The 72,089-nt window shown below is 43.2% G+C and overlaps 1 protein-coding gene across 1 annotated transcript; it reads right to left on the minus strand.

Annotated features, from left to right (window-relative positions):
* Positions 1-14,233: 14,233 nt before the first annotated feature.
* On the minus strand, positions 14,234-39,056 carry LOC121869282 (protein TRACHEARY ELEMENT DIFFERENTIATION-RELATED 7A-like). Its single transcript, XM_042370527.1, has 3 exons — positions 38,956-39,056; positions 15,538-15,727; positions 14,234-14,914 (listed from the first exon to the last, which is right to left on the minus strand). The coding sequence occupies exons 1-3, from the start codon at positions 39,054-39,056 to the stop codon at positions 14,234-14,236; spliced, it is 972 nt and encodes a 323-aa protein (XP_042226461.1).
* Between the last annotated feature and the right edge of the window lie 33,033 nt (positions 39,057-72,089).

Consider the following 72,089-nt stretch of genomic DNA (forward strand, 5'->3'; position numbering starts at 1 on the left):
AAGTCTTTACTCTTGTTATGAGTAACTTTAGATTTAATGTTTTTCTCCCAAACTTATGTTGACATTTACATTTTTTAGAATATATCATAATATTATATCACCCATGATGATTATCCTGTATTTAAAACAGTAAAACAACGCTTAGGTAATATTCGTTAAGGTTAGGTTAACTTAGTTTAAGTTTCATATTAAACAATTCATTAATACCTAATATGGTGAAGTACAGTTGGCTCCAATCCTGACTTTACCATCTAACATTGCCAATCCTCTCTCTTTCAGGTGTGAAACCCTGAAGTGTGAAACGGATTGATTCCCTAAGTGAGCGGGAGAGAGAATCAGGGGTGTATCGGGGTTGGTGCCTTTTTGTTGGGTGAGACGAGGTACGGGGTGGTGAGGAGGGACAGTATATACATCAATTGGGGGAGATTACAATGCAGAATAAAGCTTTGATAATAGGGTTTCGTCAGCTGAGTGTAATCGTCTAGCAGAATAAAGTAGATAAGAAGACGTCGTACTGAAGGGGTTAATTATCAATAAAAACATTCAGGAAGTGGGCACCAAATATTTAATGTAATATAAACTTGATGTGAGCAAAAGTAGTTCAGTTGGCAGCTGTCCCGGTAGAGAATCAGCAAACCACATACAGTAGTTTAATTGTGCTAAACAGTTAGGTTAAATGGGTAACAAACTATTGACAGTATCATCATTATATTTTTTATCAAATGAGCAATTTATAATGCAAAGCAATGTAGCTGTTGCGTAAAGGTCTGAAAAGTAATAAAGTTACTATGTTGTGCACGAGATGGAACCCTCAACTCCTCCTGCCCTGCCTCCACCACCCAACTCCTGCTCTGGGTTGCTGGTCGTGGAATCACTGTTCGGCCATAATCACCTATGATGTCGACTGCCAGCAAAACAAAGAAAAAGCAAGGAATCACTGCAGACAATTTACAAGGTAGAAAATGCTGTTTCCTTTCTTTTTGATGAGGCAGTTATGATGAAAATACAGATACAAGTGATACCCAGTATTTCAAGCAACAGTCACGATCTTATGAAGTAAAACCATATTTGTTTGATAATTATCCATTACCTGGTAAATGTATCGCAAAGGCTGTCTCACGTCAGGGTGAGCCGAGCACTGAATATGGAGATACCAGACAAGAAGTACAAGGTGCACTCAAAATACTCAGTGTATGGAAAAGGACATTTATTCTAAATAACAATAATGTGAACGAGTCGCGGAAACGAATAACTCCCACACGCTGGTCACCAGAAACTCTGACTATGGGTGCCGTCACTTCACGGGGATTGCCCGTGCCAACTATGTGGTCGTAGTAGCATTTTACCAATTGCAGCTAGGATTACTTTCGTCGTCTTTGTGGCGTGCTGGAGAGCGATGATGCAACCATGTTGACTTAAGGCGCTGTTACACGATCAATATTTTACAGCAATATTGCCCAGCAACCCCATTGATCACTATTGCCGGCCATACATGAGCCACATCGAGCAAGTATAGCCATGTTTTGGTCAATATTGATATGTGGTCCGGGCAGGATGGAAAATAAGACAATATTGCCAGGTTAGGAGCTGTTGTGGGCGTCAGTACAAGTTTGCGCCAAAGACTGCCTGTGTGGTGAGTTTTGTGTTCTCACATTATGGCTAGTACAGTACAGTTACCCCTACGCCGTGGAATAATGAAAAGATTATAGACTTTCTCAACAGTATTCATTGCCATTCTGAAATATGAGATTTTGGTCATCCCAAGTATTGTGACCGTAATATTAAGAGAAGATAATTATGCAAAGCGCGAGTCCAAGAACTACAAGCAAAAAACAAAGTGGCGCCGAGGGAAACACTATTGGAAATATCATGGTTTGCGTACACGGCAATAAGTTTCATAATCGGCAAGAAATCTTAATGTGATTGCTAGTTTAGTTTTCACAGGAATAACTGTCCTCATATTTGTATCCATTTTATGTATTTTTGCACCAATAATATTACACAGTTCTTCAAAGTCAGAGACATTCTTGTAAAATTCTAAAATAAATACTTGTCTAGTTGTAATTCTCCACATAGAGGTGATTTCGAAGATCGCTTTTCCAGATATGGTCTAACCCACATTCATATCTTCTTCCTGCGTTGTTTATTAATTATAATATAAGCGGCAGCTGCAATTCCAAGATCCATTTTCAGGACCACAACCTTCACAGATTCCCCTGGAGACAGATGCTAACTCACTGGCTCGTGTAAACAGAGTGGCCGTGTTTCTTCTAATTGTTCCACATTGACGACAACATTGCAGCAATCATGGTCTTAGCAATATTTTCTTCGTCAATGTTGCCTAATGTTGCTCAATTGTTATTGGTCGCGTAACCGCTCCTTTAGAAGGTTGTCTTGATGGTTCTTAACGATAGGTGCTGGAAGTCGAGAGTAACCGTGTAATTATTATCACCTCGGGTTAGCGGTGATTGGCTGTCGCTATATTCTGTGATTGGCTCACGCTAACGTCAGTTGCCTCTGCCCCACAGATGACCAGATAATAGAAAATCAAACAAATATGATTTTAATTCATAATTTCGTAACTGTTGCTTGAAATATTGGGTATCACTTGTATTTGTGTTCTATCATAAATACCTCATTGGAAGGAGAGGATACAAAAATTTTCTACGTCATAAATTGTCTGTAATGATTCAACTACCAAAGTAGGAATTGGGTGGTAGAGGCAGGGAGGGTAGGGGAGTGGGCGGGTAGTCGTGGGTTCCTCCTGCATCTTCGTCCAGGTTTGCTGTAGCGTCCTGGTTGTTTTGACTACTAATTAATCCCTTCACTGTGATGTCTTCTTATATATTTTATTCTAGCTGCCGCCAGACGATTTTATTCAGCTGGAGAAATTCCATCTCGTAGTCAAGTAGTTAAACAAAACTTCGGTGTTTCTACAAGATATTGATTCTAACATATCCATAATTCATTTGCTCATAAATGCCCCCTTTTGCATGAACTCCTATTCCTTTCATCCTATTATAAATTTAGTTATTTTCATCTGGCTAGTGTTAGAAGATTACACTCTGTTAAGGAAACCCCGTCGGTATGGTCAAAGCGTTATTCTGCAATGTAATCTCTCCCAACTGATATACTGTACACTTTCCCTCCTCACCCACAGTACCCCCCCCCCCCACACCCCACAGAAAGACACCTATACCGACACACCCCACCTTTCTCCCTCCCGCTCACTAGCAATGCTTCGAACTCACACTACAGAGTTTGGGGTTCATATCTCAGGGGGGGAGAGAGAGAGGATTGGCAACGCTAAGTGGTTAAGTTAGGAGTGGAGCCAACTGTACATGATCGCCAATAGCCAGTTAGAAGCTTAAAATAGTATATAGAAGTTATCGATATTAGGCAATTATCCCTATTTAGTGAAAGAGCCAGGTCAGGTCAGGTCAGGTCAGGTCACGTCACATTTTGTATGAAGGTATTTATTTATATGTATATGTGTGATCTACAGGTTCGTTTATGGCCAGTCAAGAGTTTCCCCCAAAAGAGAAATACATAGAAGTTATCAATAATCGGCAATTATTCCTGTTCTGTATAACATATAATATATTTGGCGGATTACCATTTTTATTTCGTAGTCTTTATCCTGACTGTTTCCCATTTTATCCGAACACTACAAATCCAGCCGTCGATTAACCGGTTATAATTACACACGGTTATTATCTATCTTACATCGTGATATTCTTTATCAGCCGGTTATTTAAACGACTATTTTAACCGACTATTAATTTTTAAATGTTTTTTTTTAAACCTGATATTCTAACCCTCATTTATCCGGCCACATGTAAACGCCGCTATTATTTTTCCATCCCATTGAACCGAATATATCTCAATTATCCGAAAACAAACAAAAATCAACCTCCTATTTTAACTAAGCCAATGAAAACGCTGCTATTACTCTTCCATCCCCTTAAAACCGGATATTTTTCAATTATCCGGAAACTACAAACTCCAGCTCTCATTTAACCGGCTACAATTACACCCGGCCATTATTATTGACCGAATCACCGAGACCCAGTTTTATTTTTCCATTCGGGTCAACTCTATAACTCAACCCGTGATTAACTTTCCACCAGCTTCAGCTATACTTCTATTTAAACCAATGTACCTAATCCACTCTGGCTGAATAACACACACACACACACACACACACACACACACACACACACACACACACCCTCACCCTGTAAATTCAAACAGATTTGTACGAGCTTTATAATTATTTGTGCTTTTATTTCTTATTAATTCTATTCAGTCGCGGTTCACTTATTTTGGGTAGGGGAAAGGGGTGGAGCTGAAGGGAGGGTAGAGGGTGAAGGGAGGAAGAGGGAGAAGGGGTGAAGGGAGGGGAGTATAGGGGTGAGGGAGGGGAGTATAGGGGTGAGGGAGGGGAGGGGGTGAGGAAGGGTAAGGTGTGAGGAAAGGCCTTTTCCTTTATATTATTGTTGTTATTGCAGCATGTACCTATAATGGTTAGTAAACATTTCTTTTGTGCTGGTCAGCCTCCATCAGTGGGCAAAATGACCCCCGGACACTGCACATTCGTAATTGTATTATCATATCTACTTAATATTTTACAAAATCACTTTAGAGTTTTTCAATGTTCTTTTTGATATTTACTTAATCTAACCCGAATGTCAACAAATAAGTGACTTAGTTATAATATATTAAGTTGACGTATTGGTTAAATAATACGAAAACAAACAAATCAAAATGTAAATCCACCTAATATATTATACGTTACACTAAATAAAGGTGATTGCCTATTAAGAACATAAGAGTGGAGGAAACTGCAGCGGTTCTATTGGCCAAAACTGGGCAGTCCCGTGTACACCCAACGCCTATCGCTCATATATCCATCCAACCTCTGTTTGAAGCTCACCAACGTGTTCGAGTTAATGATGATGTTTGGTTGGTAACTTGTTCCGATCATCCACTACTCTAATTCCAAACCATTGTTTACGTATCTCACGCCTAAATATAAATTTATCTAATTTAAAACCATTGCTACGGGTTCGTTCCTGGTTGGATAGTTAAAGTACCTTTGTTACATCACCTTTGTTTAACACTGACTTCCATTTATACACCTCGATCATACCGCCCCTCACTCTATGTCTCTCGAGGGAGAGCAAATTAAGATGCCTTAATAAATCTCTGTGCTCAAGGTTCCTAATGCCAGAGATTATTCTTGTCATCCTCCTCTGTATACTTTCTGGGGATTCGATATCAATTCTGTAGTACGGTGACCAGAACTGAAATGCGTAATCCAAGTGAGGTCTCACAAGCGCAGGATATAAGTGTAGGAATACCTCGCTAGTGTAGTAATTGACATTCCTTATGTATTTCTCTTTTTTGGAAATTTTATGACTGGTTATGACCGATCTTGAAACTTTTTCTTCTATTTTTAATTTCTTTCTGCTCTCATTTTTTCGCCCCCCAGGCCCCGTTGTGGGTCGTTCGACCTGTGTTCGGGTGGGTTAATTCCTGGCCATTACACTAAAAAGGGATAATTGCCTAATATCAATAACTTCTATGTATTATTTTAAGCTTCTAACTGGCCGTCGGCCATCATGTACTTCACCATATTAGGTATTAATAAATTGTTTAATATAAAACTTAAACTAAGTTAACCTAACCTTAACGAATATTACCTAAGTGTTGTTTTATTGTTTTAAATACAGGATAATCATCATGGGTGATATAATATTATGATATATTCTAAAAAATGTAAATGTCAACATAAGTTTGGGAGAAAAACAATTAAATCTAAAGATTTAAATTATACAGATGAGAGGAAAACAAATACCAGTAATAAGTACAAGTAATAAATAACTAAATAAACCCTGAAAGTAAATACATATATTTCCATGTTCTTCGTCTTTTATATTATATACTTACTGCAGTATATACTTATAACATATTTAATGACGTAGTAATAATGGTTGACCCTCCTGTACGAGGATGGCCACCTAGGCGTGAATTTGTTTAAGGTGTAGAAGCTGTCGCCAACACATGACCCAGTGTAAAGGAATAGTCCAAGAAGACCGGACAAGTCGCCAACTGCACTGGCTAACCATTACCCCGGAATATGATCTGCAAATTGATTAACATTCAGGTTCCCAATTACTGCTGGGTAGATAGAGGCAAGTGGCGTAAAGAAATTTACCTATAGTCTAACGCTGCCCGGGAATCAAACCTGGGTTTACCTCTCTTGCGAGGCGAGTATGACAGTCATACCACCACAGGTCGCAAAAGTTTTATTTTATATATATATATTTTTTTTTTGTGCTGGTCAAGCTCCTACCGAGGGCTAGCTAGACCCCCGGACAACTCTTTCGGAGCTCGACCAGCACGTGGTATTGGTATTATCATCTCGACTTAATTATATGTTACAAAGTCACTTCACAGTTTTTCAATGTTCTTTTTAAATATATTTACTTATATAGTACTAAGCTAAATGTTAACAAGTAAGTGGCTTAATATTTTATAGAGGTGAAAGATTTTATATCGGAGATGAAATAAATTCTTGGTTAGAGGTGTAGGGAGGTGAGTCATTACGTCGCTGTTTGATCGGTCTTTATTTTCCTATAAACCAACAGTAATAATTTATTTGGGAAGATCCAAAAGAAAATATTCGTACTCATGAATATTTTACTTTACCTTCTTCCGAAACAAATGTAGTTCGGGTTTGCTTCAGGCTTGAAAGGCAAGCCAAAGCCACAGTCGATAAACGGAGTAAGAGGGACGTGCACACAGTGTTCCCAGTAGGGATACGAAAGTATCGTTTGGTTACATTTTGACCAAGTGGATACTTTCTTACGACGCTGACCAAAATGAAACGAGATGAGCAAATTTTTACATTTGGGATTTTTTTCCCTCTTTTATACCATTGTAGCACGTTTTGAAACTTTTTTCCAACTCCACTCGAGACTTATGGAAACCAGTTCAGATTATAATCCTTATGGTACTCGGCCACAAAGTACAATATAGTCAGACAGACTTGTGCAGTTACAATGGTCGGTGCGAGAGAATTCTAGTCTTTACGATGTATTTACATAAGGGTTAATTTTATGCGCCATTTCATATGCACGTGATTTTTAGAAGCGATAGCTCTCCTCGAGTTGTGTCCATAAGCGAATACTGTATCAGTTACATATTCTGGTGTCCATAAAAGCTATTAAAAAGTTGTTGGGAATGACGATAGGTACAGGTAAAGATTACAATGCTGATCGTTGTTAATTAATTGTGATAATAATAGTGAATAGTAATGGCTATACGTAACATATAATGCGATGATAATGGCAATTGGGTAATTTTTACCCTTACACCCGTGTCGCTCTTAATAACTATACGGGTTTTTTTTTCTCAGTTCACGCCATTCTAAGACAATTTCTTCTATAGCATTTCCGTCGCATGCTTTGACTGGCAACCAAGTAATGTAATGATACGATCAGCCCAAGATGCGTTCAGAGTCAAAGCAAACGTCCAGTAGATCTCAAAATTATGACCATATTAATCATTTCTGTTTAATTTTTCTTAGGGTTTAAAAGTATTTAGTTAATTTGAATGTAATGCCTTTACAATGTAATAAAAATCGCTACCTTCAAAGTGTTTTCACATACTTGCCATATTAATGTATTATGTGCTTTCAATGTGCATGTCTTTGTAAAGTCAAAATCATTTACTCGAACATACAAAAATATCTGACAAGAATTTGCCAAATATTTACTACACTTACAGACAGTTCCATTGTCAGACGGGTGATTTGTGGAAAGGTTATCGTACTGCATATAAGTGAACATGCTAGAACTAAGATAAAAACTACATTTGTTTATGCTGCCGATACCTTAATGAACTGTATATATATATATATATATAGAATGGATATTTTTGGGATACTTTTTTTTATTATCATGGTATTATTAGGATAAATAAATTTTTTTTTCCACTGGGAACACTGTGTGCAATTGTGCATAGTGTAAACATGGAAGTCGAGGGACGTGGAAGAAAATTAGCCGGCCGCCTTTGTAGCAACGTCAGATGCTGGTGTTTATCATGGGAAAGTTGCAGCACATTATTGGTGACAGGAGTCATGGCATTGCAGCCTTGTCCAAGATAAATAAGGCGAGGATTGATATAGAAGCTAATTTAACGCTGTATTTCCCGAGGACCAAAGAACAACACTTCAGCTGAAGTGAATGTGGGAATATCCTCCCCTGAAAAAGTGAGTCTATTACTTAAGTTTTGTATATTCAATTTAGGATAATATATTGTGTAACCTATATAAATACAGAACTTTGATCCCCCCAAACATACTACTGGTGGGTAACTTCACCAGACGGTTAATGTTCGAGTTATGGCTGCGGCGGGATTTTAATATTTGCTTTTTTATAGAATATTACTAAAAAATTAGGAATATATTTCGTTCTTTGTACAATTAAATATTTACTGCATTATTTAAAACAAGTAAAAATCCGCGACGTTTCGGTTTCCGGGTGTCTCAGGTGTGAAGTTTCTTCGTCTTCCCACATTGACCCAAATGAACTGTCTAGAAGAATTCGGTGTCACGAAAATGTTGTCGGACAATAACCATTGGTATTAGTGAATAGTAAAAGACCTTTACTGTCGGATGATCCGAAGGAAATAGTGCAATAATAATACAGTCCTTAGGGTTTACTTGTGGTCTGGGCGGATCCGGAAGTAAGAAAGTAAACGAGAATACGACCCTATGTGGGGAGGGGTGGGGGAGGGGTGAGGGGTGGGAGGGTTGAGTGAACGTTCATACAGCAGCTGGTTGGTGTGAAGTGATCCTGTAATTCGCAGTTTAACGAAAAATAATATTAAAATTTATATTTTCGCGGGAGTGAACGTAAAGACTTCCGGCGAAACATAAAACGGAATGTTAGGTTTACGAATTATTTATGAATTAAACATACTGTAAATCGTCCAGGTAATGATTGTTATTTACATATATTTTGGACGAAGGCTTCTGCTGCTGTATACTCATATACAACTATTAATCTGACGGAGCCATCACCAAGGGTCGAGTGTTACAGAAGGTCTTCTGGAATGCACAGAGTAAACCTGCCTCGTTCCGTAATGTCACACTGAACAACACCCTTCTCTCGTTCAGCCCGAGCAGGTATCGTTCCCGGATCACCTTAACACCGATTGCAAAGTTTACCATAATATGGGAGATGTTTTATAATTTTTTAGTTGACGAAGGAGAAAATTATGGTAGAGTTTCAGCTGATTTTAAGACCTCTTATGTTAAGGCATTATCGTAAATGAATAGTAAGTTGGATATACTAAGTTTGGTTATATTTTAAGGAGAAAGGTCAGGAATTCAGTGTTGTCAGGAAGCTGTTTTTTTTTTTTAGCAGGAGGCAATCCGTCTGTCTGTCTCGAAACAAGGCTAAGAAAGTACTTGGGGTGTTAGTTACAAGACTAGCTAGGTTTACCTAAAATTATATCTTGCGCTTGTGAGACCTCACTTGGATTACGCGGTTCAGTACTGGTCACCGTACTACAGAATGGGTGTGTAAACGGGACTGCCCAGTATAGGCTAATAGATCCACTTCAGTTTCCTCCATGCTTATGTTCTCTCTCTCTCTCACGTGTGTGTGTGTAAAGACGTTCACATAATGCCTTTAGACTAGAACAAGACAAAGACAATATGAACCCAACTTTGAACCCCTAAACAAAACCACATCAAGGTGCAGTGACAAACGAACATACTACAAATTAACGATGAAAATGACTAGTAATAATTAATGACGTATTTTATGGAGACAGATGTATTGTAATTAAACAGCGTCAAAATTGGTTTCGATCTTTCAGTGATTTTATTGTTGTATTCAGGATTGAGGACAGGCAGTGAATTGCGACCTGGACATTACTGTAACTTGTAGCTGTGTCTGTATTATGCCTGTACCTGTATTTGTAGGTAGTTCGAAGACAGACAACCAGCAACAGAAATTTAGACATCAGCCTGACGTACGGACACACACAGACAGACAGCAGTTGGTCGTTAGTTAGCGAGACATAAATGCAATTAGACAGACAGACAGACAGATGGACGAACAGAGGAGAAAAATGAATTACCGACTTCAAATGGCAGGAGGAAGAGAACCATTGTAAAGAATAAACAGAAGGGAAATGAAAGGAAGGGGGAGGACTGACCATTGAAGTGTGAAGTGAGGAAGAGTGTGTGATAGTGGAGGGGTGAGGCTCTGTGAGGTGCGTATATTGAGAGAGCGAGCTAGCTGATGTGTACTCCAGCAAGAGTGTGTGCACGCGACAGAATGCTAAACACAAACACACACACACACACACACACACTCACACACACTCACTCACACACACACACACACACACACACACACACTTAAGCTTCAAAGGGTTTATTCAGAAGCGTCAGTAAAAGCATGGGATTAAGTATTAAAAATAGTTGTTCAGGATCAGTCATTCCCCCAGTATGACAAGAGGGACAACCGTTACCTTCATGGGAGGGATGGCTGCGTGGAACAGAGTACGGAACAGTAAAACTTGACACCATTCCTCGATCCTAATTTAATCGAACTTAATTTAACCCGTCCCTAAAACAACTTAACCTATCTCTGTTACTTATCCCAAACCTAACCAGACGTATCTTAACCTTCTCTACACCATACCCTAGTTACCTTAACCAATGCTATACTGTTCTGTCTTAACCTACACAAGACACCTAATTTAACCTTACCCCACCCTACCGTTACCCTACCCTACCGTTACCCCCACCCTACCGTTACCCCACCCTACCGTTACCCACCTACAGTTACCCCACCCTAAATTTACCCTGCCTAGATTGCCCCACCCTACCGTTACACCTACCGTTGCCTGCTACCGTTACCCCACCTGCCCCACCCTACCGTTTTCTGCCTACTGCAGTTTACCCCACCCTACCGTTACCCCACCCTACCGTTACCCCACCCTACCGTTACCCCCATTTCTAAGGACCAGACTGAACTTATTTAACCCAACTTAACCAATCCCAAACTCTCGGTCTTACGATGAAAATTCAAATTTTAGTCCCAGGGATTTGAGTTTGGTCTTTGGTAAGGTTATAGCCCATTGTGACGACGCAGCTCCACACACACACACACACACACACACACACCATAGTAATAATTATATACCCAGTAAGCACCGGAAGCCACCCACCTACCTGGTTATAGGAGTCATCAATTACCTGCCATAACCCCAATCTTAACGGGTCTTAGGTGACAATTAATTGATCGCTTGACAATAACTGTTGCTAATCGTACACTTGGAGGGATTGTAAATCATCTCTTTATTAGGCAAAGGAGATTGTGTTCCGAGTAGTATTATTATTACGGTTTGTGTATTAGATATTATAAATAACAGTAATAAGTATGGAACGTAATATCAAGACTCGTTCATGTTGTTGCTTTGTGATTTCAGTTTTCACCGCCGGTTTCAGTAACTTCTTGGCTGTGAAGAATTATGCAGATTATACAGAATATAGTCTTAACAGTATCCTTTCTTTGAGGTATTAGACGACTTTTTCCATGTGTTTTTGTTTTGCATGTTACGTTGTGGTTGTGAGTGAGTTTTTTTTTTTCATTTGTGTTTCTTGTTTCGTTGTAATTGAAGTGTGTGTTATCTTAATGGTGGTTATCTGTACTGAGTGAGATAAGTAGCGATGAAGCAAAGAGGTAGAGATAAATGAGTAACAATGAAGCAAGGATGTAGGAATATGAGTAACGATGAAGCAAGAAGGTGGAGAGAAAAAGTAACAATGAACCAAGGAGATGGAGGGAGATAAGTAGAAGTGATGGAGGGAGAAGGTGACTGAGACTCGGTAAGGGAGGAGATTGAACGGTAAGTGTAATTCGTTCAGCGTTATTGTTTATTATAATTGAAAACATATGCATTAAATATTTATTACTTGTCTCTTACATTTATTATTATTACATTTATTAACATTACATTTATCATAACCTTTATCATTATATTTATTATTAACTCAAGTGGCATGTATGGTTAGTGTATGTTTTTACGGCGACTTGTGCTGTAATGGTCAGCATGTTTGCCTCGCAAGCAACCAGACCCGGGCTCGATCCCCGGGCAGGGTGAAACTATGGGCAGGTTTCTTTACGCCATTTGCCTCTGTCTACCCAGTAGTAATTGGGAACCTGGATGTTAATCGATTTGCAGTTGGCTAGTGCAGTTGGCGAGTTGTCCGGTCTTCTCGGACTATTCCTTGACAGTGGGTCACGCAGCTCGTTAACTTAGGGTGTGGTTGTGTTGGCGACAGCTTCTACACCTTAAACAAACTCGCGCCTTGGTGGCCTTTGGGCCGGCCATCCTCGCTACACGAGGGGCAACCATTATTTATTATGTCTTCATTACAGATTACTGTATATGCATATTCTTTAAACAATATTTAATTTTTTTATGCTCTTTAAAGCATACTCTTGGATTATAGAGACCGTACCCCACGCATCCCCTTGGGTTCTAGAAGTCAAACCCAAACAGAACGAATATTCGGTACTTTTCAAATAAGTTTTTTACTGTTAGCTTTGTGTGTGTGTGCGCGAGGTAATGCAGTGGTTGGCCGAGAGGTCTGTTGGCAATGGTGGTGGGTGTCGGTAGTGAATATTTGTATTGGGATAAAGACTTGTGGTCCGTTAGTGTATTTTTGTTCTTACGGAGTCATACTTATGTGCCACAACACTATTACAGGTGTGTGACGCTGCCAACCTGTTGTACATGTGTCTTATTACCCATCACTGTCACTCGTGTTGATGTACAACTGAACAGAAGAGCCTCATCCCTTCTCACAACACAACACTAGAGTAGGCTAAGTAACTTGAGCAAGTAAATTAGTAAGATACAAGTAATTCATCTTATCTTTCTCCAGCATCGGTCTTGCGTTTAAGTAATAAATAAGTCAGTGAGATACAAATTGTTTTTGTCACGTCAAAATCGGCATTGGATTTAAGTAACTTAAGTGAATCAGTAAGACCCAATAAATGTTATTTTTGTTCTTCGTCAACATCAATCTTGCGTTTAAGTAAATCTGTAAGATGAGTAATGTTTTGTCTTACCTCGCGTCTACGTCGTCTTTGCGTTGTAGGTAACCTTGATAAGTAAATCAGTAAGACATAAGTAATTTTAATCTTGTCTCTCGTCAACAACAGTGAGGGGTTGTGAGGACAGGACAGTGCAGGAGTAATATGCCATCCTTCGTGTTGTCAATGGTCATCACATCCACGGAATAACCAATTGTGTCCTAACAGTATTGGCCAGGGTCGCCCCTGGGGAGGTGCACCATGTTGTGACAGGGTGGGGGGGGGGGGGGGCAGAGGGGATTGGGACAGGGAAGGAGGAGGAGGGGGTAGAGGCAAGGGAGGATGAGTATGGGGAGACAGGGGCAGGGGAGGGGGTGTGGGAGAGGGACAAGCAGGAGAGATGAGTGTTGGGGAGACAGGGGAAGGGGGGATGAATATTGGGGAGGCATGGGAGGTGGGGGGACAGTTGAAGGGGAGGCGGGGTGTGGGGAGGGAGGCAAGGGATGAGGGTGGAGGAGGAGGACAGAGGCAGGGATAAGGGGGTGGGGGGGACAGAGGGGTAATGAGGGGTGTGAGGAGGTGGACAGAGGCAGAGGTTGAAGGTGTGAGGAGGAGGACAGAGGACTGGGATGAGGGGTGGAGGAGGACGACAGAGGCAGGGATAAGGGGTGGGGTGGGGACAGAGGCAGGGGATGAGGGGTGTGGGTGGGGACAGAGGCAGGGGATGAGGGGTGTGGTGGGGGACAGAGGCGGGGGATGAGGGGTGTGGGGAGGAGGGACAGAGGACAGGGATGAGGTGTGAGGAGGAGGACAGGCGGGGGATGAGGTGGAGGAGGAGGTTATGGGTAGGTAAACGGGGTGTGGAAGAGTGGTCATGGGCAGTTTATGTCAGGGAGGTCCTTCTGCTCTGTGGGTTGTCTAGTGGGAGGATTGGATTATGAGATGAGGTGTTAGGGATGGTGGCTCTGTAGGATGTTAGGGCCAGGATGATGGGCTCTGTAGGATGTACTAGGGGCCAGGATGGTGGGGCTCTGTAGGATGTGCTGGGGGCCAGGATGGTGGGGGCTCTGTAGGATGTGTTGTGGGGCCAGGATGATGGGCCTTCAGGATGTGTTTGGGGCCAGGATGATGGGCTCTGTAGGATGTGTTGGGGGCCAGGATGATGGGGCTCTGCAGGATGTACTGTGGGCCAGGATGGTGGGGCTCAGGGATGTGTTGTGGGCCAGGATGATGGGCTCTGTAGGATGTGTTGTGGGCCAGGATGGTGGGGCTCTGTAGGATGTACTGTGGGCCAGGATGGTGGGGCTCTGTAGGATGTGTTGTGGGCCAGGATGGTGGGGGCTCTGTAGGATGTACTGTGGGCCAGGATGGTGGGCTCTGTAGGATGTGTTGTGTGGGCCAGGATGATGGGCTCTGTAGGATGTACTAGGGGCCAGGGGATGGGGCTCTGTAGGATGCTGGGGCCAGGGATGGTGGGGCTCTAGGATGTGTTGGGGCAGGGATGGTGGGGCTCTGTAGGATGTGTTAGGGCCAGGATGATGGGCTCTGTAGATGTGCAGGGGCCAGGATGGTGGGGGCTCTAGGATGTGCTGTGGGGCCAGGATGATGGGCTCTGTAGGATGTACGGGGCCAGGATGGTGGGGCTCTAGGATGTGTAGGGCCAGGATGATGGGCTCTGTAGGATGTGCAACAGATGGTGGGGCTCTGTAGGATGTACTGTGGGCCAGGATGGTGGGGCTCTGTAGGATGTACTGTGGGGCCAGGATGGTGGGCTCTGTAGGATGCTGTGGGCCAGGATGGTGGGCTCTGAGGATGTGTTGTGGGCCAGGATGGGCCTCAGGATGGCCAGGATGGTGGGCTCTGTAGGATGTACTGTGCCAGATGGTGGGCTCTTAGGATGTGCTGTGGGGCCAGGATGATGGGCTCTAGGAGGCCTGGGGCCAGGATGGTGGGGGCTCTAGGATGCTGTACAGATGGTGGGGCTCTGTAGGATGTTAAAGCAGGATGATGGGCTCTGTAGGATGTGTTGTGGCCAGGATGATGGGCTCTGTAGGATGTTGTGGGCCGGATGGTGGGGCTCTAGGATGTACTGTGGGATGGTGGGGCTCTGTAGGATGTATAGGGCCAGGATGAGGGGGTCTAGGATGTGTGTGGGCCAGGATGGTGGGGCTCTGTAGGATGTGCTGTGGGCCAGGATGATGGGGTCTGGATGTGGCCAGATGGGGGGGGATGTGTCTGTAGGATGTACTGTCCAGGATGATGGGGCTCTGTAGGATGTGTTAGGCCAGGATGATGGGGGCTCTAGAAGATGGGGCCAGGATGATGGGCTCTGTAGGATGTCTGTGGGCCAGGATGATGGGGTCTGTAGGATGTACTGTGGGCCAGGATGATGAGGTCTATAGGATACCTGGGCCAGGATGATGGGGTCTGTAGGATGTGTTGTGGGCCAGGATGGTGGGGGCTCTGTAGGATGTCTGTGGGCCAGGATGATGGGGTCTGTAGGATGTACTGTGGGCCAGGAGAGGGGCTCTGTAGGATGTGTTGTGATGATGGGGTCTGTAGGATGTGCTAGGCCAGGAGGGGCTCTGTAGGATGTGCTGTGGGCCAGGATGATGGGGTCTGTAGGATGCTGTGGGCCAGGATGGTGGAGGTAGATACAGTACCATGGCACTGCTCCATTAAAGGGCAGTAACGTGGTGAGTCCAGGATCAGGCCAGAGCTCTCTCCCGGGTGTAAGGGGAGGGGGCAACGTTACTACCCCAGTAGATTGGCACATTTGTCAGTGGTCCCTGGTGGTGGTTGCTGAACAGGGCCACCTCCTCCTCCTCCTGTCCTCCTCCTCCTCCCCACCACTTGCTCTTCACTGCATCTACTCCTGATCCTGTAATGGCCAAGATATCTTGTCTGTTTTTGGTGAGTAACCTGTTATTTCTATTTTATGGTGTGTGTGTGTGTGGGGGTCTCAAATCCAACATCACACATCTCTTGTTTAGCATCATCAACATCTTAACTCAACACACACCAACATTATCAACATCAACACATTACTCAACACCATCAACATCAACACATTACTCAACATCATCAACATCTCCCAACACATTACTCAACACCATCAACACATTACTCAACATCATCAACATCTTAACTCAACACAATACTCAACATTATCAACATGAACACATTACTCAACATCATCAACACATTACTCAACATCATCAACATCAACACATTATCAACACCATCAACATCAACACATTACTCAACATCATCAACATCTCGCTCAACACATTACTCAACACCATCAACACATTACTCAACACCATCAACATCAACACATTACTCAACATCATCAACATCTCACTCAACACATACTAACATTATCAACATCAACACATTACTCAACACCATCAACATCACACATTACTCAACATCATCAACATCTCTGCCAACACATTACTCAACACCATCAACACATCAACACCATCAACATCTCGCTCAACACAATACTCAACATTATCAACATCAACACATTACTCAACACCATCAACACATTACTCAACACCATCAACATCAACACATTACTCAACATCATCAACATCAACACATTACTCAACATCATCAACATCTCACTCAACACAATACTCAACATTATCAACATCAACACATTACTCAACACCATCAACACATTACTCAACATCATCAACATCAACACATTACTCAACATCATCAACATCTCGCTCAACACATTACTCAACACCATCAACACATTACTCAACACCATCAACATCAACACATTACTCAACATCATCAACATCTCACTCAACACAATACTCAACATTATCAACATCAACACATTACTCAACACCATCAACACATTACTCAACATCATCAACATCAACACATTACTCAACGCCATCAACACATTACTCAACATCATCAACATCTTAACTTAACACAATACTCAACATAATCAACATCAACACATTACTCAACACCATCAACACATTACTCAACACCATCAACATCAACACATTACTCAACATCATCAACATCTCGCACAACACATTACTCAACACCATCAACACATTACTCAACATCATCAACATCTCGCTCAACACATTACTCAACACCATCAACACATTACTCAGCATCATCAACATCAACACATTACTCAACATCATCAACATCTCGCTCAACACATTACTCAGCATCATCAACATCAACACATTATCATCAACATCTTAACTCAACGACTCGTAAAGATATAAACATCATTAAGATATTTGTTATAATATTAACCACATCTTTTTAATACCGTTATCTGATAATGGAACAACTGACACAACTACTTCCATCACTTACGGCGTCGTTTTCTTCCCTGGGTACGACTTGGGGATCACAGGAGGCCTCACCCCCTTAACTGTGCCCAGTGACCCCATCTTCAGGTATAACTATTTAAGTACACGTATTTTCTTAATTGCCTGCATCGCTCGTGGTTAATTTAAATCCTGTGTGTGTGTGTGTGTGTGTGTGTGTGTGTGTGTGTGTGTGTGTGTGTGTGTGTGTGTGTGTGTGTGTGTGTGTGTGTGTGTTTGTGTGTGTGTGTGTGTGTGTGTGTGTGTGTGTGTGTGTGTGTGTGTGTGTGTGTGTGTGTGTGTGTGTGTGTGTGTGTGTGTGTGTGTGTGTGTGTGTGTGTGTGTGTGTGTGTGTGTGTGTGTGTGTGTGTGTGTGTGTGTGTGTGTGTGTGTGTGTGTGTGTGTGTGTGTGTGTGTGTGTGTGTGTGTGTGTGTGTGTGTGTGTGTGTGTGTGTGTGTGTGTGTGTGTGTGTGTGTGTGTGTGTGTGTGTGTGTGTGCTAGAAATTTATTTTGTTATTACATACATTATTTTTTAAAGATCGCTGACATGTTGGTTTTGGCAATATTTGACTTTACCTCTGAAAACAAAATTGAAAATATTAATCTGTCATATTGAAGATGTTGCCCCTGAGAGACTGTGTGGATAAGTAAACAGGTGAATTAATATAGTGTGTAGTGGGGGAGAGATTGCTCGATTTAATTTTCAATTATGCCTGAGTGACAGAGTCCTTGTACTGGAGAAGGGGAAGGTGATGCACTATACTTGAGGGGAGGATGGGGCCTTATGGAGGCAGGGAGGGAGGGAAGGGTGATGCACTATACTGGAGGCGGGAAGGAGGATGGGGTACTATACTGGAGGCGGGAGGGAAGGGTGATGCACTATACTGGAGGCGGGAAGGGGAGGATGGGTACTATACTGGAGGCGGGGAGGGAGGGTGATGCACTATACTGGAGGCAGGGGAAGGGAGGATGGGGTACTATACTGGAGGCAGGGGAGGGAGGAAGGGGATGCACTATACTGGAGGCGGGGAGGGGGAGGATGGGTACTATACTGGAGGCAGGGAGGGAAGGGTGATGCACCATACTGGAGGCGGGGAAGGGAGGGGGAGGATGAGGTACTATTCTGGAGGCGGGAGGGGAGGAAGGGTGATGCACTATACTGGAGGCGGGAAGGGAGGATGGGGGTACTATACTGGAGGCAGGGAGGGGAGGATGAGGTGCCTTATTCTGGAGGCAGGGAAGGGAGGATGGGGTACTATACTGGAGGCGGGAGGGAAGGGTGATGCACTATACTGGAGGCGGGGAAGGGGAGGATGGGGTACTATACTGGAGGCGGGGAGGGGAAGGGTGATGCACTATACTGGAGGGGGGAAGGAGGGGGAGGATGAGGTACTATTCTGGAGGCAGGGAGGGAGGGAAGGGTGAGTGCTATACTGGAGGCAGGATATACTGGAGGCGGGGGAGGGAGTGATGGGGGTACTATACTGGAGGCGGGAGGGAGGATGGGGTACTATACTGGAGGCGGGGAGGGGGGAGGATGGGGTACTATACTGGAGGCGGGGAGGGGGGATGGGTACTATACTGGAGGCGGGGAGGGGGGGTACTGGAGGGAGGGGAGGATGGGTACTATACTGGAGGCGGGGAGGAGGGAGGATGGGGTACTATACTCATACTGGAGGGGGAGGATGGGGTACTATACTGGGGGGAAGGGTGATGCACTGGAGGCTGGGGCAGAAGGGAGGGGGAGGATGAGGTACTATGGTGGAGGCAGGGGAGGGGAGGGAAGGGTGAGTACTATACTGGAGGCGGGGAGGGGGAGGATGGGGTACTATACTGGAGGCGGGAGGGGAGGATGGGGTACTATACTGGAGGGGCGGGGAGGGGGGAGGATGGGGTATACTGGAGGCGGGAGGGGAAGATGGGGCTATACTGGAGGCGGGGAGGGGGAGGATGGGTTACTATACTGGAGGCGGGAGGGGAGGATGAGGTACTATACTGGAGGCGGGGAGGGGGAGGATGGGGTACTATACTGGAGGGGGAGGATGGGGTACTATACTGGGGAGGGAGAAGGAGGAGGAAGCACTGCAGGTCGTGATGTATTAGCCATCAGGGATTAACACACGCTGGGTCACCCACTGCCAGGACTCAGGGCTGAATTAGCTGGTATAATGACTGGTGACTGCATTAGTTCCTGCGCTCACTGGTTGCATTATACCTCTAACTAGTACTAATTTGGGCTGCATTAACTGGTACTCTTAGTAGTGGCTTTATGTCATAAAGTGACTGGTGGGCTGCATTAGCTGGTACAAGGACAAAATGCATTATGACAGTCAGTGACAACTTTTGTAACGAAGTGACTGTATTTGTGGGTATAGTCATATGTAGCTTTTGTGACTGGTATTCATAGATCAAACAACAGTCGTACCGAACACTAAAAACATTACCTGTAGTTTTATTTACTGATACTCTGTGTAATTGACTAATCGATTAAGCTCCACCCATGTGTCTCATCCTTTGGAGACGATTGGCTGCCGGTTGTTAAGTGAGGATCACCTAGCAACAACTACCTTCCACGAATTGTGATAACTGCTGAGAACGCCAAAAGAATGTACTGTAGGTTGAACTTGGTCTTAATGTAAATAGTAAGTCAACTGGCAGTATGTCCAAGGCATGTCAGGCTTGAAATTAATTAAACGGTTATGAAGGACCTCACAAAGAACCGTGTCAAGCATTATTCTCTTATGTTATCGATGCTCTGTGTAATGGGTTCACACCTCTACGTTTCCCTTCCCAAAATAAGAATCTTAAACCTGGTGTGTATGTATGTATGTTTAGTCTCCTCTGGTTATTGCATTTTCAGTAGCTGGATTGATTATTACGCTTACAACTTCAGATTAACTTTTTACAGAAAGAGACATTGCTAAACTAGACATGGCCGACTTTTTGTGTGTGTAATCTCCAGAGTGAGTTTTTATTCGCTTAGACTATGTAGTTTGATCTTTTTACCTGTGTTTAGTATGGACAGCGGCTCTCTCTCATACCTGTTGTATTTGTATAATGGAAACTGTACAAAAACAACACGTCTTCAAATGTGGGTAGGTGGGTGGGTGTGTGTGTGTGTGGATGGGTGGGTCATCATGTAGTTTAGGGTATGTCGTTACACGGTGGAGACAACACCACATCTTCACCATTCTATATGTAGGTTTAGTGTGAACAATGAGACCTTGTATTACCTAGTTACACATTGGAGACGTTACCAAACCTCACCTCTACTAGTTTATGTGTGTGTGTTTGGTTTGGACAATGGGTTGTTATTATTATACGTGGCTATACATTGAACACATTACAAAAACAACACCTTTTCATATTCTCTGTGTGGGTTTATCCTCAACAATAGGATTTACAAATTGGCCACATTACAAGAACAACACATCTTTTCAGTTTATGTGTGTGTTTAGTGTACACGGTGTGTTGTTACTGTCACTCCCCGTGTAATTCATAACGTGGAAGTCATTTTACACCTATGACACAATTACACAAGGTGACTCCAAGGATCGTCCCAGAGGCTATTAACTGCTGGTAGTCGAGGGAAAAGGTACATATTGAGGAGAATTTGTATTTCCCCTTCAGGTAGGTGAATACAGGTGAGAAATAATAAACCATGATTAACTCTCAGGTAAATTCCATGATTAACTCTCAGGTAAATTATGTGTGGTGTGGCACTATCATGTGTCTGTGGCGGATTTTCCTGTGGGTTAATGGTACACTTGGCTGGTACAATAACTCGGCGGTATGAAGTAATTTAGCCCCGACATCTGTATTAGTTGGCGGTGTGGTAATAGGAGGCAGGAGCGGTGGTTCTTACAGGAGGAGAAGGAGGAGGGAGAGGATGATGGCGAGGAGGAGGAGAGAAAGGATGACGACTACGACGAGGAGGAGAGAAGTGTGGTAGATGTGGTGTGGGGATGGGGAGTGTGTGTGTGTGTGTGTGGTAGGTCTTGCACACACACACGCACACACACACACACACACACACAATCATAATCTATCAAAACACTTATTCGAATTCCACGCTCCAGGGTAATGGAATTGTTCGGTCATGCTCGGCAAAAACTGACATTTTATGAGTGACTTTTATTTAGTGCGTTAATGGAAATAAATTATGTGACATTTTTTAGGTTTTGTGAGGCAGTAATAGCTTGATTGTCGAACATATTTGAACTGTTGTATCAGGCAGGTGATCAGTTATCTCCTGTACCGTGAAATTATGGCGAGAGAGAGAGGGGAGGGGGAGAGAGGTGGGGGGAGAGGTGGGGGGGTGGGGAGGGGAGGGGAGGGGAGAGAGGTGGGGAGGTGGGGGGGAGGGGAGGAGGGGAGGGGGGAGAGAGGGGGGGAGGGGAGGGAGGGGGGGCAGAGAGAGAGAGAGAGGAGAGAGAGAGAGAGAGAGAGAGAGAGAGAGAGAGAGAGAGAGACTTTCTAATAATAACTGGGGAAAGTAAACAAAACACAGAAGAAAAAACACTATTTTATCTTTTAATTTATTCAAGAACCAACGTTGAACAATAATACCGGCTTGAAATACTCTTAATATATCCTGTTAAATCAATGGGTCCCTATTATTATTATTATTATTATTATTATTATTATTATTATTATTATTATTATTATTATTATTATTATTATTATTATTATTATTATAGCCCAGTACATAACATCTCTTTATCTGTCTGTTCGTCCTTCTATACTACCGTCTCACCGATGTAATTGACAGGATTAAGTTACGGTTTTACTGAGAAGAGTAATGAAAATTTTGTCGTCTTTAAGGAAAAAAAAAATTCCTCTGGACGCTTAGCATTATGTGGCGTCTACTTGAGGTTCCTGTGATTGGGTATTTTTGACGTCTGTTTACATATAATTTCGTTCTGATTTTTTTTCTAGTATAATTTATTCCAAGAGACCCACAGTATGGGAGGTATTGTCAGAGGTGTTGAGGTAATCAGTATTGTCTGCAACTTCTACGTACTTATTTACCTGACTATATTATTGAGGTGTTTGGTTAATGATTTTTTTTGTACCTGTGGGTATTATATTAAGGCAGGTATACATACAGGTTATACCAGGTCAGAGGTATATGCAGGTTATACCAAGAGATATACGAACAAGTATTATCAGGTGAAGTTATTGTTTGTTGTTGTTGTTGTCTCCGGGATTGGGTAGTTGATTCTGCCTTCAGCCTTAATCTGCGTGAGACTGTTAATTACACAAATACTTCTCAGTAGTGTTGGCACGGGCGACCCCTGGCTTGTATATTTACTCCGGAAACGCTTCATAAACCTAAGAAATTCCTTGGGCAGTTTTGAAGTAATTTTGTGTGGTTCATAGTGGAGTCGTGTTTTTGTTGGGTCGTTAAGTGGGGTCGTGGTTTAAGAGTTTTTGTCGTGGTTAGGTCGAACTCTCCTTACTAAGGTTCTAAAATAGGGTCATAAATTTTACGCTCCGTTCATACGTAAATAATTTTTTTTATAGTATCATATTTTGCTTAGTATGATCATGAGCATATAACTTTCGTTCTTTAATGAATCTAACATGTACAATCACCTCAAAAATTCCGTGTCCTCGGCCATCAGAATAAAAAGCGAGAGCTAACCTTGTGAGTCCTTTGGTTTAGTTTTGACTTTCAAGAGTTAACAACACGGAGTCCAAGTGTCGTTGACGAGTGTGTCCCAGCAGTTGGAGGTATTCACGCGTGGAGATTATATTCACAAACCACGAATGTAAGAGCAAGCTTATACTGTATTATAAAAATCACAGTATTGTAAGACTAATACTGTAGACAAAAGTATTTGGTTACTAGACGCCCTTATCGTGAATGTATAGAGAAACGTTATCACGCAAGTTTCTACATAATATTGAGTCATTGTTTGGAATTGCATATCTGACCTGTCATTAATGCTATGTTGTAATGCATCAATATTTTATCACATTTTACATCATTAATATAACGTGAGCAAAGCCTGGTGACTGTTGTATCAGCAAGTTAGTAACTTGGTAACTTACATATATAAATGGTTGACCTAACAATGATCAGACTAAAATTGTATAGCTTGAATCTTTCACATCATTTAGGCTGCTGCTTCTACAGTGACTGTGTAGAATAATTTGCTGAATACTTAATTATTTCTCAGGAACAAAATCCGACTTAAGACCTCTGTAGCACACAAACTCCACCTGGTTTTTAGCTAGTTTGCTTAAAGTTATTCCACTTTTTGTGCCTATCCTGTAAGTACTTTCTTCTTTAGAAAGCACGTCTGGTAAGGTGCCATGTTGATGGTGTCATGGTAGGTGCTATTCATTGCACACTGCACAAAACGAAGACCATAACTCCACCGGGCGCATTTATTATCGCGCCATCATCCAGTCCTCAGTTATGGCCGCCCGGTGCACCTCTCACTACACCGAGGGTGATGGTAACACCGGGTCGCTATAGTTTGGGTGACCGCTAGTTTGGGACGAGCTGTGTGCACTGCTCCGAGCCCCCGCGTCTGCGACTTGTGTGTGGGGTCAGACCACCACACGAAAATGTGTAAATTCACATTAAAACAAGTGATCCAATGCCTTTCCCGCCACTGGGCCAAATTTGGCTGGTGGTGGACAATAGAATGTCACTTGGGTCGTGTCTGCTGTTTTAGGGGTGATCGTCTGAGTAAGTATTATAACGTCATGAAGTCGTTTGCAAAGCACACATTATTGTTACTGTTGCAATAATTTCATTAAAATTGTTCCAGGTAACAGACGTTATCTGTGTGTTTTATCTGTATAGATTAGTTAAGTTCTTACTGCTTCACGCTGGCTGATAAACAGGAGTTAATAATGTGAAACCATCGCTTAGTCCAACTGCTCTCCCCTACCAAATTCCAGCTCCTTGCCTTCAAAACCGTGGAACTGCAGTTAGGGGCTCGTTGCCAGTCACACAAAGATTCTAACGTAGAATAAGATCTTCAGTAATAAATATCCACATATACTGTACGCCTTAACGCTAACCTAATCAGACTAACTCGTGCAGTCGTACTCGCTCACCTCATAACGTTAATCGCACCAATTCGTAAAATGTCTAATTATTTCCTCACAATAAATATTAATCTTTGTAAGCTAAATCGTGGACCACGTAACAGTGAAGGATTTTTCAGTCTTAAAACAACAATAAGTGACCGAGTCTAATTCAAACGTCGGCCGCGGGTACTGCCGTTTGACGGAGGTGACTGACCCTGCTAGCCTGGGCGATCACTGATAATAATTGTACCAGGAATTCCCCCCTCCCCCCCCCCCACACACACACTCATCATTCTGTCACTTTATGTAACTTGTTGACAAAACCCATGACCCTTCAGGCTTTTACTCCCTTAATGCATGAGTCATGAAGGCAAGCATGAACTACGCATGCTTCCCAGGTGGGTGCTGTAAACGCTTTTGCGTTTCACCTTGCACAGGATGACAAGGGGGTGCCCAATAAACTAGCCCCCTGGGGGAAAATATAAAAAAATATTTAGTACATTGACTCAATTATATATTGAGTAATTCCTCTCCTTTTCCCTGGTTTCTTTTCTACTTTTTCTTCCTTTTTATCTACTGTTATTCCTTGGTTTCTTTCTATTGTTGTTGTTGTTGTTGTTGTTGTTGTTGTTGTTGTTGTTGTTGTTGTTGTTGTTGTTGTTGTTGTTGTTGTTGTTGTTGTTGTTGTTGTTGTTGTTGTTGTTGTTGTCAGTTGCTTCGTTGTTGCTGTCAGTTTGCCGCTGTTGCTGGTTGTTGTTGCTGTTGCTGTTGCTGTTGGTTATTAAAGCGTCGTCATTGTCATTGTTGTCGCTGTCGCGTCAAGGTTGTTGGTTGTTGTCGCTATTACATATTGTTGTTGCCAGTCGTCATTGGTTATTATTACTGCCAGTTGCCATGTTAAGGTCGCCAAGTGCCGTCGCTTCACACACATGTCGTTGTTGTCGTTGTTGCGCTGTCGCTGCTGTTGGTTGTTGCTGTCGCTTGCTTCTGCCGGTTGTTGTTGCTTACTGTTGCTGTTGTTGCTGTCATTGCTGTTGTTGTCGCGTCGTCATAGTTTGGCGTTGTTGTCGTTGTTGCTGTTGTCGTCATAGTTGCTATTGGTTATTAGTCGTCGTCACTGTTGCTGTCGTTTGCTTGTTATTTTCAGCGTCGCTGTCGTTGTTGTTGTTGCTACGTCGTCGGTCGTCGTTGTTGTTGTTGCTGTTGTTTGGGAGCCACATGCCATATGGGTTAGTTGGTTGTTGTCGTCGTCGCTGCCGCTTGTTTGGGTCATTGTTGTCATTTTGTCATACAGAGCTGTTGTTGTCGTCATTTGTTGGTTGTTGTTTGCTGTTGTTGGTTGCTGTTTGCTTCATATTAAATCGGAGGATTTTCTATGGCTTTGAAACATTAAAAATTATCGCCTTTGTGTTTGCTATAACTACATTCAGAACGGAATATTAGATTATATAAGTATAACAGCCTTAGAACATAATAATATAGGAACAAAAGAATGGAGGAAACTGCAGCGGGCCTATTGGCCCATACTAGGCAGCCCGTTTACGCCCTTGTTCCCCACCCTCTATCGTTCACACACCTGTTCAACCTTTATTTGGAGCTACCTAGCGTGCTCGACTTAATGATGAAGTTCAGAAACTTGTTCCTCTCATCCACTGCTCTATTTCCAAACCAATATTTACTTATCTCTCGCTTAAATTCAAATTTGTCTAGTTTAGGACCATTGTTACGAGTTCACCTCTGGTTGGATAGTTTCAGTACTATTGTTATATCACCTTTGTTTAACCCTGATTTCCATCCATATACCTCGGTCATATCGCCCTTCACTCTACGTCTCTCGAGGGAGTTCAAATTCAGAAGCTTTAATCTGTCCTCTATACTCAAGGTTCCTATTGCCCGGGATTAGTTTTGTCATCTTCCTCTAAATGCTTTCTGGGAATTCGATATCCATTCTGCAGTACAGTGACTAGAGCTGAACTGCATAATCCAAGGGAGGTCTCACAAGCGCTAGATACAGTTTTAGGATAACCTCTCGAGTCTTGCAGCAATGAATCATTACCTAAACTCTGACTCGTATCTTCTACAGTTTCATAGTAATTGGCATCATAACATAACTGTGAGGAACCCGGAGACATCACCTTACAGTACTTCATGGTAGAGAAATTCTATATTGACTTTCTCGATACGTTGGTAATAATACATTGAACCATTAAAAAATATTCTTTATGCATTATGAGGGAATTGTTTGATTAGAATTTGTTAATAAGAGATTGTAAATTAGTTTCAAATATATTATACGAGTAAGAAACATCGGACAACTAGTACAAACGGGACTCATATGTACACCATTACATATATACTGCTTATTATTTATTTCCTATGTGCTATTATGTGAAAAATATAAAGTTTGTTGTAACACGAGTTACTAGATACGTCTGAACACTGTGGTCACCTCACAAGAGTAAACACAAGAAATACCTATTATAGATGAATAAATAAACCTTTTAATGTTTATATGGTAGAGGCGTCGCGACGACACTGCGGGGTTGACCATAACAGTCCAGCTGGTCTGTGGTTCAATGCCGATGTTGTATGAGGCGTTTCTTTTCTTTTTAAATAAATATTGAAATTGGTGACCATCTATACTGTTTTCACTCATATGATGGGTGATGACCTTTCACTTAATTACCAGCATCTTGTAATGAGGTAGAATCATTATAACCAAGACTCACTGGTGTGTGTAATCCAGGGCCTCAACACTGCCGGCCCGACGCTGCAATGTCTCATTTAGTTTCGATATTGACTCGATCAGAAGGAGCCATGGTCTCTTTGAGGTGACTGTACAGTTTTAACATTCAAGTAACTACGAGTCCTTCTAGGGAGCCTGAAGTGGATTACCTGAGGATTAGACCCCCAGCTTATTTCACCTGATGATTAAACACACTAACGTTACCTGGACGAGTTAAGTTAAGTTAGGTCAGGTTAGGTTAGGGTGTTTAATCATTTAACTCAATAAAGCTGGGGCGCCTAATCTTCAGGTGGTCCCTTAAATGTAATGTGTCTTTTTGGGGTTATTAGGTCTGAATTTGGCCCTTATGGGAACGGTAATAAGTCTCCTTTTTGGTGAGTTAGGACACTTAGGTCGATCCCAGACAAGTTGCTCTTTTTTGGGGGAGGGATTAATTTGGCGGTGGGTTAATTTAAGGGTGGGATTATTTGAAGGTGGGTTAATTTTATTGTGGGTTATTTCGAGGGTGAATTGTTGCTCGGAACAATTGGTGTGAGGATGGGTATAACAGCCTTAGAATATAATAACATTGGAACAAAAGAATGGAGGAAACTGCAGCGGGTCTATTGGCCCATACTAGGCAGCCCGTTTACGCCCTTGTTCCCCACCCTCTATCGTTCATACACCTGTTCAACCTTTATTTGGAGCTACCTAGCGTGCTCGACTTAATGATGAAGTTCAGAAACTTGTTCCTCTCATCCACTGCTCTATTTCCAAACCAATATTTACTTATCTCTCGCTTAAATTCAAATTTGTCTAGTTTAGGACCATTGTTACGAGTTCACTTCTGGTTGGAGAGTTTGAGTACTATTGTTATATCACCTTTGTTTAACCCTGATTTCCATCCATATACCTCGGGTCATATCGCCCTTCACTCTACGTCTCTCGAGGGAGTTCAAATTCAGAAGCTTTAATCTGTCCTCTATACTCAAGGTTCCTATTGCCCGGGATTAGTTTTGTCATCTTCCTCTAAATGCTTTCTGGGAATTCGATATCCATTCTGCAGTACAGTGACTAGAGCTGAACTGCATAATCCAAGGGAGGTCTCACAAGCGCTAGATACAGTTTTAGGATAACCTCTCGAGTCTTGCAGCAATGAATCATTACCTAAACTCTGACTCGTATCTTCTACAGTTTCATAGTAATTGGCATCATAACATAACTGTGAGGAACCCGGAGACATCACCTTACAGTACTTCATGGTAGAGAAATTCTATATTGACTTTCTCGATACGTTGGTAATAATACATTGAACCATTAAAAAATATTCTTTATGCATTATGAGGGAATTGTTTGATTAGAATTTGTTAATAAGAGATTGTAAATTAGTTTCAAATATATTATACGAGTAAGAAACATGGGACAACTAGTACAAACGGGACTCATATGTACACCATTACATATATACTGCTTATTATTTATTTCCTATGTGCTATTATGTGAAAAATATAAAGTTTGTTGTAACACGAGTTACTAGATACGTCTGAACACTGTGGTCACCTCACAAGAGTAAACACACGAAATACCTATTATAGATGAATAAATAAACCTTATAAAGTTTATATGGTAGAGGCGTCGCGACTACACTGCGGGGTTGACCAAAGCAGTCCAGCTGGTCTGTGGTTCAACGCCGTGTTTGTCAGGGGCGCTTCTCTTTTATATGTTAAAGTTTAAGTTGGTGACCATCAATACTGTTTTCACTCATATGATGGGTGATGACCTTTCACTTAATTACCAGTATCTTGTAATGAGGTAGAATCATTATAACAAAAGACTACTCACTGGTGTGTGTAATCCAGGACCTCAACACTGCCGGCCCGACGCTGCAATGTCTCATTTAGTTTCGATATTGACTCGATCAGAAGGAACCATGGTCTCTTTGAGGTGACTGTACAGTTTTAACATTCAAGTAACTACGAGTCCTTCTAGGGAGCCTGAAGTGGATTACCTGAGGATTAGACCCCCAGCTTATTTCACCTGATGATTAAACACACTAACGTTACCTGGACGAGTTAAGTTCAGTTAGGTCAGGTTAGGTTAGGTTAGGGTGTTTAATCATCAAATTCAATAAAGCTGGGGCGCCTAATCTTCAGGTGATCCCTTAAATGTAATGTGTCTTTTAGGGTAATTAGGTCTGAATTTGGCCCTTATGGGAACGGTAATAAGTCTCATTTTGGTGAGTTAGGACACTTAGGTCGATCCCAGACAAGTTGCTCTTGTTTTGAGGAGGAATTAATTTGGCGGTGGGTTAATTTAAGGGTGGATTAATTTGGCGGTGGGTAAATTTAATTGTTGGTTAATTTAGTTGTGGGTTATTTTGAGGGTGAATTGTTGCTCGGAACACTTGTTGTGAGGGTGGGTGTTGTGGGTGTGGGGGTTAGTTGTGTGTGGCTTATTTTTGAGAATAACCAGTCATAAATTGCATCAGTGCTGTACAGTATATATTCGTATTTAATCATCTACGTGGCTCTTTTTACATTCGTAAAGATTTTTTTTTTCCTGGAATTAGCCCACCCGGGCACGGGTCAAACGACCCACAACGGGGCCTGGGGGACGAAAAAATAAGAACAGTAAGAAATTGAAAATAGAGAAGAAAAAGGTTATACTGTGTTAATCTACACCACGAAGATGCCGGAAAACCATCTTTTTAAAGTGAGACAGATTGTATAAGTATGGAAACACAGAAGAAGGCAGAGCATTCCACAGTTTGACTGTGTGAATCTAGTGTGACCGATATTCACAGAGAAACGGTGGGCACCGCGGGCGAAACTTGTGTTACGAGCCCACGGCCTTGCCGGCGGTACACAGGATGCCACATCCACCGAACATTGCCCGTGAAAGTACCTCTAAAAGAGAGAGAGTGAAGCAACATTGCGGCGAAGAGAAAGGGAAGAGAGATGGTCGACTAAAGGAGGAGAGTTAATAAAACGAAATGCCTTTGATTCCACCCTATCTAACAGTAGTGTGTGTGTGTGTGTGTGTGTGTGTGTGTGTGTGTGTGTGTGTGTGTGTGTGTGTAATTTGGAGTATGTTAGTGTACGCCTGTGTGAGCGTTATGGCAATGTGTACTTGGGATAGATTCATTTCTCTTGTCTCATTGTCATTACAGTTTTAGTTCATCTGTGAGGACAATTCCCGTTTAGCTCTGATAAAGAATCATTTACATGAAGGATCGAACAAAATAAACTTTCCTTTGGTGGCCCGGACTGTAGTAGGTGGGAGGAGTGAGGTCAACGTGGGGGGAGTGAGGTCAACTGGGAGAGTGAGGACAACGTGGGGGGAGTGAGGTCAACTGGGAGAGTGAGGACAACGTAAGAAAGTGAGGGCAACGTGGAAGGGAGAGAGTACAAGGCTGAGGGCCACGTGTCACGGACCCCACACGTCGAGAGAATCAGGGTCTCATTTTTCATTTCCTTCTCCCTGACTGACGTACTGACAGCAGAGAGGAAGAAGGTTACATCAGCAGCCCATCAGGATTTTATTTTCTTCTTACAAAAATAGACGAGAAGATTCTTTTTATTGTGTGTTCTTGAAAAATTTAAAGAGATTGACGTTGCCGACACACCAGATTATCTTTCTCTATTTGATCTCTCCTTCACTCTTTGAGGAATATTGATACAGAATATTTATTGAGGAATATTGATACAAGCAGAGTGCTATAGTTAATAGTGACGATATCCAAGGACCTGAAATGGTGCAGTAATACCCGTGTTATGTGAATGTCTGTAAAGGTGTTGTTGCTGCTGCCTTGACCTCAACTACTTAACCCTGTCATAATACACACAGTCAATGGAGCATCATAACCCTGACAATAATTTCATCAGTGAGATCGAATTTCCAAACCAGAGTCCAAATTCTCCAAAAAATAAAAAATGTTCGTAGGTTAAACTTTCACCTCAGCTGGAAAGGTATATGTTTACATGTAACTAGTCGACACAACATTAAATTGCCCAAATAATATCCTAAGTGGCTTTAATAATAACTTGTCACGTTTACTTTACACCAGTTAGGCTGACATAACTAACTCACAGACTCTCCGTGACTCATATCTAGGTGTGTTTATTGCTCTCAAGGCTTCCCTGTGAGTCATTTCTCCTTGATTTATTATTTTCTTACATATTTATTTTACCAAACTCTTTCTTATCGCCGCCTCTCCCTCTCCTTCCTTACATTCCTCCATTTGTCTTCCACTTCGAGGGCATCTCTCTCTGCATCAGAAGTATAGGAAAATAAACAATGCAGAACAGTAAGGTAGTGTCTAGTGTAGTGTTGGTGCGAGGCAAGTGTCTGTGTGTGACTGTTCCTCTTCGTGTGTGTCCGTGGTGATGTGACGAGTGAGGTGGTACATTTATCTCCGCTTCTCAGGACTCTTTTTTATTTTAAGGGAATCAGTTATTTTTGGTCTTAAATTAGGACGTGGAAATTAACCTAACCTAACCTAACCTAATCTAACCTAACCTAACCTAACCAAGCTTATTATAACTAATCTAATCTACCTTAACTTAACCTAAACTACCCTACCTTAACCTAACTGGCAGTTTTAGCGTGAAAATTCCGGCCCGGTTCATGATTTTTGTTCGTCTTTCATTTATGTTCCCGAACACTTTAATTATCGTATCCTCTCCTCTTCCTTTCTTTCGTAATATTTTTGAAACTGATTTTTGTTATTATCTCTATTCCCACTTTACTATCCCTCCTTCTGTTTTTGTTACTGAACTCTATACCATTGTCGCCTCGCCCCTCCTCCTGCTTCCTTTCTTTTTTTTCCTCCTTACCACCGTACCTCCCTTCCTCTTTTTCTTCCTTTCCCGTTCTGCCTCCTTCCTTTCTTCCCTTTCTTCCTTTCTCTCCCTCCCTCCCTCCCTCCTTCCTTCCCTCCCTCCCGCTATCCTCTAGGGTGCCAGCATCAACTCGCTGATCAAGAAGAAGTAAAAATAAACGGGATAAAACAGGGAGGCATTAGGCTGGTGGGGCGGGGCGGGGCAGGATGAGACAGGGCGGGGGCAGGGCAGGGCAGGGCAGGGCAGGGCAGGGCAGGGCAGAGTGGGGTGGGGTGGGGGTGGGATGAGGCTGACAGCAAGGAACAAGCGAGTGTTTCTTTATGCTAATTAATCTCTGTCCGTCAGTGTGAGGGGCAGACCAGAGCCTCATCAACACCCCCCTTGTGTTCAGCTGCCCCTCCCCCTTTCTTCGTCCTCTTCCTCCTCCCCTTTTCTCCCTCGTCTCCTGTCACTATACCGTCCACCGCCTCCTCCCTTCACACCGGCTCTGTTTCCTCATTCAATTCCACCCCCCCACCTCCCCTACAACCCCTTCTCCCTTACCCATCCACCCCCTTTTATCCTTCCTTCCCCCGTCTCCTCCCCCTTTACCCCTCTTTCCCCCTACTGTCACGGTCCTTATTCACCCCACTCCCCTTCTTTCTTCCCCAACTCCCCAACCCCTGTTCCGTCAACGCCCCCACCCCATCCTGTCACCACCCCTCTCCCGTCACCCTCATTGTCCCCCTTCAGCGCCCCCTGCCTCCCCCCGCCCCCCCCCTCATCTCTACGGGGGGTGAAAAGGGGTGGCGGTGATGACAGTAGTAGTGGGGTTGGAAGGAGGTGGGAGGGGGACATTAGCATTGACAGGAAGAGGAGTGTGGGAAAGGTGCTGGGTGTGACGGGGGTGAAGCGAAGGAAGAGTATGGGAAGGATTGGAAGCAGTGGAAAAGTGTGGTGAGAAGAAGAAGATAGAAGAAGGAAAGGAGAAGAGAAAATGGAGTGAGAGTGGAGATGAGGATTTTAACAACTTTATTGGCGAAGCTTGGAGTACAATTTACCTATTCTAAATAGTTCAGTCAGGTCTTGACACTGAGGGTGCTATCACTGTTGACCGCCACGCAAGACAGTGGTTCATATACAGTATAAGTCATATTCTATTTGCCGACTAATCCGTATAAACTAGAAAATTTAGGATCGACTGCAAGAATGTCCTCAAGCACTCCCGATTCAATGTAGTAATTCCATAGTTCATGATACAATAAGCCAGGTGGCCTGAAGTCTTTGACAGTGTCACACTGAATCATATAATGTTCAACTGTACACTTTAAAAGTTTATCACAAAGTTTACGTACTGAGTGGGGAGGAAAAAAGAAAAGGCCAGGGGTAGGCAAGAGAGTGAGAGAAGGTGAGTGCCTGAGAGTAGAGCACGTGGTTCACTACAGAGGTGTGCTGGGCCCGTACGCTGGGTCCTCTCTGATAGGTACGGCATAATTAACAACCTGTCGGCCTATTCACTAACACTGTGTGGGTTATCGGAGATGTAGAGGGGGAGGTGGGAGGGAGGGAGATAGATGGATAGGAGATGGTGAAAGAGGGAGATAGAGCAAGGTAGGGAAAAGGGAGGCAATGAGAGAGAGAGAGAGAGAGAGAGAGAGAGAGACGATTCATTGTTAAAAAAAATACCATGGGACCATTTTTTTATAATAAAAATCCCATTGGGCGATTTTTTTCATTGGGTAAAATCCTACTGTACGACCAAAATAATGATAATTACAAGATGCTGGTAATTAAGTGAAAGGTCATCATATGGGTGAAAACAGTACAGATGGTCACCTACTTAAACTTTAACATATAAAAAAAGAAGCGCCCCTGACAAACACGGCATTGAACCACAGGCCAGCTGAACTGTGATGGTCAACCCCGCAGTGTCGTCGCGACGCCTCTACCATATAAACTTTATAAGGTTTATTTATTCATCTATAATAGGTATTTCGTGTGTTTACTCTTGTGAGGTGACCACAGTGTTCAGACGTATCTAGTAACTCGTGTTACAACAAACTTTATATTTTTCACATAATAGCACATAGGAAATAAATAATAAGCAGTATATATGTAATGGTGTACATATGAGTCCCGTTTGTACTAGTTGTCCGATGTTTCTTACTCGTATAATATATTTGAAACTAATTTACAATCTCTCATTAACAAATTATGATCAAACAATTCCCTCATAATGCATAAAGAATATTTTTTAATGGTTCAATGTATTATTACCAACGTATCGAGAAAGTCAATATAGAATTTCTCTACCATGAAGTACTGTAAGGTGATGTCTCCGAGATCCTCACAGTTATGTTGTGATGCCAATTACTACATTTGCGTGTACATGTATTTTATTCCACTGTCCTGGGAAGACAGAGATGGAGGCGTGACTTGTAGTATCTCTCTCTCTCTTTCTCTCTCTCTCTCTCTCTCTCTCTCTCTCTCATATTCCTCCTCTCATTCTATCTACCTTGCTTTTTTCCTCTCTCATTTCTTTTTTCCTTTTCTTTTCTCCCTCCCTTTATCCTCCCCATTCATCCTCTCTCTCTATCCTTCTTCTTCCTCTCTTCCCTCTTCTCTCTTCCCTCCTTCTTCCCCCTTCTCATTCCTCTCTCTCTCTCCCTCTTTATCCCTGTTTTCTACCCCACCTCTTCTCTCTCCCTTCCTTCACCCTCTCCTATTTTTGCTCCCCTCCCCTCCCCACCTATTTTACACCCCCTTGGTCCTCGGGGTGTTTTCATGCACACAGTTCCTCAGAATCGTTCACGTTTCAGTGATTTTTATTTTATTACGCTGATTTTTTTTTAGACTCGCTCCCCAACTCCCAATTTCTCTGGCTGTATTCTGACAGATCTGCCTGGCTCTCTCTCTCTCTCTCTCTCTCTCTCTCTCTCTCTCTCTATGTATGTGTTTGTCTTTGTTTATTATTGTTTCCCTGTTTAGCTCTCTTTCGTATTATCTCTCTCTTATTGTTTGTTAGTTTATCTGTATTTATCTTTTTCTATTTATCTGTTTATCTTTATTTATCGTTTTTTCTGTCGTTGCTTATTTGGTCTTTGTCTCTCGTTCTCGTCTTTTCTCTCTTTAAAACACACACACACACACACACACACACACACAGACACGCGCACGCACACGCACACAAGAGGAGCGAAGGTCATAGTACGTCTTGGTGTGTGTAGTAGTAATTACCATTGAACATAGGAGAATAAAACTGTATTATTTCCTTTAATTTTATTCATTCGGAAACAACGGATAACTTGAAGAATCAGTCCACCACCCTGACGCTAACTTGAGGTTCGGTTCGGTTAATGCTGAGGTGAAATAAGGTAGGGTGTCTAATCTTCAGGTGAAATAAGGCGGGGGTGTCTAATCTTCAGGTGAAATAAGGCGGGGTGTCTAATATTCAGGTAAAATAAGGTAGGGTGTCTAATATTCAGGTGATCCAAAACAGTATTATAGTACAGTTATAGAGTTCTTAAAATTATATAAAAAAATCCTTCACAAGAATACATTATTATACAAATTTTATAGGCGCAGATACAAGTACAGGTACAGGGGTTTCAAAATTAGTTTTGTACTCAATACGAATAAAACTCTTATGTAAGTTTTTAATTCAGAAATAGCAGTACTGTACAGAGATTTCATAACAGTAGTACATCAGGAAACGAGTACATTACGAGTACAAGTTTTAGTGGGCTTTACCTGCGTGTGAGAGTGAGTACCTGGGTGTGTGGTGGTAGATTGGTGGTCCAGCATCAGTAACGCACTATATCTACCTCCACACCATCTGCCTCAATATGTGGTGGACCAGCATCAACAGTAAGACAGGAGAGCCAACAGCATACACCCGACGTTAACACACATTCTATCTGCCACCAACGACGCCCCGGGGTGTGATAAAGTTCGCTCAACATTTATACGAGAACACGTCGTTGCTCTGGGGCCTGACCGCTCTAACTCTCCGCTGATGGTTCTGTTGATACATAATGAACGAACTGCACACACACACACACACACACACACACACACACACACACACACACACATACACAAAATATACAGTAATTCCACTTTTTTCAGGCATATTAGTACACTGACTTTGATCATACTGGGTGGTAACAAATGGTCTTCAGGATTTTAAACATATATGCGAAGACTAACATTGAAAGAAAGGATACAAGAGGCTGTTAGGAAAGTTTAGCACGTGATGGCACAAAATTGTATGGAAGGAAACAGACTATTGCTTTGATGTTTGCAGAGCCAAAAATGGACCTCAAATTGAACTTAATTAGCTTTAATAATAATTTTTTGGGGAGTTTTTAATAATATTTCTTGTCGTAAGTTGTAGATTTATTAGTGTTTTATAATATTTAGAATCGCTTATATGATTTATAGCCACCCGGTAAATTACGTGAAGACATTTTTTCTTATAGTACGATGTGTGTGTTTCCAGAGTGTGAATAAAATATCACCTTAAGGCAGCGATTCACTTTCTTCCACGACGCTCCTGGGAATAATAAAATTCACTCACTTGTAAACGAAAGTCTAAGTGCAATTTTTATAACCAGGATGTGTAAGGAACTGTAAATGAACTTTAATATACAGACACGAACAGATCTGATCTTCCTTTATACTTCTGTGTGAATCTATATCAAACCTGAATGAGTTAACACAGAGGCGTTTAAGAGAAGCATTTTGGGGAATCGTTTTAACAGTCCAGAGATTTCAGCGCGTAAAGTGACTTGTGTTCGTGACTATTAGTGTTATCTTGTGTTATCTTCCTGTATTCTTGGTCCCTGTACTTGTGTTCGTGACTATATTAGCGTTATCTTGTGTTATCTTCCTGTATTCTTGGTCCCTGTACTTGTGTTCGTGACTATATTAGTGTTATCTTGTGTTATCTTGCTGTATTCTTGGTCCCTGTACTTGTGTTCGTGACTACATTAGCGTTATCTTGTGTTATCTTCCTGTATTCTTGGTCCCTGTACTTGTGTTCGTGACTATATTAGTGTTATCTTGTGTTATCTTGCTGTATTCTTGGTCCCTGTACTTGTGTTCGTGACTATATTAGCGTTATCTTGTGTTATCTTCCTGTATTCTTGGTCCCTGTACTTGTGTTCGTGACTACATTAGCGTTATCTTGTGTTATCTTCCTGTATTCTTGGTCCCTGTACTTGTGTTCATGACTATATTAGCGTTATCTTGTGTTATCTTCCTGTATTCTTGGTCCCTGTACTTGTGTTCGTGACTATATTAGCGTTATCTTGTGTTATCTTCCTGTATTCTTGGTCCCTGTACTTGTGTTCATGACTACATTAGCGTTATCTTGTGTTATCTTCCTGTATTCTTGGTCCCTGTACTTGTGTTCATGGCTACATTAGCGTTATCTTGTGTTATCTTCCTGTATTCTTGGTCCCTGTACTTGTGTTCGTGACTACATTAGTGTTATCTTGTGTTATCTTCCTGTATTCTTGGTCCCTGTACTTGTGTTCATGACTACATTAGTGTTATCTTGTGTTATCTTCCTGTATTCTTGGTCCCTGTACTTGTGTTCATGACTACATTAGTGTTATCTTGTGTTATCTTCCTGTATTCTTGGTCCCTGTACTTGTGTTCGTGACTACATTAGTGTTATCTTGTGTTATCTTCCTGTATTCTTGGTCCCTGTACTTGTGTTCATGACTACATTAGCGTTATCTTGTGTTATCTTCCTGTATTCTTGGTCCCTGTACTTGTGTGACTACATTAGCGTTATCTTGTGTTAGCGTTATTTTGTAAGGTCTTCTGTATTTTGGTCCCTGTACTTGTGTTCAAGGACTACATTAGCAAGATCTTTGTGTTATCTTCCTGTATTCTTGGTCCCTGTACTTGTGTTCATGACTACATTAGTGTTATCTTGTGTTATCTTGCTGTATTCTTGGTCCCTGTACTTGTGTTCGTGACTACATTAGCGTTATCTTGTGTTATCTTCCTGTATTCTTGGTCCCTGTACTTGTGTTCATGACTATATTAGCGTTATCTTGTGTTATCTTCCTGTATTCTTGGTCCCTGTACTTGTGTTCATGACTATATTAGCGTTATCTTGTGTTATCTTCCTGTATTCTTGGTCCCCGTACTTGTGTTCGTGACTACATTAGCGTTATCTTGTGTTATCTTCCTGTATTCTTGGTCCCTGTACTTGTGTTCATGACTATATTAGTTGTTATCTTGTGTTATCTTCCCTGTATTCTTGGTCCTGTACTTGTGTTCATGACTACATTAGCGTTATCTTGTGTTATCTTCCTGTATTCTGGTCCTGTAATTGTGTTCGTGACTACACATGCTATCTTGTATTATCTTCTGTATTCTTGGTCCCTGTACTTGTGTTCGTGATCACATTGAAGCGTTATCTTGTGTTATCTTCCTGTATTCTTGGTCCCTGTACTTGTGTTCGTGACTATATTAGTGTTATCTTGTGTTATCTTGCTGTATTCTTGGTCCCTGTACTTGTGTTCGTGACTACATTAGCGTTATCTTGTGTTATCTTCCTGTATTCTGCGTACTCGTAGTGCTGTGGTTACTCTTGACATAATAACAAACGTTGATTGTGAGTGACGTTAATATGGTATAATTCTTGTTTATACTCCTTCTACCTGACCTTGTCTCTACCTGTGGCCTTACCTCTGAATTAATGAAGGAAATGAATCGAATTATCTCAAATGAGTAAACAACCCAACAGGCCAGAGGGAACTTAGTCGATCATAATAAACTACAAAGTTAATTTTTTATTATCTTTATTTTTATTTTTACCTCAGCATTGTTTATTACAGACAGACAAACTTACCAACGTTTGATCATATTTTCAAACATTCTTAAACTCATCTTTTTTCTCCTAACACAGTGAAACACATAACGGTCGAGTCTCTGGTGTAATTTCGACGCCATCTTGGTCTCCTAATTAGCGTTGTATCATAAGTGAGGTGATTACCTTACTCTCACATCCCCAGCTATGAGGGGGGGGAAAAAATTAGAAGACTCTGGACTAAGGGTTTGTAGCTCCTTGATCCACCCAAACACTTTTATGACGATGTGTAAAAAGGTAATTGTGTGTCTGGTCGTCTAATTACCTTTTGTTCATGGGATTTCTGAACCAATTAATTTAGGTTTTATGGCTGACCTGTTGAAAGGAAGTTATATATCTTACGTGTGTGTGTGTGTGTGTGTGTGTGTGTGTGTGTGTGTGTGTGTGTGTGTGTGTGTGTTCTTCTCCTCTCTTTCATATCCTCCTTCTATTCCATCTCCTCCTCCTCCTGCTATCCCACCTCCTCCTCTCCCTATCCCACCTCCTCCTCTCCCTATCCCACCTCCTCCTCTCCTATCCCACCTCCTCCTCCTCCTCCTATCCCACCTCCTCCTCTCCTATCCCACCTCCTCCTCTCCCTATCCCCCTCTCCTCCTCCTCCTCCCCCTCTCCTCTCCTCCTATCCCACCTCCTCCTCTCCTCCTATCCCACCTCCTCCTCTCCTCTATCCCACCTCCTCCTCTCCTCCCTATCCCCTCCCCTCCTCTCCCTATCCCACCTCCTCTTCCTCCTCCTGCTCCTATCCTACCTACTCCTCCTCCAAGCCCCACCACCACCTCCCTCTTCCTCCAAGCCCCACCACCACCACCACCTCCTCGTCCTCCAAGCCCCACCACCACCTCCTCCTCCTCCAAACCCCACCACCACCTCCTCCTCCTCCAAACCCACCACCACTTCCTCTTCCTCCTCCTCCAAGCCCACCTCCTCCTCCCCTCCTCCCTCCTCTTCTTATCCTCCTCCTCCTCCTCCTCTTCTTATCCCTCATACTCCTCTTCCTGGCTGGAGGGTTTTATACACCAGGGAGAGTTATTGTAACGGTTGGGCGGTGCAGTTATACGAGGATGGTTTTATTACGAGGAATATCTGGCAGAGTTATGTCGTCTTCAGGTAGAGTTTCATTGTTACGGTAAATTTTATCTCGTTCCTTTTTTGTCATTTTAAAGACTATTAACCCCTTCACTACGGGGACGTCACTTTTAATATTTTATTTAGTTAACGTCAGATGATTTTGCTTAACAGAGAGGTGACCCCGTACAGTGGTTCGTAGTCTATCTCCAATAACAAGGAAATGTTAAGTGATGTTTGAAGAAGAAATCCACCAAAAAAAATTTTAATGAAAATGTTTTTAACGTTGTAGGATAAAACCTCTGGCATAAAATTAATATTTTTTAATAATGAAAAGCAAATGGTTGGTGCTGACACGAACGACAAAAATGACTAGAAAAAGAAAAATTTTGTATTTAAAGAGAAATACACATCATGAAAATATTAACATTGACTCTTTATTTTTAATTTCCGATAAAAAACAGATAGCGAGGCACTTTTATGAACACACACACACACACACACACACACATTTATTTTTCATTGTTGTTTATGTTTTCTTGACACAGATGGAAAGTCCAGTAAACTAATGTCATGATTATTGAGCACTTAGTTGGGTTAGGTTGAACAAGGCTAGGATGGGCTGAGTGGGCTGGGCTAAACTAGGGGTTTGACTTGGGTGGACTGGGCTAGGATGGGCTGGATGGGCTGGGCTAAACTAGGGGTTTGACTAGGGTGGACTGAACTAGGATGGGCTCTGCTGGGTGCATGGAGGGGGCTCATTAGAGTTAGATTGAGAATATAGCTTTGAGGAGGCCTGCACATATACCTGGCCATTCTGATTGACCAAGTGCTGTATGTAGGCATAGAACAGTGGACACGCACAATCAGACAAGGACACCCACAGTAGACAAGGACACTCTATAAGTGACAAGGACACCCACAAGTAGACAAGGACACTCATAAGTGAGCAAGGACACTCATAAGTAGACAAGGACACTCATAAATGACAAGGACACCACAAGTAGACAAGGACACCCACAAGTGAACAAGGACACTCCATAAGTAGACAAGGACACTCATAAGTAGACAAGGACACTCATAAGTAGACAAGGACACTCATAAGTAGACAAGGACACTCACAAGTGAACAAGGACACCCCTAGAAGTGAACAAGGACATCACAAGTGAACAGGACACCCAAGTAGACAAGGACACTCATAGTAGACAAGGACACTCCAAGTAGACAAGGACACTCACAAGTAGACAAGGACACTCATAGTAGACAAGGACACTCCTAAGTAGACAAGGACACCCACAAGTGAACAAGGACACTCCATAAGTGACAAGGACACTCACAAGTAGACAAGGACACTCCTAGTAGACAAGGACACTCCTAAGTGGACAAGGACACTCACAAGTAGACAAGGACACTCACAGTAGACAAGGACACTCACAAGTGGACAAGGACACTCACAAGTAGACAAGGACACCCTAAGTAGACAAGGACACTCATAAGTAGACAAGGACACTCATAAGTAGACAAGGACACTCATAAGTAGACAAGGACACTCCAAGTGAACAGGACACTCACAAGTAGACAAGGACACTCCAAGTAGACAAGGACACTCACAGAAGTAGACAAGGACACTCACAAGTAGACAAGGACACTCATAAGTAGACAAGGACACTCACAAGTAGACAAGGACACTCACAAGTAGACAAGGACACTCCACAAGTAGACAAGGACACTTACAAGTGGACAAGGACACTCACAAGTGAACAAGGACACTCATAGTGAGCAGGACACTCACAAGTAGACAAGGACACTCACAAGTGAACAAAGACACTCACAAGTAGACAGGACACTCACAAGAGTAGACAAGGACACTCCAAGTAGACAAGGACACTCCACAGTAGACAAGGACACTCACAAGTAGGCAAGGACACTCATAAGTAGACAAGGACACTCACAAGTAGACAAGGACACTCACAAGTAGACAAGGACACTCATAAGTAGACAAGGACACTCATAAGTGGACAAGGACACTCACAAGTAGACAAAGACACTCACAAGTAGACAAGGACACTCCACAAGTGACAAGGAACTCACAAGTAGACAAGGACACTCACAAGTGAACAGGACACTCCAAGTCAGGACACTCACAAGTAGAAGGACACTCCAAGTAGACAAGGACACTCACAAGTAGGCAAGGACACTCTCAAGTAGACAAGGACACTCACAAGTAGACAAGGACACTCCAAGTAGGCAAGGACACTCACAAGTAGACAAGGACACTCCTAGTAGACAAGGACACTCATAAGTGAACAAGGACACTCATAAATAGACAAGGACACTCCAAGTAGACAAGGACACTCACAAGTGGACAAGGACACTCACAAGTAGACAAGGACACTCACAAGTGACAAGGACACCCATAAGTGACAAGGACTCCAAGTAGACAAGGACACTCACAAGTAGACAAGGACACTCACAAGTGAACCAAGGACACTCACAAGTAGACAAGGACACTCAAGTAGACAAGGACACTCACAAGTGAACAAGGACACTCATAAGTAGGCAGGACACTCACAAGTAGACAAGGACACTCTGAAGTAGACAAAGACACTCCCAAGTAGACAAGGACACTCACAAGTAAACAAGGACACTCACAAGTAGACAAGGACACTCACAAGTAAGGCAAGGACACTCTGTGAACAAGGACACTCACAAGTAGACAAGGACACTCACAAGTAGACAAGGACACTCCAAGGAACAAGACACTCCTAAGTGAACAAGGACACTCATAAGTGGACAAGGACACTCACAAGTAGACAAAGACACTCACAAGTAGACAAGGACACTCACAAGTAGACAAGGACACTCACAAGTAGACAGGACACTCATAAGTAGACAAGGACACTCACAAGTGAGCAGGACACCCCACAAGTAGGACAAGGACACTCCAAGTAGACAAGGACACTCCTTAAGTAGGCAGGACACTCCAAAGTAGACAAGGACACTCACAAGTAGACAAGGACACTCACAAGTGAAAGGACACTCACTAAGTAGACAAGGACACTCACAAGTAGACAGGACACTCACAAGTGAACAGGACACTCATAAGTGAGCAAGGACACTCACAAGTGAACAAGGACACTCACAAGTAGACAAGGACACTCACAAGTAGACAAGGACACTCCTACAGTAGACAAGGACACTCACAGTAGACAAGGACACTCACAAGTAGACAAGGACACTCACAAGTAAACAAGGACACTCACAAGTGACAAGGACACTCCAAGAAGACAAGGACACTCATAAGTAGAGCAGGACACTCGCAAGTAGACAAGGACACTCACAAGTAGACAAGGACACTCACAAGTGGCAAGGACACTCAAGTAGACAAGGACACTCGCAAGTAGACAAGGACACTCATAAGTAGACAAGGACCTCATAAAGTGAACAAGGACACTCCTTAAGTAGACAAGGACACTCCTAAGTAGACAAGGACACTCCTAAGTAGACAAGGACACTCATAAGTAGACAGGACACTCCACAAGTGACAAGGACACTCACAAGTAGACAAGGACACTCATAAGTGAACAAGGACACTCACAAGTAGACAAAGACACTCACAAGTAGACAAGGACACTCACAAGTAGACAAGGACACTCACAAGTAGACAAGGACTCCAAGTAGACAAGCGACACTCATAAGTAGGCAAGGACACTCACAAGTGAACAAGGACACTCACAAGTAGACAAGGACACTCATAAGTGAGCAGGACACTCGCAAGTAGACAGGACACTCAAGTAGACAAGGACACTCATAAGTGAACAAGGACACTCATAAGTAGACAAGGACACTCATAAGTAGACAAGGACACTCATAAGTAGACAAGGACACTCATAAGTAGACAAGGACACTCATAAGTAGACAAGGACACTCACAAGTAGACAAGGACACTCACAAGTAGACAAGGACACTCACAAGTAGACAAGGACACTCATAAGTAGACAAGGACACTCATAAGTGAGCAGGACACTCCTAAGTAGACAAGGACACTCCACAAGTAGACAAGGACACTCACAAGTAGACAAGGACACTCACAAGTGGAGGGACACTCATAAGTGAACAAGGACACTCATAAGTAGACAAGGACACTCACAAGTAGACAAGGACACTCACAAGTAGACAAGGACACTCACAAGTAGGCAAGGACACTCACAAGTAGACAAGGACACTCACAAGTAGACAAGGACACTCACAAGTAGACAAGGACACTCACAAGTAGACAAGGACACTCACAAGTAGACAAGGACACTCACAAGTAGACAAGGACACTCACAAGTAGACAAGGACACTCACAAGTAGACAAGGACACTCTAAGTAGACAAGGACACTCCTTAAGTAGACAGGACACTCATAAGTAGACAAGGACACTCATAAGTAGACAAGGACACTCATAAGTAGACAAGGACACTCATAAGTAGACAAGGACACTCACAAGTAGACAAAGACACGAACAAGTAGACAAGGACACGAACAAGTAGACAAGGACACGAACAAGTAGACAAGGACACTCATAAGTGAAAAGGACACTCCCAAGTAGACAAGGACACTCACAAGTGAACAGGACACTCACAAGTGACAAGGACACTCACAAGTGGACAAGGACACCCACAAGTGAACAAGGACACCCACAAGTAGACAAGGACACCCCACAAGTGACAAGGACACTCCCAAGTAGACAAGGACACTCCTGAGTAGACAAGGACACTCACAAGTAGACAAGGACACTCACAAGTAGATAAGAACACGAACAAGTAGGCAAGGACACTCACAGTAGACAAGGACACTCACAAGTGAGACAGGACACTCACAAGTAGACAAGGACACGAACAAGTAGACAAGGACACGAACAAGTAGACAAGGACACGAACAAGTAGACAAGGACACTCATAAGTAGACAAGGACACTCACAAGTAGACAAGGACACTCGCAAGTAGACAATGACACTCACAAGTAGACAAGGACACTCACAAGTAGACAAGGACACTCACAAGTAGACAAGGACACGAACAAGTAGACAAGGACACGAACACATACACAAGGACACGGACAAGTACACCCACCAATAGAGAACACACATAAAGTACATTGTTCTGGGGGACAGCAACAAGCCAGAGGGGCAAAACCTACAGTCAACCACATCCTCACTGGGAACTTTTTTGCTGGAAACACGAGAGAGATGGAGACTACCAGACAAGATTACGAGGTGTTGGCAGGTCTGTTAAGGAGAATTTGTATTGGTAGGTCTGTTAAGGAGAATTTGTGTTGGTAGGTCTGTTGGGGAGAATTTGTGTTGGTAGGTCTGTTGGGGAGAATTTGTGTTGGAAGTGTCTGTTGGGGAGAATTTGTGTTGGCAGTGTCTGTTGGGACTCTCTTTGTGTTGGCAGCCCTGTAGCGACACGACACTCAGAGAATTGTGCGATTCTTGTTTCGGTGACTGTAAAGTGCACTCTCCTGCCAGGCCGCACCTACACACACACACACACAAACACTCACGGGGAGAAGACTCGCAGGCTGCACATACACACTCAAACACTCACGGGGAGAAAACACTAAACAAACAGAACCTTCACACACACACACACACAAACACTCACGGGGAGAAGACGCTCACAGACCGCACACAAACACACCCTTTCCAACATGTCGACTCCTAGACAAATCAAAGCAGACTCGCGGTTCTCGAAACATGAGATTTATATACCTGCTTATTTATTCAGTAATGGCAGTACAGGTGCGACTATAGATATGCTGGTACAGGTATACAAGTGTGTGTGTGTAATAATAATAATAATAATAATTAACGGTTTATTGAAAAAGTTCTGCAGCCCGAAGGCTGAAAATATACATTGGACATAAATGACGTATTACATACATTGGTGGTTTAACAAAAGCCTTCATTAGAGATAGGTAAAGGAACATACAGTGAACATACAGAATAATGTAGGTGTTGAACAGCAAACTCGTAGTGTAGTAACTCCCTCCCAGATGGTGTTAGGAGGAACTCAAGTGGTATAGTAGTTCCCTCAGATGTTGTTATGAGGGACCTGATGTGGTGTAGTAATTCCCTCACAGATGGTGTTATGAGGGGCCTCACGTGTAGTAATTCCCTCACAGATGGTGTTACGAGGGGCCTCACGTGGTGTAGTAACTCCCTCACAGATGGTGTTATGAGGGGCATCACGTGGTGTACGAATTCCCTCACAGATGGTGTTATGAGGGGCCTGACGTGGTGTAGTAATTCCCTCACAGATGGTGTTATAAGGGACCTCACGTGGTGTAGTAATTCGCTCACAGATGGTGTTATGAGGGGCATCACATGGTGTAGTAATTCCCTCACAGATGGTGTTATAAGGGACCTCACGTGGTGTAGTAATTCCCTCACAGATGGTGTTATGAGGGACCTCACGTGGTGTAGTAATTCCCTCACAGATGGTGTTATGAGGGACTTGACGTGGTGTAGTAACTCCCTCACAGATGGTGTTATGAGGGACTTGACGTGGTGTAGTAATACCCTCACAGATGGTGTTATATGAGTGAGGTGTGGTCCCAGGCCTTCCTATCGTAGACGGATTAACACATCGCTGGTTGTTGGGTCTCACGGGCCGTTATCACTGGGTACCTGGGACCTCACTGTGAAGGTTAACTTGAATACGACTTTTACTGTTGAGTTGTTCTCACTGACTTAAGCACTGTTCACCAATGTTCACCTCTGTTTAACACTGGTTTCATTCCTTTCCTAAATGAAATTGTAACTTCTGGCGAGAACTTGTTGATATTCCGGTGGGGGAGAAGTGGGTCAGGGGAGGGGGTTGGTATGGGCCAACTTAACAGTTGACCTGGCTGCTCCGGAGGAGCCAGGTACGTCTTGACCTTCGGTGGTCAAGGATGCAGAGAGAGAGAGAGAGTGTGTGTGTGTGTGTGTGTGTGTGTGTGTGTGTGTGTGTGTGTGTGTGTGTGTGTGTGTGTGTGTGTGTGTGTGTGTGTGTGTGTGTGTGTGTGTGTGTGTGTGTGTGTGTGTGTGTGTGTGTGCGTGTGTGTGTGTGTGTGTGTGTGTGTGTGTGTGTGTGTGTGTGTGTGTGTGTGTGTGTGTGTGTGTGTGTGTGTGTGTGTGTGTGTGTGTGTGTGTGTGTGTGTGTGTGTGTGTGTGTGTGTGTGTGTGTGTGTGTGTGTGTGTGTGTGTGTGTGTGTGTGTGTGTGTGTGTGTGTGTGTGTGTGTGTGTGTGTGTGTGTGTGTGTGTGTGTGTGTGTGTGTGTGTGTGTGTGTGTGTGTGTGTGTGTGTGTGTGTGTGTGTGAAAGAGAGATTTGTCTATGATATGACACCATGTAAGTCGAAAGCTAAACAAAAAGTCAACAATAGTGTGTCATCTCTTCTTTTTGTATGACACCAGGTAAAGTCGGTGTCGTAATCAATATAAATTTTCTTTCATTTTATGACACCAGGTAAATTGGGAATTGAAGTCAGTGTCGTAATCAGTATCAATTTCTTTCCTTTATGACACCAGGCAACTCAAAAGCCCAAAAGTAGTCATCATTAGCGTGTCTTGGCTTGAGCAGGAGTTGGTGTGTGTGTTGAGGCCCCGTGTTGCGTCCTCCACCTGAACTCAACACCCAGGAGGATAATGAAGTTTGCTAATTGCTAGACTCGAGTCCTTAGTGTCCCAGGGATCACCACAGAGATAAGGAACGACTCTCAGGTTTTTGTGTGTGTGTGTTTCTTACCTGTGTTAAGTTGCTCAGGTCAGCCACTCGTTGTTCGCGACACCCCCAAAAAAGTAGAGTAGGTATTGAGGGGATGACGAGACAGGTGGTTTTTAGGAGATGGAATGTTGTCCTGTTGATTAAAGATCGTCTCGGTGTAAGTTGTCTGGTGAAATTTGTGTGTGTGTACGTATGAGTGTGTGTGTACGTATGCGTGTGTGTGTCTGTGTGTGTATGTGTACGTATGAATGTGTGTTTGTGTGTGTGTGTGTGTGTCGGACCACCTTTGAACCTCAGAAAGGATCCCGTAAGGTGAATTACAATAAACATGGAACCGTGAACAAGATACTCTACTGTACCGCCACAATCCAATTACCGTAAATTTATTAGGAAAGTTAACTATAATAGGAAGTAGTTACAGGTGCATAAATGTTAACAAATATAATAAACTGAGGAAATGATAATACTCTGTGAGGGGTAGTTAAGTGTAATGATGTAGTTAAGTGTAATGATGTTATAATTATGTCTCACGCTGTCTCTCGGGGTTATGTATTAATTACGTATTGTCTCTGGATGTTCCCTGTATTAATTTCTATTTAATTACGTATTTATGTGTTGTTGTTTTTTTCTTGTTCATTCGTAAATCTTAATCGGTGGATCTTGGTTCTTGGTTTTAGTTTGAGGTATATCCTCCTATAAGCTCTATCACACACACACACACACACACTCACTCACTCACTCACTCACTCACTCACTCACTCACACACACACACACACACACACACACACACACTCACTCACTCACTCACTCACTCACTCACTCACACACTCACTCACACACTTGTACAGGAGGGATGAGGGTGTGTCAATCAAACTAAAAAATGCTGGGAGAGAAAGTTTCAGTGTATTTTTTGTGTGTTTTTTAATACAGAATAAAAGTCAAGAGTCCTCCGGGAGTGTGAGAGTCAAAGTTTTAATATAAAATACTAAAATCCCTTTATTTTATTTTTTTTTACATTAAGAAGAACCTTTATTTTTATCTTCCTGTGAAAATGAAAGTACAGTTCAACCCCCCCCCCCCCTGAGTACGGTGACTTAATCCCCAGACTATGGTGAGTAAGAGATCTTAATCCCCAGACTATGGTGAGTAAGACATCTTAATCCCTGGTGATTCATGGTGAGTAAGACATCTTAATCCCCAGACTATGGTGAGTAAGACATCTTAATCCTCAGATTCATGTGGTGAGTAAGACATCTTAATCCCGGTGGACTATGGTGGTGAGTAAGCACATCTTAATCCCCAGACTATGGTGAGTAAGACATCTTAATCCCCAGACTATGGTGAGTAAGACATCTTAATCCCCAGACTATGGTGAGTAAGACATCTTAATCCCCAGACTATGGTGAGTAAGACATCTTAATCCCCAGACTATGGTGAGTAAGACATCTTAATCCCCAGACTATGGTGAGTAAGACATCTTAATCCCCAGACTATGGTGAGTAAGACATCTTAATCCCCAGACTATGGTGAGTAAGACATCTTAATCCCCAGACTATGGTGAGGTGAGTAAGACATCTTAATCCCCAGACTATGGTGAGTAAGACATCTTAATCCCCAGACTATGGTGAGTAAGACATCTTAATCCCCAGACTATGGTGAGTAAGACATCTTAATCCCCAGACTATGGTGAGTAAGACATCTTAATCCCCAGACTATGGTGAGTAAGACATCCCCAGACTATAAAGACATCTTAATCCCCAGACTATGGTGAGTAAGACATCTTAATCCCCAGACTATGGTGAGTAAGACATCTTAATCCCCAGACTATGGTGAGTAAGACATCTTAATCCCCGTTTATAGTACGATGGCTTAATCCCCTGAGTGCCAAATCATTTCACTCAAATAAGTTGTCGTATTTATAGGGATCGTACTAAAGGGGTTAAGTCATTGTACTCAGGGGGGTTGACATTCAGGTGGTTAAAGTTCATTTGGCTTTATTGCGGGGGACGAGGGGGTTCACATCGTACTCGAGGGGTTAATTCTGAACGGTTTGTCTTTTAGGGTGAAATTCCTCATACATTATCTTCCACCCCTTCCGTTAACCCCATTCCTCTAGGTGTTGTTTAACTCCCACAGTTCCTCTCGTTAAGCTCCTGTCTGTCATTTAACCGAGTCCCATTAACGATCCAAGCACTTCATGTTATACCCAACCGTAGTTAATCCTGATTCGTTTATTGAAGGTGACATAAAATAATTAACGAACATAATTATTGTGTGCATAAGTGGTAAATTCTCGTTACGTCTCGTATGTGCCATGGCTCTCGTTCGTTGACCTCCGGATAGTTAATTAAGGTCTTTTTTAAAACAGAGGTCACACCGAATATCTTGGAATGGGGGGATGTTTCGGTCTCACCCTCCCCCAGTGAGGTAGGTCGTCTGTCACAGCTAAACGACTGGTCAATAACCAACGCTGAATCAGGTCAACACACCGAGTATAGTGTGTTGTGTTTGTTCGATGCCACCTCCCTTTCCTTCCTTCTCTCCCCGTATTCTCCCCTCTCCTTCTTTCTCCCCTATCTCCTTCCTTCTCCCCCTATCTCTTCCTTCTCCCCTCTCCTCACCCTCCCTCTTTCTGTGGCGTGTGTTATGTATCGTGGGTGTGGCGGCGTGTGTTATGTATCGTGGGTGTGGCGGCGTGTTTTGTGTATCGTGGGTGTGGCGGCGTGTGTTATGTATCGTGGGTGTGGCGGCGTGTGTTATGTATCGTGGGTGTGGCAGCATGTTGTGTCGTGGGTGTGGCGCGTGTGTTATGTATCGTGGGTGTGGTGGCGTGTTATGTATCGTGGGTGTGGCAGCATGTTATGTGTCGTGGGTGTGGCGGCGTGTGTTATGTATCGTGGGTGTGGCGTGTGTTATATCGTGGGTGTGGCGGCTTGTGTTATGTATCGTGGGTGTGGCGGCTTGTGTTATGTATCGTGGGTGTGGCGGCGTGTGTTATGTGTCGTGGGTGTGGCGGCGTGTGTTATGTGTCGTGGGTGTGGCGGCGTGTGTTATGTGTCGTGGGTGTGGCGTGAGAGTGATGTGTGAAGGAGGGGTGACAGGGTGAGGGGATGATGAGTGAGGGAGGGATAGGGGTGTAGGGGGGTGAGAGGGTGAGGGTATGGGAGGGGATGATGGGTTAGGGAGAGGGAGGTGTGAGAGGGGGACTTTCATGACCCTGTAAATATCGGATGTATTTTATTTTATTTACATAACTATTTACTTACAGTAAGCATCAAATTGTTAAAATTAATTTACAATAAAAAATCATACGCAAAGTTGGCTAACTACGTTTATTTTACATAATATTAATGTGTGGATGGCAATTATAATTCAGTCGACAGCAGTTCCACCTGTTACAAGCATTTGTGTTTGGTTATAGTTTTAACGCTCGTCCTTCATCAATTATTGACAAATAGTAGTTGTGCGAGTACCAGATGTAGCGCCCTGGTGTGTGTGTAGTGTACAGTGCAAAGTTGGCTCCCGTGCGTCTGGGGGAGTCGTAACAACCTGTGTCTTAAGGTGAGGTAATGTGACGTAAGGAGACAAAGGGGAGGGGAGGTCTCTGTGCACGCTGGACAGAAGATGGGGGACAGTTGCATCGCCTTACTGTTGTGTTAAGTGAGAAATATTTTATCTCTGAATTCTGATACTTTACATTTGGTTTAAGTTTCATTGAGATAAACAAATAATACATTATTACATCCTGTATATTATAGTGTGTGGACATAAGTCATGCTCTTCAGGTCAACTTTGGGCCAAACCTGAGCCATGACCAAATGTGCCTTTGCGTGAGGAGAAATGGTATTTTTAAGTGTTTTTTGGATGTTACAACAATATACTATACCATGTTAATGGTGTAAATATGTGTGTAATGATCAGAGATGATGCTTCTCCCGTCCCGTAAGAGATATTTGGTAAACAGGAAGTAAATTCGGCGATTGGACAGAAATGCTGCTGACCAGACTATTGACTTTGTCCAAAAATCTAAGGCACCACACCACCACCACCACCACACCACCACACCACACCACACCACCACCACCACACCACACCACCACCACCACACCACACCACACCACCATCACACAACACTCCATAAAGCCCAGCACTATACTAACGTCTCTACACTTTGCTCCACGATAAATAAAGTGGTAGATTTATACTGTGTAACCAACTGTTTCAGCCTCACATTGTCCACTGCAGGATCAGGAAATGAGTCAAATTATATCATTGTGGTCCCAGGCTACTGTGTTCACCTCATGGCTCACCGAGTAACTTAGACTCTTCGAGGCTTCGGATTCACGCTCCGATACTCTGGGGGTTCACACCTCACGGAGACAACGCTTAGTGTACTCGTCGGAAATGTTCACAACCGTACAAGCAGAGGTACAGTCACCTAAAAAAGTCCTGTCGCGAACCACGAACCCAGAGATTCAGACTCGTGAACCCAAAGCAGTAGACACTGATACATTATTCTGTCCATAAATGCTTCGGATTCAAGACTCTGAATCTCGGGGTTCAATGTTCGCGACAGGACTTTTTTGGGTGACTGTACAGGGATTGTAAAAGGATACCATCTCATTAACAGTTATAATAGAACAGCGTAGTGTACAGTGAATCTCTCTCTCTCTCTCTCTCTCTCTCTCACTCTCTCTCTCTCGCATTTATCGCTTCCTCCCCTTTCTCTTTCTGCTTAAGATAATATTTTGGCATAATTCTTCCTGCATACATTATTTCCTCTTTCTCTTTCTCCATTTCTTCTCATCCATTTTCTCCTTATCTCCAGTTTATCTACTTTGCCTATACCTGTCTGTCTACCTGTCTGTCTGTCTGTTTTTCCCTCCCCATGCGAACGCCCTTCCCCCTGAGAAAAAATAAATAGATGCGCTAGATGCGTGTGTGTTTTTCTCTCGTTCTCCTCCTGCTGCTGCTGCTATTTTTCCCCTTCCTCCACTTACTTCTCCCCGTCCTTCTCTTCTTTCTCCTTTTGTTATTCCTCCCCCTCTTATATCTACTCATCCTCTTTCTACTCCTGCTGTTATTCCTCTTCTTCCTCTTCGTACTCCTGCTACCATTCCTCCTCATCCTGCTCCTACTCCTACTGCTTTTCTTCCTCCTCATCCTCTTCCTCCTACTCTTTTTGCTATTCTTCGTCTTCCTACTCCTGCTGCTTTTTCCCTCTTCATCCTGTTCCTCTTCCTCCTCCTCTTTCTACTCCTGCTGCTATTCCTCCTCCTCCTACTCACCGTTTCCCTCCCCCTTCCCGAAAAAAACAAACAACACAGCAGGTCGGGCACCCAGGTGAGCGCCGTGGGTGTGTTTATCTGGCCCGTGAATGAATGTTTTGCCGCCGGGGGAAAAAATAACAGAGGTGTATTTAGTACAGCGGAGTGGAACAAGAGGGAGGTAACCTGACCAGATAACATGGTAGTTGGGGAGGGGTGAGGTGGGGTGAAGTGAGCAAGAGGGGGAAGATGTTGGGGTAGGGAGAAGTAGTTTTAGGGTATATAGTGGGAAGATTTGAGGGAGGAAAACCTTGGGTAAATGGAGGGATGGGAAAGTTGGGGTTTAGGGGTGAATGATGGGGGATAGGAGGAAGGACTTGGGAGGAGGACTTATGTAGTATTGGAAAGAAGACGAAGGAGGTGGGTAAAACAAACGATGAGTGGCGGAGAATGAGAGTGTGTGTTGGAATATGATGATGATGATAATAATAGGAAGAAGAGGAACAAGAACACGATAAGTAGAAGAGGATAGAAGGAAGAAGCTGAGAAGGAAGAAAAATGAAGAAAAGGAACAAGAAGAATAAGAATAATGATGATGATGAGGAAGTGGGGTGAGAGTTGGGTCAGAGTATCAAAGGTTCTCACGTTAATATTTCCTTCACCTAACTAAAGAAGTGGGATCACACCTGACTCACCACTCTGAGCCACAGTTAACACACCGACGAGGATCACACCTGACTCACCACTCTTAAGCCACAGTTAACACACCGACGAGGATCACACCTGACTCACCACTCTAAGCCACAGTTAACACACCGACGAGGATCACACCTGACTCACCGCTCTGAGCCACAGTTAACACACCGACGAGGATCACACCTGACTCACCACTCTAAGCCACAGTTAACACACCGACGAGGATCACACCTGACTCACCACTCTGAGCCACAGTTAACACACCGACGAGGATCACACCTGACTCGCCACTCTGAGCCACAGTTAACACACCGACGAGGATCTCACCCGACTCACCACTCTGAGCCACAGTTAACACACCGACGAGGATCACACCTGACTCACCACTCTTAAGCCACAGTTAACTCACCGACGAGGATCACACCTGACTCACCACTCTTAAGCCACAGTTAACACACCGACGAGGATCACACCTGACTCACCACTCTTAAACCACAGTTAACTCACCGACGAGGATCACACCTGACTCACCACTCTTAAGCCACAGTTAACACACCGACGAGGAGAACGACATCGAAATTGTACACAGTCATAGATAAGGGAAGGTACCGGTATGTATAGTGGGGGGAGGACTGGATGGAAGGGGTTACTGTACCTTGTGTAGATTACTTTCCAAGACAACTAACTAACTAACACGGTACCTTTACTTACCGTCTCATTACTCATGTACGCTCTTCGTCTCGCACAAAATTGCCTCTTTTGTTAATTATTTACGGTATTTCCTTATATTTTTTTTGTGTCCCATCTTGTAGGTTTTTTGTGTGCGTGTCTTTGTGGGTTTTTTTTCAGCTGTTTCGAGGAATTTGGTTGTTTTGTGGACTTGTACACTGATACTCATTCAAGATTTTGTGTTTTGGAGGTTATCGGGTGAGGTATTTGTGCTGGGGTTTTGTGCACTGGGCGGCTTGCAGGCGTTGGCTATTCTATTATTGGTTTTCCGGGTTCTTTACACATACTAAATTGTGGGTAAATTTTTTCTTCGGCCGCCTCGGTAGCGTAGTGCAGTTTGTGGACTTTATGACCTCACTGTGTAGGCAGGAAGTGTTTTGGTAATTTAAAGGCATTATTGTAATTGCATCCCGTCCTGAAGATAAAAAAAATTCTCTTGTTTTATTTGTGCATTTCTCTATCAACAAAATATCTTGGAAATGGGATGAAAATTTTTTGGTGAAACTTTTCTGCCTTGATGTTTCCTGTAAATAAACTGGTCTAATTTTTTTACCTAGTCCACATTTCCTTGTACACCCGGTAGTGAAAAAGTACACTGTCGGGTGCGACTGTCGATGGTGGGGCAGCCCTTGGGTGGAGTAGCGAGCCTGCTGGGTGAAGTAACCTGTTAGTCTAGAATATATGGGTCACCTCCTGCCGCCATGGACCGCCAGGGACTCGAACACACGAAGCTTGGACTGAAAACTGTTCCCGTGGATTAAAACTTTTATTTGTAACTTACTGATATGACTGAACATTTGAGTGTTTTCTTAATTAACACAATGTTTAATTTTAAATTTTGACAGCAGTTCATGTCAGAAAGCGTCGAGTGTTTTGGAATTTAGTTAATATACTAAAACAACTTCAATGTTTTTATTTTATTGATGACATTTTGTTGAATCCATTTAGCAAATTATGCAGAGATTGTTAAATATTGTGATAACTTTTAAAAATCAGCTTCACTAATGAAATAATTAACATGTTAAATATTATGATAACTTATTAATTAAACTCTTCTTCATTAGCGTAAGAGTGAACAAATATTAAATGTTCTGTTAACTCACATGTAAAAACAAAAACACGTTGAAATATATGTCTATCAGTAACTGTGTACATTTATATTCGCTGAGAGAGATTCCTTCACGTCATATTTTTTTCAATGTGTAATGTACATAAAATATTTTTCTTTGTGTACTTTGATGATACGTTTTTTTTACTAGGTTTTATTAATTGTTATATATATATATATTTTTTGCTCTTAGCTTAGCTTTTCTTCTGCTAAGTTTTTGAATGAGTATTGACGTCTCTCTCTCTCTCTCTCTCTCTCTCTCTCTCTCTCTCTCTCTCTCTCTCACCAGTCAAAATAAGTATAGCAGAACATTTAAGTTTCCATTACTAAAGTCAAGACCACAGTAAAGGTCAGAGGTCAAGCAGAATTACATATAAAGCTTTAATTTTAATCAACTACCGGTCAAGGTCATAGCTGAAGGTCGAAAGGTCAAATAATACTACCTTGTCTGGAGCTTAACTCTTATGTACACCCAGAGTCTAATATTGATGGACCTACCCAATACCTGACCTTAATACTCACCGGGGTGTTGAGTTCTTGGTGTCCCAGGCGAAGGTGTATGACGATGGGAGTGTTTATTTTTTGTTATTTACTTATTTTCAATATTTTTTTTACGTTCTGTAGATTTTGTCGTTGTTAGTAATGTGTTATTATCTGTTTAATTTTGTATTTTTTTTTTCTTGTTTTATTGTTTATTCTTTTAGTGTTTGTTTGTGTGTGTCAATTTTCCCTCTTTTGCTTTTATTATGATTATATTTTTGTCACTTTTCTGTTTCTTTCGTCATTTTTCTATATTCTGCTCTTCATATATATACATCACTCTTTTGTTTTTCTTCTCTGGTTCCTCTTTATTCTCTGCCATTTTTTTTAACTTTCACAATTTTAACACTTTTTTTCTCTTGCAAGTTTTTATTGTATTTTTTTATTGACTGTAATTTTTATGGAGTTGTTTGTTTACATATGGATACGTTGCATATTTTTTCAAATCGTACAAAAACTACAGGTGTTGCCCGCGGTGCTGTAACAAGAGACTGTAGTGGGGAGACACAGACAGACAGTGTTCAACACAAAATCTTCTGGTATCAGGATTTTTGAAGATTCTCTAATTAAATTTCATCATTATTATTTTTACTTTAATTTAACTTTATTTAATTAGGTTGTTGTTGTTTCTTCATTATTATTATTATTATTGTTATTATTATTATTATTGTTATTGTTATTATTATTAGTATTATTATCATTATTATTATTATTATTATTATTATTATTATTAGTATTATTATTATTATTATTATTATTATAATTATTATTAATTAGATTCATTGTTGTTGATGTTGATTGTTGTTACTTTTGTTAATATTTAGTATTATGATGAACAGTTCTCTCGGTAAGGCAGGACTGTTGCTGCAGGAGTGTGTGATGGATAACACGGTATTAAACCCTGCCATTGTGAGTCCCTTTAAGGAACAAAGGACATTAATTACTACCTGGCAGTGATAAGTGGCAATATTTGTCTTCTTTAACTCCGTTGGTTCCTGCCAAACATCGACCATTTTTTCCCAAGTTCGGATCGGGCCATATTTTTACCAGGTCAAGAAAGTTTACTTTGTTTTCAGTATAAATGCGGATTTTTTCCTAAGTACAAGAAGGAAGTATTTTTCCCAGGTAATTTATTTTATCTTCAAAGATAGACAGGGAACTTGTAATTTTCTATAGGTCAAGAAGGTTTTACATTTTTTAGGCCAAAAATATTTGTTGTTTTGTTCGGTCAAATCAGGGTTTAGTGTTTTGTTTTTTTCTAGGTCAAACATATGTCTTTTTTCCGTGTCAGACAAGGTCTGTCTTTTTTAAACAGACCACACGAGCATATTTTTCCCAGGTCAGAGGACCTAGTTTCTACCCGGGTGTGAGGCGAAGTGAGTGTGGTTGTCTCTTCACCTAAACGCTAAAAACGTGTATACGTCACAGAAGTAGCGAAGGAGGAGGAGGAGGGGAGACCATAACGCAACGGAAGTAACGCTGGTGATGGTGGGTCGTGTCTTCCTTAAGTGATGCACCTCTCTGACCCCAGAGGCGAGTACTCGTGCTGCTGCTGCTGTCCCTGCTGCTGCTGCTGTCCCTGCTGCTGCTGTCCCTGCTGCTGCTGCTGTCCCTGCTGCTGCTGTCCCTGCTGCTGCTGTCCTTGCTGCTACTGTTGCTATCCCTGCCACTATCCCTGCTGCTCCCAGACTTGTGACTATTGCCTTGCAGTCGCTGTGGGGGGAGATTCAGGCTGTAACTCCACCATTGGCCAGGAAAATATTCAGGAAATTGTCTCTGCTGTAAATTTTTGCTAAAGGAAATGAAGACTAGAGTACGAGGAGGAGGAAGGCCTCGACTGCGTTAATTAAATTGCTTGCAAAGCTGCGAGCAACTCCCGCTGATTGTCTGCACTCTGTTAAGTGTTGCAAATGGTTTGTTAAATGGGTTTTGTGCAACGACGTTTTAATGTTTGGATGGTTTTGTTTAAATGGCACCATATTATTGCTATCTTGCTATATATAAATGTACGGGAGTCATTACTTAAGAACACTATCACCATAAAGGCGGCAAACACTAAGATGTATTTTGAAAAATCTTGTTTTCCGTAAAGTAGGTGCACTTACTGGCAGCGGAAGCCGTGACCTGTTGAGGGCAACACCCAGCTACACTCGTTTATACCTACGGTCGACCTACAGGCGGTGAGTAGCCTGCGTTTCGACCTTACCTGCTGAACAGTTTACCTCAGTGGCTCCTGGGTGTCAGCCAGTTGACAAACTCTCATTAGGAGTTTGAAAGGAAGCGACCACTTTTACTGGGCCAACTTGACGGCTGGGAGGGGGATCTGCTCCTTAAGACACTCGTAAAAGATGTCGTGTGGGCGTGGGTGGAGGTGGGTGCAGAGGGGCGACGTGGGCGGGACTGGGACAGTGCAATTTAGGTGTAGTTGGCGGGCGGTGTAAGTTAAGTGTAGTGGGCGGAGTAGGGTCAGTATACAGTAAGTTAGGCGTAGTGGGAGGGCGGTGTAAATTAAGTGTAGTGGGCGGGGCAGTCTAGGTGTGGGTAGAAAGGGCGGGGCTAGTTCGGCATGTATAAGGCTGGGGCGTGGTGGGGTGGGGCGGGGCGAGGCACTCTCCCCCATCGCCCACCAGGGAAGAGTTGGAAGGGGAAGGAAAGTCACCAACGCCGTAAAATGTCGGTTTGTGTTACCACCGGAAATTGTGAGGAAACACCCGCGTCAACACCGCAACATACCCGGGTGTAGAGAGTAATGGAAGTGGCAACTCTGCCCTCGAGATGAACATGGATTTGCAAGATCAAGGAGGCACTCAGAGGACGAGGTCAAATAATACACTTAAGTGAATGGATGACCAAAGTTGTGAAGGCACTCGGGAGGTCACACTCAAGGTAGACATTCCCCTTGACACTTCACGATATCTGGTAATAATATAGGATTGGTTTATCGCTAATGAACGATGATTTCAATATATATTAAATAAGACTAACACTGAAAAACACTGTAACATACTGAAAAAAAATGAAAAAGAAAATGTGTTAAAATCGCAGTTCTTCCTCACCTATATGACTCACATTAGATGATGGATATTCCCAAAAGTGTACAGGAATTTTGAACTTCAACTTTACATGGAGTTTTAGGGGTGAAGGGGGGGAGGGGGGGGGGCAGTCGTCAAGGGCTGTAATGTAGTTAGGTTAGTGACGACAATGTTCTTAATACATGGTGAGGCAGGACTGGCTTTAATAATAATAATGATAATAATAATAATGATAATAATAATAATGAGAATGATAATAATAAAAATGGTTGTTGTTAAAATGTTTACTATATACATTAAGTGTATTATTCTTGGTCATTTGTTTTTTAATCTTCTTTTTGTTGTTGCTGTTGTTGTTCTTTGTGTTGTTATTGTAGTTGACATCATTATTATATTATTTCTCATCATTATTATTAATTAATATTTTATAGAATAGGATTATCATTTTTATTATGTATTTACTTTTTGATTACCATTTTACCTTGGATGGAGAGAAGGAAAAGATGTAGAAAGAAAAAGAGGAGCAGGAGGAGTAGGAAGAGTAAAAGGAGGAAGAGGAGGAGTAGGAAGAGTAAAAGGAGGAGGAGGAGGAGGAGGAGTAGGACGAGGATAAATGCTTTTAAATCTGAGAGAAAATCTTTTCCCTCTTTAAAAAACACGGAGAGGAAACACACCAGTTAAACCATTGACAACGAGGAGCGGCGGACCACCTCCCCTCCCATTCTCAAACACTCGCACGTCCAATGTTCCCTCTAAGATACCAGGACATGTGGTTATCGTAAGAGTCTATGTGTGATTGCCGTTCCATCTTGGCTGCCATCTTAGTGACATATTTTAAGTAGATGAATTAGATATGTCTTGGGTATCCCTTTGAGGGGAGGTTCGGAGGGAGGAGGGGAGGTCGGAAGGGAGGAGGGAGGTCGGAAGGAAGGAGGGGGAGGTCGGAAGGGAGGAGGGGAGGTCGGAAGGGAGGAGGGGAGGTCGGAAGGAGGAAGGTCGGAAGGTCGAAGGAGGAGGGGAGGTCGGAAGGGAGGAGGGAGGTCGGAAGGGAGGAGGGAGGTCGGAAGGAGGAGGGGGAAAGGAGGAGGGGAGGTCGGAAGGGAGGAGGGGAGGTCAGGAAGGGAGGAGGGGGAGGTTGGAGGAGGGAGGCGAAGGAGGAGGGGAGGTCGGAAGGAGGAGGAGGGGAGGTCGGAAGGGGAGGAGGGGGAGGTCGGAAGGGAGGAGGGGAGGTCGGAAGGGAGAGGGGAGGTTTGAAGGGGAGGAGGGGAGGTCGGAAGGAAGAGGGAGGGGAGGAGGAGGGAGGTTTGAAGGGAGGAGGGGAGGTCGGAAGGGAGGAGGGGAGGTCGGAGGGGAGGAGGAGAGGGAGGTCGAAGGGAGGAGGGGGAGGTCGGAAGGGAGGAGGGGAGGTCGGAAAGGAAGGGGGGGAGGTCGGAAGGGGAGGAGGGAGGTCGGAAGGGAGGAGGAGGGGAGGTGGAAGGAGGAGGGGAGGTCGGAAGGGAGGAGGGAGGGGAGGTCGGAAGGGAGGAGGGGAGGTCGGAAGGGGAGGAGGAGGTCGGAAGGGAGGGGAGAAGGAGGAGGGAGGTCGGAAGGAGGAGGGGAGGTCGAAGGGAGGAGGGGGAGGTCGGAAGGGAGGAGGGGAGGTCAGGAAGGGAGGAGGGGAGGTCGAAGGAGGAGGGGAGGTCGAGGGATAGGTCTTGAAGGGAGGAGGAGGTCGAAGGGAAGAGGGGAGGGAAGGGAGGAAGGTGAAGGGAGGAGGTGAGGGAAGGAGGAGGGGGTGGGAAGGGAGGAGGGTCAGGAGGGGAGGAGGGGTAGGTCGGAAGGAGGAGGGGGAGGTCAGGTAGGAGGAGGTGAGAGGGGAGGTCGAAGGAAGGGGTAGGTAGGAAGGAAGAGGGTCGGAAGAGAAGGAGGGAGGGTGGAAGTGGGAATATTGTGTAAGAATCTTTGGGAATACGAGCCTGGAATTCCACGTATTTCCACTCTAGGTTCACCCGAGCGACGTTTTATCGCTTGGGGAAGGACACGCCCCTACGGTGTTGAATTTCCTCCACCACATGTTGAGAGCCGCGCCTCTTGCTACCACTACCACAACAACTGCCTCCACTACCACAACTACTACCACAACAACTACCACCACAACTAACAACCACCACTACTATCCCTACTACAACTACCGCCACCATCTTCACCACCACCACCACTACCACAATAACTACCGCCACCATCTTCACCACCACCACCACTACTAACACAATTTCCACCACTACCACAATAACTACCACCACTACCACCACCACCACCACCACTAACATAACCACCACTACCACCACAACTAACACAATTACCACCACTACCATCCCCACCACTACTATCCCCACTACCACCACCATCTCCACCAACATCTCCACCAAAACTACTACCATCACCACCACCACCATCCTCGCTTCCATCACTGTTCATGCTGTTATCACCACCACTACTACCATTACCATTGTCATCTCCCTCAACACCACCATCGCCCTTACTACCGCTACCAATACCACCATCACCATTCCCACTAACATTATCACCACAATTCCCTCTGCTATTACCACCATTGCCACCATCTTTATTACTATCACCATCAAAACTTTCCCTATTACTTACCACCATTCCCCAGCCGCTCATTGTCATTCTAATTACCAACAACCACAACAACAAGAACCATCACCACCTCGACCACTATCTCAACCAACCACCACCTCTCTCTCAACCACCACCAACCACCATCACCACAACCACTATTCCAACTACAACCACCATCACCACTACCAATATTCCAATCACCACCACTATTCCAACTACTACCACTATTCCAACTACCACCACTACCACTATTCCAACCACCACCACCACTCTTCCAACCACTACCACTATTTCAACCACCACTACCATTAATCTAACTACCACCACAACTACCACTATTCCAACCACTACCACTATTCCATCCACCACCAACCACCATCACCACTATCACTATTCCGACCACTACCACTATTCCACCCACCACTACCACTATTTCAACCACCACTACCTCTATTTCAACCACCACTACCACTATTTTAACCACCACCACTACCTCTAATTCAACCACCACTACCACTATTTCAACCACTACCACTATTCCAACTACCACCAACCACCATCATCACTACCACTATCACCACCACTACCACCACCACAGGCCTCTTTCTTCCCAACTGACCAACAAAAAGGTGTACAAGAACAAGGAGTTAGAGGGGAGGATGTGGCTAATGGTGGTAATTAGAAGACCAATTAAAACACCTGCCAGCGTTTACACCTGTGTCATTAATGGCTGGGATAATATACGTCATTAGTCAGGTAATGGTTAGGGTTGAGACGCGTGAACGGACTCGGGAGCTCTGAGGACACTGCTCCAAGGTGTTTATACTTGTGATGTGGTCTTGCGTATGATGTGGCCTTGCGTGTGATGTGGCCTTGCGTATGATGTGGCTTTGCGTGTGATGTGGCCTTGCGTGTGATGTGGCCTTGCGTGTGATGTGGCCTTGCGTGTGATGTGGCCTTGCGTGTGATGTGGCCTTGCGTGTGATGTGGCCTTGCGAGTGATGTGGCCTTGCGTGTGATGTGGCCTTGTGTGTGATGTGTGGCCTTGCGTGTGATGTGGCCTTGAGTGATGTGCCTTGCGTGTGATGTGGTGTGTGATGTGGCCTTGTGTGTGATGTGGCCTTGTGTATGATGTGGCCTTGTGTATGATGTGGCCTTGTGTATGATGTGGCCTTGTGTATGATGATGTGGCTTGCGTGTGATGTGGCCTTGCGTGTGATGTGGCCTTGCGTGTGATGTGGCCTGTGCGAGTGATGTGGCCCTTGCGTGTGATGTGGCCTTGTGTGTGATGTGGCCTTGTGTGTGATGATGTGTGCCTTGTGTATGATGTGGCCTTGTGTATGATGTGGCCTTGTGTGTGATGTGGCCTTGTGTGTGATGTTGCCTTGTGTATGATGTGGCCTTGTGTGTGATGTGGCCTTGTGTATGATGTGCCCTTGTGTATGATGTGGCCTTGTGTATGATGTGTGGCCTTGTGTATGCCTTGTGTGATGTGGCCTTGTGTGTGATGTTGGCCTTGTGTATGATGTGGCCTTGTGTGTGATGTGGCCTTGTGTATGATGTGGCCTTGTGTGTGATGATGTGTGTGTATGATGTGGCCTTGTGTATGATGTGGCCTTGTGTATGATGTGGCCTTGTGTATGATGTGGCTTTGTGTATGATGGCCTTGTGCTGTGTGTGATGTGTGTGTGATGTGGCCTTGTGTATGATGTGGCCTTGTGTATGATGATGTGGCCTTGTGTATGATGTGTTGTGTGTGATGTGGCCTTGTGTATGATGTGGCCTTGTGTATGATGGCCTTGTGTATGATGTGGCCTTGTGTATGGTGGGTCCTTTATGACTGGGCGCTAGTGGGTGTAAGAGGTGATTGAGTAATTTTAGGTGGATAGTTTTTATGTCTGCGTTCATTCGTCCTTGCATCCGTCTGTGCGTCCTTTTGTGTATCCATCCATCCTTTCGACCGTCCTTTCTATCGTGCGTTCAACAATAATGAACGCAAAAAGGAAAAAAAAACGACGTTACTGTGTTCATACACGCTGAATTATTATTGTCTGTTCATAGCTGTAATAGATAAATACCTTATAAAGTTTATATGGTAGAGGCGTCGCGACAACACTGCGGGGTTGACCATAACAGTTCAGCTGGTCTAGAGTTCAATGCCGTGTTTGTCAGGGGCGCTTCTTTTTTTTAATTTAAAGCTTAAGTTGATGACCATCTTTACAGATTTACAGATTGCCCACGAGGGGCTAGTTTATTGGGCACCCCCTTACATCCTGTGCAAGGTGAAGCGCAGAAGCGTTTACAGTGCCCAACTGGGAAGCATGCGGAGTTCATGCTTGCCTTTATGACTCCTGCATTAAGGGCGTAAAAGGCCTGAAGGGTCATGGGTTTTGTCAGCAAGTTACATAAAGTGACAATGATGAGTGTGTGTGTGGGGGAGAAATTTTTCACCCATATGAAGGATGATGACCTTTCACTTAATTACCTGTATCTTGTAATTATCATTATTTCGTTACTGTGTTCACACACGCTGAATAAATATTGTCTGTTCATAGCTGTAATAGATAAATACCTTATCAAGTTTATATGGTAGAGGCGTCGCGACAACACTGCGGGGTTGACCATAACAGTCCAGCTGGTCCAGAGTTCAATGCCGTGTTTGTCAGGGGCGCTTCTTTTTTTTAAAGTTAAAGTTTAAATTGATGACCATCTATAATGTTTTTACCTATATGAAGGATGATGACCTTTCACTTAATTACCAGCATCTTGTAATTATCATTATTTTGGTCGTACAGTAGGATTTTACCCAATGAAAAAATCGCCCAATGGGATTTTTATTATAGCGAAAAATAGTCATTTGGTATTTTTTTTACCAATGAATGTTCGGCTTGGTTGTCAGGTTATGATTTGTGAGTTGGGATTTATTTCTACCATACAGTTGTGTCCGGTGAGGTTATGTGTAGAGGAGATCTGTCAATGGGATTGTGTCATGTGAGATTCGTGTCAGTGTGTCTCAGTGTACTATTCAAGAGACCCATGTGAACCCTCACACGGGAACTGGGTTAATGAGGCAATTGGTCTGACATCTTAGAGAGAGAGAGAGAGAGAGAGAGAGAGAGAGAGAGAGAGAGAGAGATTAACAAGGGTAAAATGGAAGATGTTCTGAAGCTCAGTAATAACGAAATAACCAGAACAAACGGCTTTAAATTAGATAAATTCCGATTCAGAAAGGATATAGTCAAGCACTGGTTTGGTAATAGAGTTGTGGATATGTGGAATAGGCTACCGAGTGCTATAGTAGGATCGGGGACGCTAGGGAGCTTCAAGACGAAGTTGGATAGGCACATGGAAGTGCTGGGATGGGTGTGAAAGGGATCTGCCCTGAATGGGCCAGTCGGCCTCCTGCAGTATCCCACTTTCTTATGTTCTTATGTTAATATAGGGATATATTCTGTGGAGGAGCGGCCTGTTCCTCCCCTCACCCAAGTGGTAGTGAGGGAGGGGAGACAAACACACGAGCCAGCCAGTACATATTCAGTATATATATACGAGACTAATGACTGTAACTTACGAGAACAAAGACCCTAACTCACGAGACCAAAGGACCCTAAATCACGAGACCAAACCGTACCTCACAAGATCAAACCCCGTACCTCACGAGACCAAAGGATCCGGACTCACGAGACCAAACCGTACTTCACGAGACCAAAGGACCGTACCTCACGAGACCAACACCTGTCAGACCCACATTCATATCGCCGTGAAGTTGTCGTGTTCCGTTGTACTGGTAGTCTAACCATATCCCAGAGGGGGTTATGATGCGAGTGTATGACCACATCGCTACCGTCTTGCCGTATAAACCCCAGCTGTTGGTTCACAGTTACCTAGATGGACTTATGGACGGACCTGTGATTCGCTATAATATGAGAGTAACACGAGTTTACGAGTTTTATAGTTATAACAGGAATAACACGAGTTTACAGCTGTAACATAAGAATAACACGAGTGTGCAGCTGTAACATAAAAATAACATGAGTTTACAGCTGTAACATAAGAATAACACGAGTTTACAGCTGTAACATAAGAATAACACGAGTTTACAGCTGTAACATAAGAATAACACGAGTTAACAACCACAAATAACACCGTCAGCCTCACGTTCTTCACTAGGTACCATTAGGGTGTTTAATTTTTAGGTGGAATAAGCTGCTCATGTCTAATCTTCAGGTGATCCCAAAACACACAACATCCGCTTGAGTTTTCAATCGTGTGTCAATGTTCTTAGTCGACACTCTTATATCTCTTGGTCGTTAATCTTAAAAAAAAAAGGAAGTTTGGTTAGTCTTAGTAATACCGATACGATCCCTTGATACCTCTTGATACGACTACCCCCCCCCTTCCTCAACCCCCAAGACCACAACCCCCCCCCCCCTTTACCTCACTCCCCAGGTGGTCCAGGAAACCATATAGAGGGCTGGGAAAGTTACAAGGGTTGACGTGATTGACTCTGGGGGGGAAGACTTCACCCCAGGATCGATGAGTTTTCATTGTAGGGGGCGGCGGTGTGTGGCCCTCGGTGTGGTACTGATGGTCACTATCGATCGAATTCATCAAGAAACTCATTGACGGTGGTGGTGGGGGGTGGTCGGTGGTAGGGGAGGTGATGTTTTTAATGGTGGTAGTAGTGATGGTGATGGTAGTGGTAGTAGTAGTAGTACTGATGGTGATGATTAGTGGCGGTGAAGGGAGGTGGTGGTGGCGGTGAGGGAAAGTGGCGGTGATGAATGGCAGTGAGGGGAGGTGGTGATGAGTGACAGTGAGGGGAGATGGTGATCAGTAGTTCACCACACCCCAGAGTCCCTACACACCCCAGAGGCCCTACACACCCCAGAGGCCCTCACACCCCAGAGGCCCTCACACGTACGAAGGCTCACTGTTGTTGTACTCTGATAAATGTGTTGTCGCGTGATCCTGTTATCTTGAGCGAACACACACACTTAATACACACGCTCGCACATATGCACAGTACACACGCCCATACAGATGCACAATACACACGCCCACACAGATGCACAATACACAGGCTTTCACAATACGCACGCCCTCTCAGATGCACAGTATACTCGCTTGCACAGATGCACAATACACACGCCTGTACAGATGTACAATATATACGCTTGCACAGATGCACAATACACATACTCTCTCAGATGCACACTACACACGCCCGCACATATGCACTATACACACGCCCACACAAATGCACAATACACACGCCTGCACAGATGCACAATAAGACTTGTACACATGAACACGTACGCACACACGCACACAGACACGCATACATCCGCAAACCGTTATAACGAGAACAATAACAATATGAGAAACAATGAACAACCAAACAGCACCAACAACTCCTATAACAACAACAACAACAACAACAACATATACAAAAAATACAACAACGACACAAACAATACCAAAAACAGTAGCAATCATGCACCACCACCACCAACAACAACAACAACAACAACAACAATCGCACAAACACAACACCAACAACAATCACACAGACACTAACAACAACAACAACAGGAGGAGGAAACATCGCCAACAACAACAGACGCAAGACCAATCATAACAAACACATTCATAACAAACACATTCATAACATCCTCCTGAATATGTATTTGTTTTTACTGGCCCACAAGAGCTTTGTTTCTGCAGGAGCTGTGTGGGAGTTTTTTTCCCTCGACTCATCTCACCGAGGACTGTACCGTTCATGCACCTGTAGCGTAACTAATTTGTAAGAGTGCTCGGTATAGGACGCTGCGGCTGTATCGTGTGCCTAGGTATGAGAGAGAGAGAGAGAGAGAGAGAGAGAGAGAGAGAGAGAGAGAGAGTAGAGGATGTATGTGGAGAGAGAGGGAGACAGAGAGAGAGATCAACTTTCCGGAATGGTGAATCTCTCCTTCCCTCCCTCACTGGCTCCCTCCTACCTCCATCATCACAAGGGGATAAGACCGAATTTTCAGCCATGATCTTCCCTTCCCTCTTCCCCCCTTTCCCTCCCACATATATACTCCACCATCTCCCCTTCCTCTCTTTCTCCTCTCTGTTACACTTGTTTCCTTAATACTCCTACCTTTCTTCCTCTGTCCTACCTCTCCCTTCCTCTCTCCCTTCCTCTCTCCCCTCCCACATTCCCCTTCCCCTGAAACCATCCTTTATATATTTTAGTTTCCCACAAGTCTCCGAGTACGTCACTCACGATGTCTCTCTCAAGACTAACCTAACCTAACCTAACCTAACCCGACACTGAAACTCTTCATTAAAACTTAAGACAAATTTAAGCATTATAAAAGAAAGAAGAAAAAAAGATATATAATTAATGGAAGCTAATGCGTTAATGTTTCTAGTAGACAGAATATAAAATGTTAGTATTATTTACTTTCGTGTTTTCGGAGAAGTGAAGTAAAAAGTCTGGGGCGGCTTTTGTTTCGATTCTTTTTCCAGGGAGTGAAATGTAGACTCCAGGAGGGTGTATTTTACTTGTCTCTCAGGAAGTGAAATGTAGAATCTAACACATTCAGCACAATTTTTATTTCAATTCGTTTCCATGGATAAAGTTTTTTTTTTCTTACCAGAGTTAGATCTGATGTTTTTTCGATATATTATTTTCAGAAAATATAACGAAAATCCTGAAATTTTTTGTATATATTCATTTACCATAAAAAAGTACAAAATCCAGAGGATGGTTTTAGTTATTCTTCAGGTCATGGAAATTAATAAAGTTTCTCGCTATCGTTGCCAAAAAAAAAAAAAATCAATGCCAGTATTTTTTTCCATTGAAGTTAAATCCAATAATGGTATAATAATCTCTTGCAAGAAAATTGTTTCCAAGATTTTTTTTCTGGAAATAAAATATTAAACCCAGTACTTGAATGTTAGATTTTCTTAACGGGAAAAAAATAACTTAATACAACACCATGTAACAATACTCTTTCAGGGACAATAAAACACACACTACAGCGGGTTTTTTCCGCCGCTCTCCTTTAGGGGAATAAAATCCAGCAATTTTTCTTTCGATTCTTTTCCAGGGAATAAAACACAGAATCCAGCCCTTTATATCACGATTATTTTCCAGAGAATAAACTGGATGGCGGGAGGGAGTGATGGCTGATGGAGGTTCACTTATTTCTCCTCCTCGTCCTCCGCACCGTGTCCTCCTCCTCATCCACACCTTGTCCTCCTCCTCATCCACACCTTGTCCTCCTCCTCATCCACACACCTTGTCCTCCTCCCTCATCCACACCTTGTCCTCCCTCCTCATCCACACCTTGTCCCTCCTCCCTCATCCACCTCTGTCCTCCTCCCTCCTCCTCCCTCGTTCATTCCCTTTGTCTCCTCCTTGTCTATCTCTTGTCCTTCTCGTCCTCCGCTCCTTGCGCTCCTCCTTGACACTCCTTGTCCTCCTCCTCGTTCACCTCCTCCTCCTCCTCCTCGTCCACCTCCTCCTCTTCCTCCTCGTCCACTCCACACATCTTGTTTACCTTTACCTGTGAATAAGCACTCTGAGTTAGTTGATTCCCCCCCACCTTCCTTCCTTCCTTCCTTCCTTCCTTCCTTCCTTCCTTCCTTCCTTCCTTCCTTCCTTGTTTTCTTGCTGCCATTCATCGCCCGTGTGTATGTGCCTCCTGCGGGCATAACTCAGTCCTGTTGCACTGAGGCATAAATCACGTTACTCCTGTTCTTCCCGGGGTTGATAGTGTAATGGCGCTGTGCTCTTGTTGTGTTGGTGTGTGTGTGTGTGTGTGTGTGTGTGTGACAAGTATTTCTGATGGTGATGTTGATTATACACACAAACAAAATATATATATTTGTAATTGATTTATATCGTTAATAGTAAGAATTGTTTTGCAGTGTGTATAGTTTATGAAGGTGTGTATCAATATTGTTTTTCCTTTGTATAATTGGATGAGGTTCTTACGCTAATAATATGTATTTTAGTTGTTTATTGACAGATGTATTGGTGTGTTTCTGACGCCGAGATGTGAGTGGTATATTGGTGTGTTTCTGACGCCGAGAGGATAAATAATGTTCCTTAATCTCTCTTGAAGGTTTACTAGATTTAAAGGTATACTCATTTTAAAGGTATACTCATTTTAAAGTTATACGCTTTTTAAAGGTACATATACTCATTTTAAAGATATACTCAACTTTAAAGGTATACCTGCTTTAAAGGTATACTCATTTTAAAGGTATACTCATTTAAGGGTATACTCATTTTAAAGGTATACTCGGTTCGGGGTATATTCGCTCTAAAAGTATATCTATGAGAATTTCAAGTAGTTTTCATCGTTTTAGATATTTTGTAGTGTCCGTTAATATGTTTGTAATTAATAATAATTTTCTGTTTTATTGCAGGTAAGACGCAGGTGACACGAAGTAATAGCGATGACTGGGAAGAAGAAGAGATGAGAAGATAAATGGGTAAGTGTATAAAGTGATGTTTTAGTCCATAGTGGAGATGGGAATAAGAGAAGAATGACGATAAAGGAAGTGATAAGTAGTGTAAAGTATGTAACGTGTGGGTACGATGGAAATAGAGAGATTGGGGACTGTGTTTGTTATATTACTACAAAGAACATGACCTTAAAATAAATTAAAGGGGGAGATGCAATTAGAAGAGATAACGATAGGAGATAGACGATAAGATCAATGAACGGGAGAAAGGAAGAAGAATATATACAAAAGATGATTTAAATACATTCCAGAAATATACAAGAGAAGAAACAAAAAATCAATCAGCAATTGGTTAATATTTCATTCACTGCCTAAAGAACGGTTTCCACTAGAAGAGGTAAATTCGCCACATAATGGGTCGTGTTTTAGCCAATATTCCTCCTGTCAAGCGGGATTAATGTGTGTGTGGAGGGTGTTCAATTTTGCCGTGGACAGCAGCTAGTTTATCGTGCACCCCATACTCATCTTGTGAGCGGGAGCTAAAAAAAAAATGGAGGCCACAAACGGTGTTTGTCGGACCCCAGGGGGGGCGGCATCACGTTCCATAATGAAACGCTAGGACTAAGCTTCTGTAATGCGACGCTTTTCAGATGAACGGACGGGGTGACATATACATATACAGTTATACATACAATTGCGTGCGCGCACGTGATCTCTCGGAAAGAAATTGAGCTAGAGAACCTTGAGGTAGCTCAGTGCTGCCTTAGGTGGACTTGTAGTACGGGCTGAGTAATGAGTAGCTCACTCTTCCTCTTACCTGGGACAGTGTGGCCTAGTTCACCCTCCTGGGTCAGGTGGCTGGCAGGGACCAAGACGACCGGATCATGTATGTGATATCGTCAGATCTCTTCCCTGACTTTTGACTTGGAACTTGATAGATGTTTTACTATTGACTTGTCTGCACCTGGACCAATATATCCTCCGCTGTGAACTGGTTAAGAACAAAAACACTGTGAAGCATTATGAAGGCCGATCTTGCCTGAGGAACAACTCGGTGCTAGGTTGTGTCTCTTTGCTTTTGATTTTTTTCTGGCAACAAGGAATAGTATCCTGGCGGATCACATGCGGATCAGTATCGAACTGAGAGGGAGCCAATTGAAACCTTCTTCTGCCCCCCACCCCCCTCCCCCTCCCTTTCTTCATCCCCGAGACTACTCAATATTCCGACCCAAGGATCTACTCCAGCCGGGGACTTTAAATCGAAAAAAAAGAAGGGGGAATATTAAATGAGGTTTGTAAAAGATGAATCGACCAGTTTGTCTCCCTTATTCCCTGGCGTTTTTTTTCCCCGTTCGCTCTGTGATCAACGTCCAGCCGGGAGTTCCCAGACACTGAAGGTACAAATGTTATATAAGACGATCCATTGATGTTACGTCCCTCAAACACTGACATAACAAACATTCACACATAGAGATCCAGTGTACGTGGTGATAGATATTAGGTAATCGATAATTTCTCGAGGTTTATTGATCAGAAACTGTCTGTATGTCACTACGGTACTGAGTGAGGAGGAGTTAATGATGGGAGCGTCCCCCTTTATGGCAGGTGGACCCGTACTCTGTTGTGCTGGTACTTGACAACTGCTCTTCATGTTCATCGACCAAGACCTCAAAGTATCTCATTAGAATATTGGCTGAGGAGCTATGAGGTGGTGGTCTGTGACTCTCTTTGATTTATAAATAGTGTTCATGGCCGAGTCTCTTGGGGTATTTAGTGATCCAACTCGAAACCTGCTTCATCTCGGTATGGGCTGGGGAGGTAACAGGTGATGACA

This window comes from Homarus americanus, unplaced genomic scaffold, assembly GCF_018991925.1.
Source record: "Homarus americanus isolate GMGI-L3 unplaced genomic scaffold, GMGI_Hamer_2.0 scaffold36734, whole genome shotgun sequence".
NCBI lineage: Eukaryota > Metazoa > Arthropoda > Malacostraca > Decapoda > Nephropidae > Homarus > Homarus americanus.

Coding starts and splice junctions, on each gene's coding strand:
- LOC121869282 (XM_042370527.1), bottom strand. CDS start 39,056: ATGGCGTCGAAATTACACCAGAGACTCGACCGTTATGTGTTTCACTGT. Junction 15,728..38,955: donor GAAAATATGATCAAACGTTG/GTAAGTTTGTCT, acceptor CCTGGCCCACAG/CACATCCTACAGAGCCCCTC. Junction 14,915..15,537: donor ACCCCATCATCCTGGCCCAG/GTATCCTATAGA, acceptor CCTGGCCCACAG/CATCCTACAGAGCCCACCAT.